This window comes from Heterocephalus glaber, unplaced genomic scaffold (genome assembly GCF_053883595.1).
Source record: "Heterocephalus glaber isolate CG9 unplaced genomic scaffold, H.glaber_assembly_v1.0 deba00001509, whole genome shotgun sequence".
NCBI classification, from domain to species: domain Eukaryota; kingdom Metazoa; phylum Chordata; class Mammalia; order Rodentia; family Bathyergidae; genus Heterocephalus; species Heterocephalus glaber.
This window is the reverse complement of record NW_028258325.1, coordinates 17466633-17538721: the sequence shown is the minus strand read 5'-3', so window position 1 is coordinate 17538721 and position 72089 is coordinate 17466633. Positions and strand designations below refer to the sequence as shown.

The following is a 72089-nucleotide window of genomic DNA, read 5'->3' as shown; positions in this document are numbered from 1 at the left end:
ACATTTAAATTTCAGAAAAAGTAAGGCAAAGATAAAAATCTTGAAAGAAACTAGAGGAAAAATGCTTTACCTACAGAGAAACAGGGTAAGGACCACAGTAAACTTCTCATCAGGAACTCTGCAAACCAGAAGATAATAGAGTAAAATATTCAAAATATAAAAATAAAAACAAAGCCACAAACATAGAATTTTATAACCGATTAAACTATCTTTAAAAGTGAAAGAAAACTAAAGACTTTCTCAGACAAACAAGATAGGAAGAAACTCATCGTCACAAGAACTGCCTAAAGATGCTAAAATAAATTCTTCAGAGTGAAGAGAAATGATAGAGGTAGGCAATGGTCATCTATATGATGAAAAAGAGTCATGGCAAAACAAAAAGCATAAGAATGTAAATATTTTATTGTTCTTATTTTTCTTGATCTAACAGATAATTATTTGATCAAAGAGATAAAAGTAATAGTGTAATGAAGTTGTTAATATAGGAATAGGTGATATGATAAGGACAGTAACATTATAAAGGACAGGAGAGAGAAACGAGACATGCTCTGAAACAAAGTAATGGCATTGCACATGAAGCAATGTAGTGTTCTACTTGAAAGTAGATTTAGATTGGTTGTAAATGTACATTGCAAACTCTAGAGCAGTCACTAAAAATTTTTAAAAGCATATCGGGATTCCATGAGAAGAGAAAAAATTGAGTCTCACTCAAAACAAGAAAAGCAGAAAAAGAGTAGAAAAACAAATTAAATATGCAGTGAATATATATTATTCATCCCAAATGATACTAATCAAATGTGTTAATCACCTTAAATGTAAATGGTATCAATACAATGATTGAAAGACAAACTTAAAAATAAGTAAGGCCTAGCTACTAGTAGTCTATAAACACACACATATGTATAAATACCTATATATGTGGAAAGGATAGGCCAGGAAAAGAAAGTGATAGTAGTTAGTTATATCAACTTCAGACAAAGCAAACTTGAGAACAAGGAAGACTGTCAGGGATAAGTAGGGGCAATACGTAATACTAAGGGAATCCTTTTCTAAGAGGACATGATAGTCTTCAACATGTGTGCACCTATAAAAAGTCATCAAAGCTTCAGAGAAAAATGAGAGATTGACATGTCTACTCTTTCAATTATAGATTTAACATTCTCTTTCAGGAATTGATAGATAACAACCAGAAAAACTCAGTGAATTGAACATTAGCATTAATCAATTGGATCTATTTGACATTTATAGAACACCTAATTCACCAGCAATTTGAAATACACATCCTTCTCAGGTTCAAATGCTACACTTGTGTTGTAAAAATACCATAACAAGTTCAAAAGAATACAAATATCATTCCAATTTTAGTATATGTACTGCCTAAGCAAGCACTAAAAGAATAGAAATAATGCAAATAATGTTATAAAGCTGTAGAGGAACTAATCCAAAGTTTAATAACAGAAAACTGAAATATCCTAAAACATTTGGAGTATAAATGACACCATATTAAGTGACACCTGGGTCAAATAACAACAACATTAAATCTCAAGAGAAATTCTAAAATATTTTCAACAATGGTAAATGAAAATAAAACTTATTGCAATTTGTGGAATATAGTAAAAACAGTGGTCAGAGAGAAAATTATGCTATTCACTTTAAAATAAAAGAGATATCTTAAAGTCAACAATCTAAGATCACATCTAAAGAAGTTAAAGGAAAAAATAATTCAATTTTAGTGCAAATAGAAGAAAATAGTAATTACAGCAGAAATAAATGAAATTAAAATCAGAAAATTATAAAGTTCACAAATTCAAATGTTTCTTTTTAGAAAGATCAACAAAATTGATAAACGTTTGGCTAAGCTAACCAAGAAAAAAAGAAAGAAGTTATAAATTACCAATACCATAGATGAAATAAAAAGGACATGCAATTTTAGAGCCCATGTTCATTAAGTGTATATTAGGATTCTCTAGAGGAACAGAAAATAAAACTTACTTTTAATTATAGGAGGAGATTTATTACACAGGCCTACAAGATCAGAGGTGGCAGAGACCAAACTGGTCATTTATACATTGGAAAGACGGAGGATCTAGTCACTGCTCAGTCAAAGAAAATAGAAGCTCTGGAAAACAAAGGATCAACGTTCAGCCATAATCACAGGTTGAAAGCTTGAAAGCACACTAGAGTATCCCTGGTATGAGTCACTGTCAGGAGACTGAAGAAACTGAAGAGTGATGTCCAAAGGCAACTTCAAAGACAGGAGCTCTTCCAAAGTGGCAACACTGCCTTCTTTCCCTGTTCAAGTCTTTCCTGGTTACAAGCCTATCAGTTGGTGCCACCACATCTGGGGAGGTGGGTCTTCTTCCCTCAATTTGCTGGTCTACATGTCAATCATTCACAGACACACCCAGGACTGTGCTTCACTAATCTGCTAGGCCTCTCTTAATCTATTCAAATTGACATATCATGATTACCATTCACAAAGGATACACTCACAGAATATTATGAGCAACTAATTTGATAACTTTGATGAGACTAATGAATTCTTTGAAAGATACAAACTAGGAAAGCTCACAAAAGAATAAATGGATATATATAAATGTATATACATGGAGATATATGATGGATATATGTATTTCATATATATATTGATATATATCTCCATGTATATGGATATATATGAATAGATATATATATCCATATATATAAGTATATAATTATTAAGTGAATTGAAGAAGTAATAATGCAAAACAGTGCTTCATTAGTAAATTCTACAAAATATTTAAGAGAGAAACAATAACAATCTTTTATATCTCTTTTAAGAAATTGAAATAGAAAGACATTCCCTAACTTTTTGTAATGCCAGCATTATACTAATAGCTAAAACAGATAAAGACATTATAAAAAAGGAAAACTATAAGCTCATATCCCTTATGAAAACAAATCAAAAATCCTCATCAAAATATTAGCAAATTGAGCCCAAAAATGTACAAAAGACTTACACAAAATGACCAAGTGGGACTTATCCCAGTTATGCAAGGCTAGTTCCACATTTGAAAATCAATTTAGGTAATCCAACATATCAACAGGGTAAAGAACAATAATCATATCAGCTAATGCAGAGAAAGCATTGGATAAAATCCAAGGCACATTCAGAATACTCTCTGAAAACTAGGAATAGACAATAGTTTTCTCACCTTGATAAGAAACATTTAAAAGTACCTGCAGATATTAGTTATTGGTGAATACCTTTCCATTAATATTATAAAAGAGGCAAGAAAGACTTCTTTTTCCCCAATTTTATTCAGCATTACACTGGAGATTCTATGTAATGCGATAAGGTAAGAAATGGTAATTAAGCTATACAGAATGAAAAGAAAAAAAAATCTATTTTTATGGATGACAGGATTGTCTATGTAGAAAATCACAATGAATCATTAAAAATAAAAAGTCCCTGAAAATTTTTTATAGCAAGGCCATAAAATATAAGGTAAATATAAAAAAGTCAATTGCTTTCGCATATACCAGTAATGAATGTTTGAAATTTGAAATTAAAACCAATACCATTCATGTTGACATCATAAAATAAGCTACTAAGGTAGACATCTAACAAACTACACATAGGATCTGTGCGTAAAACACTCAAAATTTTGATGAGAGAAATTTGTAAAAAATATCTAACATAATAAAGAAATACTTCACATTTGTGGATTGAAAGATTCAATAGAGTTTTAATGCCTATTTCTCCCAACTTAAAATATAGATTCAACATAATACATTCAAAATTTGTACAAACTGTTTTATAAATATTGTCAAACATTCTAAAGTTCATATAAAAAGGCAATATGCCTAAAGATCTTAACACAGTAGGGAAGAAAACAAACAAAATAGAATTCTGATGTTATTCAACTATAAACTTACTATAAAGTTACAGTGATGAAGGTGATATGACAATGACAATAATAGAAAAGGGAAAAGAATTGATAGTTGATAATTAGAAGTACATAATTATAATCAACAGATCTTTGATAAAGGAACAGAGATAATACAATGATGAAAGACAGTCTTTTCAATAAATAATGTTGAATGCCCATAGGAAGGAAGAAAGGAAGGAAGGAAGGAAGGAAGGAAGGAAGGAAGGAAGGAAGGAAGGATCTACCCACATAATTTATACCTTTTACAAAAATTAATTCAATGCTGATTATAGAGCTAAATGTAAAATGCAATATTATAAAACATTTAGAAAATATAGAATGAAATCTAAGTAAATTTGGGTTTTCCAATAGATTCTAGATACAATTAAAAGTATGGTCCATGATACAAGAAGTGAATAACTTGAACTTTATTAAAATTCAAAAATTATACTCTACAAAAGGCAATGTAAAAACATGAAAAGATAAACTACATAGTAGGAGAAAGTAATGCCAAAATACATAGTTGATAAAGGCCTATGTCCAAATATACAAAATAAAAACTCTAAAAAATTAACAATAATAAAATAACCCAATTTAAAAATGAGCAAAATATCTGAAGAGACATCTAACCAAAAGAAATATACAAATAATCAATACACACACAAAACATGGTCAAAATTACTTATTATGGAATTGCAAATTAATATATTAGTGAGATAGAGCTATAAACCTATTAGTATGACTAAATCCAAAAATCTGACAATGTCAAATTCTGATGAAGATAAAACAAAAGAAAAACTCATTTATTTCCAGCGAGAATGCAAAATAACACAGCTATTTTATAATTGCTTCTACAAATTTTTTTACAAAGCTATGCATAGACTTATATATGACCTCTCAATAATGTTGCTAGGTATTTGAACAAATGAGTTAAAATTTTATGCCCACAAAAACTTTCTTTACATGAATACTGGTTTTATTCATAATCAATTAAAATCTAAATGCCGCCAATATCCCTTTAATCAGTAAATGAACAAACAAACTATGATATATCCATACAAACAGATATTAGTTGAGAATAACTACAACAAGCAAAGGAATACTGTCAAGTGAAATAAGACCATGCCAAAGTCTATATTCTGCACAGTTCCAAATAAATGGCATTCTGGAACATGAAAAATTATAGAATTGGTAAAAAGATCAGCAATTGCTAGGAGTTTGGGAACAAAAGAAGTGAATAAGTGAAACTCAGAGCATTTTTAGGGTGAAAAATTTATTCTGCATAATATTGTAATCAGAAACATGGTCATTACACATTGTCACAATCTACAGTGCATTAAAGCACAAGGAACAAATTATGATGTATGAAAATTTTAATAAATTATTTAGGAGGTAAGGGAATTCCTGGAAAGAATGCAGACTGTGACAAGACAATGTAATCATATTTCAAATGTATGGAAGGACCTAAAGGAAGAGAATGGGAGAAAGGAAATGACCTAAGTAACATTAGAAAAGAGTGGAATCTGTAAGACTAAAGGCACAAAGAACTCTGCATCAGTCCTGTTTTTAGTTCACAGAGCTGTGTCCCATGGCAGTACAAGCTAACAGTCATGACACGACTATGAATGTGCACTGGAATTTAAAATAAAGTAAACAAGTAACAAGTTGTACAACTGGATGCCCAGATTTTGCACTGTTAGAGTGGGAATTTACAGGTTAGCAAAATGAAGCTTGAATGCTCCCAATTTTAAGGGGCTGTAATTGGAGCCAACACCATGAACTCATGTTTAATTTAATAAATACAGAAATGGCTACTGATAGGAATATTTACACATATATGTAGAACATAGGTTAGTATATACATGTATACATTCTTGTCCTTAGAGCTGAGAGACAACATGGGAATATAACTTAGTAACAACTAGCACCATTAGTATCTAGAAATTAGTTTCTATTCTATTCTCCAATAAAATGAACCAGAGCTTCCTGAAGAAAGTACAGATTAATTTTTTTAATTCTTTTACTGGTACATTTTAGGTATACAATATGTTTACATTTATCATTGGGTGCTTGTACCTGTACATGATGTATCTTGGTTCTTATTTTTTCCCCCATTACCTGTGCATCCTTCATCCCCTGAAAGTACAGATTATTGATCTGGGAATGGAAATGTACAAGAAGAGCTTGGAGCAAACTGAAATGACAGAAAGGAACAAAGTTTATAAAGAAAAAAATTGATAGGTTTATGTCAAAGGGTTACAGGAGCCATTAGAAAAAAAATACAACATTTACCAATAAAATGTTTAAAATAAACATGAAAAAATATAGAAATATGCAAGCCAAATGAATTATTCACGAGAAACTTGTACTATTACAAATATTAAAGGAAGTTCTCTGGCAGAAGGGTAATGATACCAGCTGGAAATATGGATCAATACAAAGAAGCAAAACATCTAGAAGTGGTGAAAATGTGAGTAAATATTATTTTAGTCTCTGCAAATAATAAGTAATTGTCTAAAAATAGTACCCAGTATCAAGGGGCTCATACTTTATGTAGAAATAATACTATAGAACAAAAATAGTGCAAAATGCTATAAGAGAGAATAATTCAAGTGCTCTTTATTAAGTTCCTTAAGCTTTAAAAACATCATATAATATCATTAATCAGTGGACTAAAAAGAATATTAAAATAATACAAATAAGTCAGAAGTAAAAAACAGATGGGACAAACAAAAGTATAAGATAGTAAAATTAAATATAAAAAATAATCATTATATTAAATGCAAATTGTACAAATATTAAATTAAAAGACATAGATGTTCAGAGAATAGTATAAAAAAGCAAAATCTAATATATATGAGCTACAAAGAGATCCATATTAATTAGAAGGATATAGATTTGTTAAAAACAAAACAAATGGACAAATATAACATCAAACGCTAATCAAAATAAAAATGGAGTGGTCAGATTAATACCAAAAAGTAAGTTTTTCATTGCATGAAAATAATGAAGTAAACTTACCAAGTAAATATATCTTATAAAAAGTATATACTTCTAATGAGAATTTAAAATACATAAATAAAATAAGAGAAATACAAGGAAATATGTTCAAATCCATAAGTAGTTTTGAAGAGTTTAACACTGATAAGGGGCTTCTATTAAAATCTAGAACAAACATTAAATTAATGATAAACAATTGGTTTCCCTCTATGATCAGGGACAAGAAAAATATAGCTGCTGTCACCATATCTATTTAACATTGTACTAGAAGTTCTAGCAAAGACTTTAAGGCAAGAAAAGTAAATGAAACATTAATTGAAGAAAAAATACCTTTTTTTACTTTTAGTTTCACTTTTTAATTATTCTTTTTTTAATTCATTAAATTTATTGGTACATTTTAGGTATACAATATGATGACATTCATCATTGGGAATTTGTACATTAACATGATCTATCTGGGTTCTTATTTTTTTCCCCATTCCCCTGCCCTCCCTTCAACCCCTCCACTCCTTACTATTTACAAAGAAGTTGTTTCTGGTTTTCCCTTTACTCATGCTTATTCCTTTCCCTTCTTTCCTTTCCTCTATATCTCCCACTTCCACTGCCCTTTGGTCCTTTCTATTTCACACTATCTATTATACATTTTGATACTTATTTACACTTTCAGTTTCTTACAACAGAGAAACCATTCGGTATTTACACATGTGTGTCCTATTTATTTCACTTAAGAATGGATGCACATTAAGTAAAAATGTCTTTACTAACAGTTAAGAGAGTTGTCTATGGAGAAAAATCACAGCAAATGGATGCAAACAAAATACGTAGGCTGAAGAATAAATGCATGACAAATAGTATCACATGATATAAGGGCAAAAGGAACAAAATCAATTTTAATGTGCAATGGGAAATGAAAAATTTTAAAACTATTTTGTAAAATTATCTCAAAATTAATAAAATATGTACAAAACCTGCACACTACAAACTACAAACTTTTATTGAATCAAAGTAAAGATTTAAATATGTAAGATTAAAATCCTATATTCATAAGCCAGAACCCAAATATTAAGGTGTCAATTCTTTTTTAATAAGTTTTTTTTTTTTGGTACATATTTGCAGTACCTAATGACTACATTCTACATGGGGAGTTGAATGGGTACATAAAACATCTTAATTCATTTTTTATACAGGCAATTACAACCTAAATTTCATCATGTTTGTTTTTGTTTTCTTCTAGTTTTAGAATTTGAGAAATTTCTAATATATGTAGACTGAAAGTAAAAGAGAAGAAAAAGAAAGTTTTCATTAGCTGATTTCAAATTTTAAGATAAAGATAGAGTAAAAATAAAACATACTTACCCACAGAAAATGTGACTATATATAAAGAAAATCACAGAGGGTAAATAAATTTTTGAAAATAGGCTCAACATCATTAACCATAGTGGAAATAGAAATTTAAAACATAATAAGCTGTTACTATGCATACAAAAATGACTAAAATTGAAAAGACTAACAATATAAAATATTGATGAAGACACGGAAAACTAGAGCTCTTTAAATTGCTTTTGAGATGTAAAATTATACACCATCTTAAAAGAATTTGTTAAGTTTTAGAAATTTATGTGAACATAGTTTATATAATTAAGTAAACCTACTCTTGGATATTTGACTAAAAGAACTTCACAGAAAGACATGTATGCAAATGTTTATATCAGTTTTATTCATAATAGCCAATGATTAGGAAAGTCTTATGAATGATTAAATAATATGAAATATATCCAAAAATGGAAATTTTACCCAGCAATAAAAAGGAATAAACTAGAAATACAGACAATAATATTGATGAATTTTAAAGGAAATATATTACAAAGAAGCTACATAAAATTTTGGAAATGATATATAGATTGGGACATATATTAGAAGTATAATCATAAGATCCTAGGAGCCCAGAAAGAGGAGATTAGCAGCTTCCAGGCTACCCTACCACAACACCAAGCACTGAGGAGGAGCCTTCCAGGCCATCGTATCACTTACCCCAGCACTGAGGAATACAGCCTACCACCTGCACTGAGGAGGTGCCTTCCAGGCCACCATACCACTGCCCCAGCGCCAAGGAACAGAGTCGCCTGAGCACCAGTAGCACACATCTCTCCCCACATCCCCCTCCATTAAAATGTTAAGATATGTAAACAAGTCTCAAGTCTAAAAACCAGACTTCCAGATCACCTAAAACAACCCCAAAGGGAAACGAGATGGAACAATCTGATATACAACCACGTGAACTCCATGAACTAACAATAAAAGACAATCTGGAAAAAATGAAATAAGAAATAATTTCTCAGCTGACAGAAGAGATTGTGCCCATAGTGCAAGATATGATTAATAAATCTTGAGATGAAAGAAATAAAAAAAATTGAGGAGCTGAAGAGCATGATGGAATTCCAACATGGGAAACAAAGGGAATCCATAAAACAGATTCAAATAGATTTCAGGAGATTAAAAATTCCACTGAAAGTTTACACAGTAGAATGAACCAATGTGAGGACAAAATTTCAGAAATAGAAGATAAGATTGGAGTTAGTGACCAGGAAAAGAAATATTTCTTTAAAATAGGAAGGGACCATGAGAAATCAATCCAGCAGCTGCTAGACGATGCAAAGAAGAATAACATAAGACTGATCAGAGTCAATGAAGAAACAGGAGGGACTGCAGATGAGATAAAAACTCTGTTCACAGAAGTGATGGCAGAAAACTTCCCAAGCAGAGGAAAAGAATTTGATGTACAGATAAGTGAAGCATATAGGACTCCAACTAGCCTTGATCAAAAAAAATCTACACATAGGCATATAATAGTTGAGATTCCAGAAAGCCAACAGAAGAACAAAATTCTACAAACAGTTAGAGAAAAGAAACAAATCAAACACAAAGGAAAGCCCATCAGAATCACAGCAAACTTCTCAACACAAATTCTCAAGGAAAGAAGAGTGTGGAGTGACACATTTCAAGCCCTAAAGAAAAACAGGCTCCAATCCAGATTGATGTACCCTGCAAAACTATCTTTCATAATGGATGGAAAAATAAGATACTTTCATGACAAAGAACACCTTATGAACTTCATGAATACCAAACCAGCACCCCAAAATTTTAGACAATATCCTATGAAAAGACAACTAGGATCACAACCCCAGGGACTCCAGAAGAATGAACCCATCAGGCATGACAAAAATTAAACACAAAGGGGGAGAATCCAACAAAAAGAAAAAGTTATGACAAGCATAAGTCAATACGTATCAGTTATAACCATCAATGTTAATGGTCTCAATTCACCAGTCAAAAGAAATAGACTGGCAGAATGGGTCAAAAAGCAAGATCCAACAATATACTGCATACAAGAAACACACTTAATTCAAAAAGAAATTCATAGACTGAAAGGTAAAGGGTGGAAAACAATACTCCATGTGACAAGAACCTGAAAAAAAGCAGGAGTAACTAAACTCTTTGCAGATCAAGTGGATTTCAAACCAATACTGATTAAGAGAGACAAAGAAGGACACTACATCCTTGTAAAGGGAACAATCCAAGACAAAGAGATAACAATCATTAATATATATGCACTAAATACTAGTGCACCCAACTTTATAAAACAGATACTAATGGACATGAAAAATCATATCAGCACTAATGCAATAGTAGTGGGGGCCCTTAATATAACACTCTCACTAGTAGATATATCATCTAGACAACAAGTAAACAAGGAAATACTAGAACTCAATCAAATTCTTGAACAAATAAACTTAACAGATTTTTACTGTGTTCCACCCCACAAAATCAGAATACATATTCTTTTCAGCTACACATGGGTCATTCTCCAAAACAGACCACATACTCACTCATAGAACATGTTTAAGTAAGTAAGGAAGGAATTGAAGTTATCCCCTGTATATTATCAGACAATGAAATTGAAGATCAATAGCAAAATAAATTGCAATAATTTCATAAATATATGAAAACTGAACAACACACTTCTGAATAACCAATGGGTCACAGAGGAAACTAAAGAAGAAATCAGACAGTTTCTATAATTAAATGACAATACCACATTTCAGAAACTATGGGACACAATGAAAGCAGTCTTATATGGGAAATTCATAGCTAGTGAATACACACATGAGGAAAACAGTGAGCTCAATTACACAACCTGATACTGAACCTGAAGCTTCTAGAAAAAGAAGAGCAGGACAAACCCAAAGCTCATAGAAGGGACGAAATTATAAAGATCAGGGCAGAAATCAATGCAATGGAGACTAAGTGAACAATACAAAAAAAATCAGTGAAGAGTTGGTTCTTCTAAAGAATAAATAAAATTGATAAACCCTTAGCCAACCTTATCAGAAAAAGGAAAGGAAAGGTTCAAATATATGCAGTTAGGAATGAAAAAGGTGAAGTTATAACAGATGCAGCAGAAATCCAGTAGACCATCAATACCTACTTTGAGAACCTATACACCAATAAGATGGAAAACAGAAGAAATGGACAGATTTCAAGATATGTATGAATTACTAAAGTTAAACAAACAAGACCTAAATATTCTGAATGACCCAACATCAATCAATGAAATTGAAAATTTAATTTAAAAACTTACCAACTACAAAACCCTGGGTCCTGATGGCTTCACTGCTGAATTCTATGGGACATTTAGAGAGGAACTACTGCCAGTATTACTTAAACTCTTCAGTGAAACTGAAAGGGAAACAATACTTCCAAATTCATTCCTGGAAGCAAGTATCATCTTGAACCCAAAAGCAGAGAAAGACCCAACTGAAAGATAACTATAGGCCAATCTCCCTAATGAACATAGATGCAAAAATCCTTCATAAGATAGTGGTAAATAGAATGCAGAAGATTATCAAGAAGATGATACACCCTGACCTAGTGGGATTTATCCCAGGTATTTAAGGATGGTTTAACACAGGCAAATCAATAAATGTACTACACTATATCAATAGAGCCAAGGACAAAAACCATATGACCATCTCAATAGATGCAGAAAAAGCATTTGACAAAACCCAACATGCATTTATGATAAAAAACCTACAAAAATACCTCAATCTGATAAAAGCCATCTATGAAAAACTAAGAGCCAATAGCATACTAAATGGTCAAAAACTGAATTCCTTCTCACTAAAATCAGGAAAAAGACAAGAATGTCCACTATCAACATTCCTCTTCAATATAATTTTAGGATCTTTAGCCATAGCAATTAGACAAGAGAAAGAAATAAATGGAATAAATGTAGGAAATGAAGAAGTCAAACTGTCATTATTTGCAGATGACATGATACTCTATATAGAAGTCCCCAAGAACTCCACCAAAAGTCTTCTGGACTTAATAACCAAATTCAGTAGAGTAGCTGGATACAAGGTCAACACACAAAAATCAACAGCTTTCCTCTACATGAACAACAGACTCACAGAAAGAGAAATAGGGCAAAAAATTCCTTTAACAGTAGCATCCAAGAAACTGAATTACCTAGGAATCAACTTAACAAAGAAAGCAAAGAACTCTTCTCTGCAAACTATAGAACTCTGAAAAGAGAGGTTGAAGACGATATCAGAAAATGGAAAGACATCCTTTGCTCCTGGGTAGGAAAACATCAACATAGTGAAAATGGTCATTCTTCTAAACTGCTATATAGATTCAATGCAATCCCAATTGAAATCCTAGCACCATACTTCACAGACCTTGATAAAATCCAAAAAATTCATTTGGAACAAGAAGAGACCTAGAACAGCAAAAGCAATACTAGGCCACAGAGACATGGCAGGGGTTATCACAACTCCCAACTTGAAACTATACTACAAAGCTACTGTGATAAAAGCAGCATGGTACAGGCAATGAAACAGACCTGAGGACCAGCGGAACAGATTAGAAGATGCAGAAACAACTCCAGACACACTCAGCCACCTCATCTTCAACAAAGGTGCCAAACACCCTCACTGGAAGAAAGATAGCCTCTTTAATAAATGGTGCTAGAAAAATTGGGTTTCACCATGCCAAAGATTAAAACTAGACCTATATCTCTCACCATGCACTAAACTAAAATCAAAATGGATGAATGATCTAAATATTAAAAAAGAAACATTGAACCGGGTGGAAGTGGTTAGGTAGAACTCTTGAAGTCATTGGTGTAGGAAAATATTTTATGAACAAAACCTCATTTGCCCATGAATTAGCAAAAAGAATCAAAGAGTGGGATCTCTTCTTATTAAAAAGCTTCTACATAGCAAGAGAAACCAGCAACAGTGTGAAGAGACAACCCACAATGTGGGAAAACATTTTCATCTGCTTTTCCTCAGACAAAGGTCTACTATCTAGAATCTATAAAGAACTTAACAAAATCAGACCTCCCAAAAAAGACCCATTCCAAAAATGGGAATATGAAATGAATGGACATTTCTCACACAAAGAAGTAGAAATAGCAAATAAACATCTGAAAAAATGTTCAACATCACTGGTCATTTGAGAGATGCCAATGAAAACAATGCTGAGATTCCACCTCACCCCAGAAAGAATGGCTGCTATCATGAAATCAAGGAATAACAAATGCTGGCGGAGCTGTGAGGAAAGAGGAACCCTGTCCACTGCTAGTGGGAGTATAGACTGGTGGAACCACTGTAGAAATCAGTGTGGAGATACCTCAAAGAACTAGGACTGGTAGTTCCATTTGACTCAGCTATTCCCCTGCCGGGTATCTTCCCCAAAGAATTAAAAGAATCATACCACAGTGATATATATGCACCCATGTTCATAGCAGCACAACTTTTGATAGCTAAAACTTGGAAGCACCCCAATTGCCCATCAACTGCAGACTGGATAATGAAAAAAAAATTTTAATATATGTAAAATGCAATACTATTTAGCCATAAAAAATGAGAAATTAGAGACATTTATAGCTAAATGGATGCACATTGATGCGATACTCTTAAGTGGAATAAATAGGAGACACGTCTAAATACTGAATAGTTTCTGTAGTATGAGAAACTGAAAGTATAAATAAGGACTAAAACTATAATAGATAATGTGAAATAGGAAGAGAAAGTGTCAAGGGAAAGGGGAAGTGGGAGGGGTAGGGGAAAGGAAAGAAGGGAATGGAATTAATATGAGAAAATGAAAAAATAGAACCAAAGTCTCTAAATAAGGAGGAATGGAGGGGTAGAAAGGAGTGCAGGGGAATAGGGAAAAATAAGAACCAAGATTGATTATGCAAAGGTGCCAATGTCTAATGATGAATGTCATTATATTGTATACACCAATAAAATTAATTTTTAAAAAAGAGATTAGCAGCAAGAAAAACAACATAGGCCAAAGAAGAAAATATTCTGTGTTCATTCTGATGAGTATACAACCACAGTGATCTAAAACTTTTAAGCTGCACACTCAAGAGTGAATTTCGTTGGTTATAAAATATGCATCAATATGTAGAACTTTCAAAAGTAAGCTGAAAAAATAATAACAATGATCCTTGTCTTATTCCTGTCTTCAGGGAAAATGACTCTGTTTCATAATTAGACATGATGGTGGATGTCAGGGGAAATAGCCTTCGTCCTACTAGGGATTTATTCTTTATCTCCTATTCCTAATTGACTAACTCTTTTTTTAATCAATAATTGATGTTAACTTTTAGTACTTTTTTAGTCTCTATCAAGACCAAATTTTCTGTCATCTCTTTTGATTTATTTTTGTGATGAATTATTGTTTGGTTTCCTAATACTGAACTGTTAGTGCATTCCTGAAATAAAATCCTATTTGATTAGAATGTTGTCACTTTAAAAACAGCTATATTTTATTTGCTGACCTTTGCAGCTATAATTCTGAATGTTTAGCCTTATTTTGATAATATTACATTTGTCTCATGATTTCATATAGCAGTTTACTTGATTGATAATTGAAATTGGGAAGCTTTCCATCAATTAGTATAATAAGAGAATAGTTAAAGGGTGGAGGGGGTGAAGGGCGCTCAGGTAATAGGGCAAGAAATAAGAACCATGATCATCATGTACAGGTACAAGTACCCAATGATAAATCTAAATATATTGTTTACCTAAAATGTACCAATAAAAGAATTTAAGGAAAAAAAAGAGAATAGTTAACCTAAAAATCAATTTCAGAGAACTCAACATAAATTATTTGGTGAGATTGACCTTTTGTAATTATTTGCTTAATACTGTTTTCTTTTTTTGATATACATGAGATTAATTTTAAGCTTAATGATAAAGCATTAGTATTTATAATTAATATAATTAATATAATTCTTTTATGCATAATTTTCTATTATACTCATATTCTAAAAAATATTGAATTACAAATAATCTTTTCAATGTCTTCCATATTTGATATTACAGTTTTTCTTTTACTTCTTAAAGTAGCAGAGGTGCATTAACTCTTTTTGTCTTAATTTGCCAAATTTTTCTCTGGGGATCGGACCTCACAACATCCAGTACAATTTGGAGTACCCTGGAAAATGTTCCACCATATTCTTGTCTTCGTGCAACTTCAATACTAGTGAATCAGAATTTGTAATATAGGATGATGAAATAAATGCTACTTTTGATCTTTAGTCTCAAATGTATTAATATTCTTTTTCTATTCACAACATATATTCTTATTCTTTTTTCCCATTAAGTTTATTGGTACATTTTAGGTATAAAATACAGTTACATTCATCATTGGGATCTTGTACCTTTACATGAGTATCTTGGTTCTTTTTTTTCCCCTTCCCTTGCTCTCCCTTCACCCCCTCTACCCTTCCCTATTTGCAAAGATTTTGTTTCCATTTTTTTCCTTTCTCATGTTTTTTCTTTTCTCTTTTTTCCTTTCCCCTACCCTTCCCACTTTCCCTGCACCTTTAGACCTTTTCTTCCTGTTGCACAATATCGATTATACATTTTTTAAAATTACAATATCAAGATCTAGGAGACATTACCACAGATTTTACAGAATTTAAAAGGATATAGAAAGCATATTTCAAAAATCTGTTTAGAAATAAATTTGACAACTTCTAAGAAGTACCTTGGAAGACAAATTAATGAAACTAACTCTGGAGGAAATAAAAAATTTAAATAACACTTATTAAAGAAAGTACATTCCTAGCTTGAAAACCTACCTATATGACAACAGCAGGCTCATAAACATTTTAACTGATAAATTATATCAAATAATTAAAGCAGAAAAAAGAAGGAACACTTCTCCCCTCATTTTAGGAAATCAACATTGTGCTAATCCTAAAACTGGATAAAGATAATAGAAGAAAAAAGTATGAACATAGATAGAAATTGGTTTAACAAAACAAACTAAGAGAAGTCAGATTTGGCAGTATGTAGAAAGTGGTTTTGTTATAGGGATGGCAGTGTTGGTTCAGCATTGGAAGACCCACCCCCAAAAGTCACCGTTTTAACAGAGGAAAGGAAAAAGCCATATGATCCTGTCACTAGTTGGAGAAAAAGTATTGGACTAAATTCTACAGCTGTTCATGGTAAAAGCTATCAGGACATTAGAAGTAGAACAGAACCTTCTCAACAGATAAAAGACATGTACTCCATACTTCCAGCAAGAATGCCTTATATGAATGGAGAAGATACAATGTTTTCTCCTTGAGGTGGGGAACAAGGGCAGGTATGCTTACTCTTTATCTGTCCATTAAACTTTGAAACCTAGTCCCCACCAAAATAGTCTGGCAATAAAATCACACATTTAGGTTAGGATTGGCAAGGTAGATGCAAAATCTTTTAATGTAGATGAAATGATCATCTACAGAGAAAATACTGAGAAATCTCTAGGAGCCCCTAGAACTTGTATTTGAATTTAGCAGGATTAGAAAACATAAGGTATATATAAAAATAAAGGTTCGTGCATACTTGCCATAAATGAAGAATTGGATATTGAAATTTAAAAGTTATGTAGGAGTACAAAGGACCTAGAAAAGTTTAAAAAACAAAACAAAACAAAACAGTGTTTGAAGACATTTAGTACATAATTTTAAGACTTCTTCTAAACCTACAGTAATCAAGGTAGTGTTGGTGTAAGGAAAGACATATCGATCATTGGAATGAAACAGAGAATCTAGAAATAGAACCATACATATATGGTCCACTGAGTTTTGAAAGATTATTTAACATTAGCATTTTATAGAATATAAACTCAATTCAAGAGCCAAAGAAGAGACAGTGTTTTCAGCAAAGGGCTCTAAAACACCTGGTATCCATATATAAAAAATTAACCTCAATCCTTTATTTCCATACATGAAAATAACTTGAAGGGATCTATGAATCTAAATATGAAAGCCTAAAAGTATAAAACTTTAAGAAGAAATTATAAGGGAAAATGTTTATGAATTCAGGGTAGGAAAGAACTACCTAGTATACAAAAGACATGATGTATAAAAGAAAAAAATTGATAAATGAGATTCCATCAAAATTTAGAACTTTAAATGACATCATTAAAATGAAAAGTAGTCCTTAAACAGACCATATTTACAATGCATATAACCTATGACCAGAATATATAAAGAATTCTTAGAGCTCATTAATAGCCAACCCAATTAAAAAGTAGACATAAGAAGATGATAAATAGCCAGTACAGCACAAGGAAAGGTATGCAACTCTAGAATCAGAAAAATACTAATCAGCTCAATAACAATATTGAATTATACACACATTAGGGAGATGAAATTAAAAGTTTTAAAAGCCTTGTCAAGACTTTTTCTTTTTGTTGGATTCTCCCCCTTTGTGTTTAATTTGTCATGCCCAATGGATTCATTCTGCTGGGTTTCCTGGGGTTGTGATCCTCATTGTCTTTTCCTAGGGTATTGTTTAAAATTTTTTGGAGTGCCTCTTTGATATTCATGAAGTTCCTGAGGTGCTCTTTGTCATGAAAGTATCTTATTTCTCCATCCATTTTGAAAGATAGTTTTGCAGGGTACATCAATCTGGGTTGGAAGCTGTTTTCCTTTAGGGCTTGAAATACATCACTCCAACCTCTTCTTGCCTTGAGGGTTTGCATTGAGAAGTCTGCTGTGATTCTGATGGGCTTTCCTTTGTATGTGATTTGTTTCTTTTCTCTCACTGCTTGTAGAATTTTGTTCTTCTGTTGGATTTCTGGAATCCTAACTATTATATGCCTATGTGTAGATTTTTTTTGATCAAGGCTGTTTGGAGTCCTATATGCCTCACTTGTCTGTATGCCAAGTTCTTTTCCCCTCCTTGGGAAGTTTCCTGTCATCACTTCTGTGAACAGATTTTTTATGTCATCTTCACTCTCTCCTCTTTCTTCATTGACTCCAATCAGTCTTATGTTATTCTTTGCATCATCTAGCAGTTGCTGGATTGATTTCTCATGTTCCTTTACAATTTTAAAGCATTTTTTTTCTTTTTCTGGTCACTAATTGCAATCTTTCTTCTATATCTGAAATTCTGTCCTCACATTGGTTCATTCTGCTGTGCAGACTTTTGATGGAGTTTTTAATCTCCTGGAAATCTGTTTGCATCTGTTTTATGGATTCCATTTGTTTCCTATGTTGGGATTCCATCATGTTCCTCAGATCCTCTATTTTTTTATCTGTGTCCTCTCTAGATTTATTAATCATGTCTTGCACCATGAGCAAAATCTTTGCTGTTGTCTGAGTAATTATTTCTGATTTCATTTTTCCCAGATCCTCTTTTGTTGCCAGTGCAGAGAGTTGAGGTAGTTGAGTATCAGATTGTTCCATCTCGTTTCCCTTTGGGGTTGCTGTAGGTGATCTAGAAGTCTGTTTTTGTGGCTTGTTTACATGTCTTCTCATTTCCATGGTGGGGGGGGTTGCTTCTGGCACCCGCAAGGCTCGCCTTCTCTGCCCTAGGAGCTTGGGATGGCAGCAGGGGAGCTTCCTTCTCGGGGCTGGGACCAGCTCAGCTTCCCTGCCCTAGGAGCTTGGGAAGGCAGTGGGAGAGCTTCCCTTCGGGTGCTGGGACTGGCTCACCTTCTCAGATTCTTATTATTTTTAATGCTGAATTTTAAGTTGAAAATTATGTTTTCCACCTACTTTTTCCTCTGGCATATCTCACATATTTGAAACAAAAATGATTGGTCATGTCATTTATAAAAGTGCATGGGACAAAGTGACATACAACTTAGCATTCTTCTTCATAGGCTACTTATTTTTTCTCCATTTGCTTATTTTTTTCAATAATTTATACTCAAGTAGACTCATTGATATTGAACTTAAAATTCATTTTTACTCATTTTGTCTGCTCAGGTGTTCTAGTTTGGTCATTTAGATCCCTTTCATTATCTCTTATATACCATCTTAGTAAAGTATTTTGGGGTTTTTTTTCTTAGCATGTCCATATCTTTGGCACTACAAGATGCTGTATCTGTCAGTTTTCCTGTTCCTGGGATACTGCCTAGTGCCAACACTCCACAGCTTAAATGAGGAGAGGATCAGTGTGGCTTACAATTTTAGACCATGATCAGCTGGCCCCAAGGGAGAAACACCATTGTATAAAGGCACAGCAAAATAGAGATGCTCACTTTCTGGTGTCAGGGAAAGCAGATCAGGGAAACAGTGGAAGGAAGACAAGCCCACCAGGAGCCACCCAGACACACCCAGGCTTGCTTAACTAATCCCCTTGGAAGCTCACAAGCCAATCAGGTTGACACAAATAAGCTTAATCACCACAAGGTCCAATCCAGGAATCAGCCATTCTTTCAGATGTCCAGGTTCCTTTTAGTGAAGAATGGTACCGAGAACAAGATTTAGTCTCTAGTGCTGCTCACTGACATGAGAGTGCTGTTGGTTCTAGAGTATCCCAGCTATGAGAACAAGGACAGATGTGTCTACACTAACCTGTGTATACATGTATACCTCTGAATATTGTTCTTTGTGCACATCTTTATGTGTGTAAAGCTAAATAGGAATTCATACTGATGTCTCCAACTTGAATTACAACACAGATTATTCTGTTCTACTCTCCTTACTTATCTGTACAACCTCACTCTTCACTTGAATCTCACTATCTACCTCCCACTCATTTAATTGTTTGATTCCTAGATACAAATATAACAGTAAACTATGATAGTTTGTAACTAATCATCTGCTGAGAAATAACATTATCAACTAAATTACTATAGTTATAGATGCTGTTTTTATCTTTAGTTTTAGCAATTCTATTCATTTATACAATTTCTTAAGAATCATAAGAATAAGTGCATTGTTTTTCACCACCTTTGTTAAGGTTGTAACCTACATTTATAATACAAATACTAATGTCTTATTTGTCATATTCTACATTTCACCCTGGGGTTTTCCAGCCTCCTAATTTTTTTTTCCTGATTTTCATACATTCCTGAATAGTTCATTCTCAAGAATTTTAGAATTTAATTTTCCAAATCTTGAGTATGAGCTTCATTTAGAGTATAGAATTGAGTATCTGGGGGGGGGATAACTTTACACTGAGCAAACCGAACAATTACCATGTTAGCCTGGTGATCCAAGTTAGTATCAGCAGTGACAATCCTTTTTGCTGCATATGCCTTTGACACAAGTCATAAAAATGCATTTTGCCTCTCTGGTCTTCCTTATCAAAAGCAACAACTCCAATCTAATTATGAGAAAAACCTCAGACAATTCCCACTTGAAGGACATTCTATAAAATACATGACCAGTATTCCTCAAGGTAACCAGAATCAAGGAAATCACAAAACTGTCATAGCCAGGAGCAGTCTAAAGAGATATGATGAGTGAATGTAGAATCATACCTAGGATGAGATGGAACAAAAGCATAAAAGGGGATTAGGTAAAACCTAAGGAAATCTGTATAAAACAGAAAGTTATTGATAATAGATTATTGGCTAATTAATTGCAAGAAATGTACCATTAAATGTACCATTTGACATATTAATAATAAAGGCAAATATTAAAGTTATATGGAAACTTTGTCTTTGCTATTTCTCTACAGCATTAATATACAACTGTTCTAAAATAAAAACTTTGTATCTATTAATTATCTCCTGATAATTAAAACAAATTTACCTTTTTGCCTCATTTTACTTTCTTCTTGTAATCTAATGATCATGGTAATTATTTAACATTTTAAAGTATCTCTCAATTGCCTCTTTAAGGACTATATTTTCATATCTACAATTTAAAACTCAAATCAAAAGTGGTTGTCTGGGAACCTTTTATTACCTTACTGTTCTTTGGTATTTAGTTAATATTGGACCATGAGGAAGTTAGTTCATTTTTTAAAGCAATGGGTCATTTATCTTAAATGCAATTAAAATATAAAATTGCCAGTCAACCATTTTTAATATTTACCTTGCAAAAGGAACAGAAATTTATCGCAACGTATTAAAATAGGACTTTCTGAATTATTATAAAAGCAGTAAAGACATACCAAGTCCAAAATGGGAACTTTCTCACTGATACAATCTGAAGCATTTGAAAAAGGAGAAAGAACACTATTTTCATTATACTATAGAATTTATTGCCATGATCATCTAACATCTAAAATCATCTCCTGTGTACCAGTTATCTCCTCTGTGGAAATTATCTCCTGAGTACCAGTGGTGGTGTCATTTATTGAGACAGGGATACAAGAAAGGGACAGCTTTATGGTGCAAGCAGAGAAGTGACTCAGTGTTTTTCAATTTGAATTTCAGTGGGGCTTTCACATAGAGATATTCAGGAAGCAGTTAGACTTCTAGTCTGGTGCTATACAAATTGCCCAGGTGGGAGATTAAAAAGGAAAATAAAAAGATTCTTCAGAAAATGGTATTGAATGGTAATGAAATTTTGACTAAATGTAGATTAAGAAGGAAAGAAAACTTACACAAAACTGACACACATCGACATTAAGTGTGGAGGAAAGAAGGCAAAGTAGGAGCAGCCTAAGGACTAAGAGGACACAGAAGAGACTCGTGTGGCATGAGCAGTGGGGAGAAATTCAAGGAGACAGCAACCAGCAGTGTCAAAGGAAGCAGTCAGAGCACAGCTGACAGCCGCACAGCAAACTTTCACTGACTACCTTCTAGAAGCTTCTCATAAGATGCTTAATTTATCACTAAAATTCTCACTCAGAGAAAATTATCCTTGCTCTTTAACAAGGAAAAAACTAGATTTCAAGTAGACTAAGAACATCGCCATGGTTATTGTTTTGGTTCTGTTTGTGCTGCTATAAGAAACTATAAGAGACTAGGTGATTTATAACAAATAGAAAAATTGGGAGCTTATTAGTACATCATGTAACTTGTCAGAAAGTATCATATGGGCAAGGAGGATGCACAAGAAAGCAGACCCCTTGTAACATACTCACCCCTTCAGAATCTCACTATCAAGCCTTACCTTCGGGAGTAAGTTTCCAATAGAAAAATCCTGGGATGGCACCTTCAAATCAGAATAGTCTAAAAGCTAAAAAGCTAAAAAACTGACACTGAAACCCTAATTTGTAGATCCAAACTTCATACTTTCTCTCCCTCTCTCTCTCTCTCTCTCTCTCTCTCTCTCTCTCTCTCTGCCAAATGAATGTCACAAATAAGAATGCAGGATATTTTGTTCAAATTGGAAAAGGAATTAGCAAGTATTCTTCTTTGCAGGTTGAAGGCCTGCAGAAAGCTGGACATCTTGAGCTCCTGGAATGGCCAGGGCAGAGAGTTTGTAGAATGGATTTGGAAATAAAATTAGATGGAAAGATTGTTCATTCAACAAGACAGTGAAGTACATAACTTATCAAAGAATTTTAAGGAGCGGATACTTAATAGAATAAAAGAAAAATGGGTATTAGAGACTATAGATAAAAGAACAGTTATAATCAATTAATTCCCAAACTAGTATCCTATTGATTACTAGGCTTGGTTATTCAGAATAAACACTAGTATACTAAATTCTGCCAGTAAAGAAACATTTCAAAATGTATTTATGCCATCCTGATAAATTCATTTTACCACATGCCACTTTAACTTTCTCTGGCTCCTATTATAGCTCCTACTATAACATATTAAAACACTAATGGTCTATGTTGTAACATAATTGTTAATGGAAGGTGCAAAGAAAGTGGAGAAGCAAAAAAGTGGCATGACCATATGAGATCTAAGGAATAATATTTGAACATAAATTTAAAACATTTAAGGTAATTTCAAATTAAAAATATTATGGTATATCTTCATTTACCTTATTCACTGGATTTGGCAACTCAAAATTTCTGGCTGTTCCCCAAATAAAAATGACCATGAAATATTAACTATTTTTTATAAATCCAGAACATCAAGGCACCCAGCCTAGTACATCTGAAGACATGAAAGACTTTCCAAAAGTGACAAAAATGATGAGTGTCCTCAAAGTATGGAGAACTATTTTGAGGGGAATTAATAGCAGTGTTTTTCACTATAAAAATTTTTTTAAATTCAAACATTCACATATATTTTAATCCTCCCTCATACTCATACACACAAATACACAAACACAGGGTAGGGTAGATTGGATACATCTATGATTGGTCAACAAAAATTGACTGTTATTGAAGGTCACTTGGGTTTAAAAGGTCAAGAGTAGAAAATGGAGTAGAATATTGGGTAGTTTACCCACGAGGATACAAAAGTAACCCAGGATCATGACAATATTCAATGTGTAAATAATGAGCAGCTGCCAAAGTAGTTGTCAGTCATATATTAGGATAAAATGTGAAGTTGGTAGATGTGAATACAGTGGACGCTTGACTGACTAACTCATTCATTCCCAAGTGCTGGTTGTAGCTCAAGTTGGTCACTTAAAGGTTCAGGCTCCTCTATACAGCCTTCAAAGTCTCAGGCAGATCTCAGTGTCCTCAGAAAAACAATGGCCCAGGATTTCTCAATTAGGAAAGGATGTTATAATGTTCCTTCTAGAACTCTTTAAGGGTTAAATCTGTATCTGGAAGTACAAGCAGCTGGCATTTGGGTCATAACTTAAGACTTTTGACTTCAGTCAAAACTAAAATTCCGGTCATAACCCAAGTTGTTCATATATCAGGGAAGTTGTACCTGGAAGGTCCACTGTATTGCATAGGAGTAAGAGAACAGAATTGGTTTGTAAGAAAGCAAAGAAAGTTGTAAGAAGCAAAAGTTAGCAAAAGCAATACTTTAGTACCGTCTTTAGCAATAATGAAAAATTATTCTTGTCTTTGGAAACTGTGTTCTAGGGATCAAGGAAGTGTGCATGATATCTTTTTGGGAAGTCAGCAAGGGAGACTTAATGCCAATGGGAAAGTTTTGTTTTATTGATGTAATTTTTAAAAAGCCGATTCTGTTAGGGGTTGAATTGTGTCTCCCAAAATGTGTATGTTGAGATCCTCACAGTGACTACCGCAGAATGAGGCTGTATTTAGAAATAGAGCCTTTACAGCAATAATCAAGGTAAAAGGAATCCTAATCCAATATTATGGTGTCTCTCTGAGGAGGGGAAATTTGAGTACAGAGACACAGGAAGATTATATAAAGAAACCCAAGGAGGCAACACCTTCTAAAAGCCGAAGACAGAGATTTGGAACAGACTTTTCTTTCTGGCCCTCAGAAGAACCAGCCCTGTGGAAATTTTGATTTTGGACCCCTTACCCCCAGAAGAACAAATTTTGTTCTTCCACTAGCTTTGTTGTGCTTATAGCAACAGTCCTAGCAAAGAAATATAGGTGCATTCCGTCGAAAGATTGATGAATGAATGGGAAGTGATTGGTTCTCACTTTTTATCTTCTGTTTCTACTACATAATGGTTTTCCTAAGAGCATAGTAATACATCTGTGAATGAGAAGACACTGGGATCTGGTTTTCTCTTCCCTAAAAAGTTAAAACCATGTCATATAGAATCAAGGCACTAGCTGGGTTCATCATTGTTGCTTCATTATTATTATTTCCATTTTTTCCTTTTCTTATAATTTTTCCTATCCCTTCTTTCCTTTCCCTTTCTCCTCCCACTTCCCTTACCCCTCTGACCTTTTCTTCCTATTTCAAATCATCAATTATTTGTTTTAATCATTTTAATTCTTATTTACACTTTCAGTTTCTCACACCAGATTCATCATTATTATTAAGAGAAAGGAGGTATCTCAGAGTGCTCTTTTCCTTTAGTCAATGTGCTCTCAAATGTCACAACACCATAGTTCGGCCCAGGTGACCTAAATGCTCTAATGCAGTTCACACTCACATTTTAATATGCCTTGATGAAAACTAATCTTTAGCAAGTTACCTGGCATTTTCCTTTTCAGAGGATGGACAGGGACTACCTCTCCTTTGTGAGATTCACTCAGTTCACATCTTTTTCTTACTGAATTTACCGTCTCACTATCTAAGGCACTTACTGCATAAAGATTCATGTTTGGTGGGAACAAGTTTTTCATTGCACATGACACCTTGAATGGTAATACAGGAACCTATGATACTCTGATGTGCACAGAACTTGAAATTTTAGTGAATCAGTCCACTGGGGGTTGGAATTTTCTATATACTATAAAATATTTCTGCTTCTGGGAGACAGCAGGAGGAACTGCTGTTCAAATCAGAGTCAGGTGTAGTATGGTTTTTTTAAATATATATAAAAATGAATGCTGTGCAGTCTGAGGTGGCTTCTTTTCCATCTGTCAGCACATTCTTTACAACCATGCATAAACCTTATTATCACACTCAGTGTGTTACTGCACAAATTATCCTGGCCCTCAGAACAGTCTCTCTACAGCTTTGAGTGGAATTCAGACTTCAGGACACTTAATGTAAAAACAAGCAACCTAGTAAAGAAGAAGGAAAGAAATAGGCATTTCCCTTTTGCAGAAAATTTACTCCAACTCCTTCATTGTATCCTATGTACAAGGGTAAATATTTTGCATTGAATAAAATAATTCCTGATGACACATATTTGGCCTTGATAAAATTTTTCCACTGTATTCACATATATTAACCTTTGATGAAAAGATCACAGAAAGAAAAGGCAGGAGATGAATATGGCATAATTTCAGAGATTTTTTTTTTTACATTAACCTTTGAGTTCTGAACTGTTGTAGATGTGTGTTTGGGGGTGTATTTGGATAGAGACATTACTGCCATTCTGCTCATATTTATGGGCCTGACCTTTGTATTATAGTAGCCTGCTTTGAAGCACAGTTATTTTTAATTGCTTTATGTGTCCACAGAGACTGTTCTGTGCCTCCGTCAGTTATATACAGTACCCTGGCACATATGTTTGCTCAATGAATCTTTCAATGACTGGGTATTTATAGCCACATCTGAATAGAAGAGGAGGAACTGTTGCATTTTTGAGGTGGTGTATGTGTTGTGTGTTTGTGTGGAAATGTGTTTTATTGTCAATGTTGCTATATACTTAATGAGGTGACAGGAAGAATTAAAAGTGACAGATTGTTTTGGCTGCTCTAGGACCATCTGAGATATAGTCTCCTATAATGCAGCTCAATAAACCCAGCCTGTGTGAAGCCCTCAGTGTATGATTCATGGTTGCAGCACTGCTACTCACAGAGGTTTAACGAGAGAGATGGTCACAGACTGGGCAGCAGGAGGCTGAAATTGCTATCGGAAGACAATGAAAAGTGCTGTGTGCCAAAATTGCATCTGAAATTTGCAAAGGGGGCCTGAATCCTTAATATCACCAACAGCATTGTCCTATAGTGCCTGATTCAGAATGAGTGTGGAAATTATGCATCACAGGACAATTCACAAGGAAAAAAGGGCTGCCCATCTTTTTGCCCAAGGAAAGCATGCTGTGAAATTTCTTCTGTGAGGTCATAATTATGACCAACATATTGTGAGATACTCACTGATGATGAAAACAGCTGAAGCATATTTGGTCACAAGAAGGCCCAAGAACAAACAGCTGTTTATCTCCTGGAGCTGGTTAAAAATCCCAACACTCAGTCTCATCCTATGTCCTAAATTGTAATATCTAGGGAGAGAAAAGGAAGGGAGAGAGGAACTTATATTTTAATAAGCTTTTCAGATAGCTATGCTGCACACCAAAGCTATAGCCTTTAGTGGATGATACAGATGACTACAAGAAATGAGAATAGAAAAGTTAATTATACTTTGCAGAGACACAATTGCATTTGAGGTAGAACTTCAGTTAATGAGAACCAACTCAGTGGATTCTTGAAGACAATCTGCGTTCTTGCTCTACTGTGTATTATCTTGGACATTCAGCAAGCCACTTAATGTACCAAGATTCAGCCTCTGCCTCACTGATAAAGTGAGAAAGATAATGGTATCTGCTTCGTGGAATTTATGAGACTCAGGTGAAATTATGTATTTGATTATACTTTGTAAACAGTAAAATGCAGAAAATGTTTGTTGTACTCAATATTAAGCGGTTCTCATTGGGCACTCCATTAGAAGACAGATCACAACGAAACCAGTTTACAAGACTGAGGCAATGCCAGCCATTCTATGCATATTAAATTCTCATTATGTGTCTGACACTGACTTAAACATAGTATGTGGCAAGTTAAACATAGTAAGCACATTATCCCCTTTAGCCCACTTAACTGTTATTATTTTTTGGTTTTTTTGGTGCTGGGGATCGAACTCGGGACCTTGCACTTGCGAGGCAGGCAGCAGAACCACTGAGCTAAATACCCAGGCCTAGCCTACTTAATTATTAAAGCAACAATACTAAGTAGTTTGTAAAATTGCACCACTATAATTTTCTGAAAAAGTAAGTGGATGTAACAGGTTAAAAAAAATAACTATTGAGGGAGGGAACAACGTCTTGTAGGTGACATTCCTGTGATTCACCCTCAGAGCTGTCTGACTTGATAAGCTTTCTTTATTCCAACACAACTCTTTCTTAGAAAAGATAACAGTTTTCACAGTGTTCTCCAGCATGACAATTTTTCCATCTCTTGGTCTCTAGTACCATGACTGCTGAGCAATAAAAGTTAGAATAATGCCCATGAGTTACAGCAAGATCCTTTGGAGTATGAATGTAGAATTCCTATGTTAGAAGCTCAGACTCAACGTGATAGTTTTAAGAGGTGAGGCTCTTGGAGAGGATGAAGTCATCAAGGTTCTTCCTTCATGTATGGGATTAGCAACCTTCTAGAAGGGCTGGAAGAAAACAGCTAGGTTCTATTTATTTAATAATTCCATCCCTTCTTCCATGTGAAGCCACACTGCTCACCCTCTCAGGAGGGCACAGTAGTCAAGGCACAATCTTGGTAACCGAGCCTGGACACTCATCAGACATTGGACATGCTCATTCATTGATGGTGGGTGTCCCAGTCTCAGAACTGTGAAAAATAAATTTCTAGTTTTCATACATTATCAAGTCTTGGGTATTTTGTTATAGCAGCACTAACTAAAACAATAATGAAATTTTAAAGTAAGGGCACTATTCTCTGAGTGGTACAATTGAAAAATTATATAAAATGTGTAATAATAGCAAGTGCTGTTATTATATGGCTTCATGGTTAAATGAGTTTCCTGTTCTAAAGTATTCTAGTTATGCAGGTTCTTACACTGTTGTATAAATTAATTTATCTATCACTTCTTATCCTGTGGGAACCCCTCAGGAACTACTGTGGGACTTGATATTCCTATTTTCACTCATCAAACATATAGGCATAAGATTAAAGATCAAGAAACACTTAAATCAGAGACGTTTCAGATGTCAAGAGCTTAACTGTTCTTACAGCAAGTTCCCAGACTTTGGCAATGTTCACAGGTTTACAAGTTTATTTTCTCATGGCCAAGGGACAGAAAGGTTTGGCATATTTAAAAGTTTGGTGTGCTACTGAGTCAACATAGCTGCTAAGTTTCAGGCTGACACCTCTCTTTCTTTCCTCTATATGTATTGCAGAGTTAAAGGTGGGGGTTCTTTCACATTCCTTAATAAGATTGGCCAGGCCTTGCTACTAAGTGGTCCATTGTGTAGACTAGACACTGGAGAAAACTAAAGAAGGCAGAGGGACAGGAGAGAAACAGAACAGCTGAAAGGCACAAAAACAAGTCCTGTCCTGGAAAGGCTGCAATTGTGACACAAAATGGTCTGACCATTCCAATGCACAAGGCCTAACAGAGCCACCAAACATTCCTCCTCTGCTCATGTCCTGAAAAGTGAACAGGCTTGACCTATTTCAGCCATCTTCTTTTATTCTCCCGCCCTCAAAAGGCAGTGAATGAAAGAAACACCAAGTCTATACAACAACTGCTTCCTTTGCAGGCTGTTGAGGAAGTGGCATTTCCATCCTTCTTCCTATTCCCAGATCCTTTGGAACCCGGGGATGTATTATTCCTGGCAAGACAACTCTTGGGGATGACAGGTTCATTTGAACATGCCTCAAAATTTCTTATAAGGATCAGATGAATACCACATAGTCAGGTGCTCAATACTGATGGAAAAATTAATCTAATGGAAGCCAAGAGCCACCTAGGCCACATACGTACATTTTAAAGAAAGTGATAGTGTAAAATGTCCATGTTTATCCCCTATTTATTAAGATTTTGATTAGTTAGTTACAATACAAACCACTACTGAGAAACCTAATTAATGAAGAGGAGGCAACTTTATGGAGAAAATCCTATACACTAGAAAAATATATTTAACCTTTCTGAGGTTCAATTTCTTCATATGTGAACAGAATAATAAACCCTAATTCACAAGGTTTATGAAGTTTACATCAGATAAAATATATTATTTCAGATTCAATATACTATTTCTTCCTTCATTAATTTGGTCTTCAAATATTTAAATGCTTACTACATTCCAATGCTTTGTACAAGGTATGGGTGGGTATATTAACAGGAAAACATTATACTCTTGTTTTTTCTATTACACCATCAGGAAATTTCTAGTCCAATAACTGGTAGGTATAATATATTTCATTTAACAAAAATTTTTTGAACCAAGACATTTATTGGTACATTTTAGATATACACAATGATAACATTCATCATAAGATCTTATACTCCCAATTTGAAACAAAGATTCTAGAATTCAGGTTCTCCGTGAACATGACATAAAGTAATAATTATATTTTTATTTCTACTTACTTCTCAATAGAATTTAGCATTTTTTAAAAACAACTATGCATATATATGAGAAGCCAAATTAGTATTTATCACAGTGAAAATCATAAATATAATATCAGAGTGGCTTCAGATATCTTAAAATATTGTTTTCACTCACAACTTTCAAATACCAATATTGCACTAACTGCTTAATGTTCTTACTTAATTCTTTAATAAATAACTAACTCATATATATATGATAGTTTTGATACATTTGGTAACTATTTCATTATAATACATTTTTACAATCATTTATATTTTATGTTATGTGTTTAAAAATGGATGGATTTAAAGGCTTCATCACATTGCCAAAGGGGTTGATGGTATAAAAGGTTAAGAGTCCTGACTTTTGGAATAAGAGCTACGTTAAAAACATCAACAATTTCAGATCATTATTCTTAAAGTTATCACAGCAGTATAGGTAACATTATGGTAGGAATATTACAGATCTCAGCCTATGTCACTGTGTTTGTGTGTGATTGTGTGTACACATGTGCATGTGTGTGCATGTGTATGTGTGTGTGTGTGTGTGTTGGAGATTAGGAAGAGCAACCCTGGTTGGTTAGTATTGAAAGATTTCCCAGGTAAATAATGTTTCAACTAAGTAGATGCTAAAGTGGAGATTATAATTAATCAGAGCATCAAACGAGTCCAAATGAAGGGTGAGATATGAGGAAGAGGGACAGACATTGTGCAATGCATGCAAAGGAACACACATGTGAGAAGGAGGCATGTACCTGTCAGTGTGTATGACCAAGCCCAGAGGGTATTTGGGAGACAGAGGCAGGTATGTATAGTACTAGACCGGGAGGTTTGGATGCCTTGCTAAAGATTTGATCATTATCCCAGATGTGATGTAGAACCACTAGAGTATTTTCAGTAGAAAGATACTCTCCTTGGAGCTGTATTTTAGAAATGTTACTCAGTTTGCATTGTGCCATTTGGATTATTAGGATGTAGTCATTGTGGGTATGGTAGGAGGCAGCCAGGGAAGGAAGGAATCAGCTTATCAGTCTAGGGCAATAATACAGGCAAAAACCGATGATAGTGTGAACCACAGCGGTGACAGTTTGAAATTACTTGGTACAGTGTAAAATGTTAGTGTGGAGTTGAGAGAAGGAAGGATAAGTAAAAAAGAGGGAGGGAGGAAAGGAGCAACAGAACAAGGAAGAGAAAGGAAGGAAGGAAGATAGAGGAAATGTAGTCTGCAGCTAAGTAGACATTTAAAGTCAAAGAGTTTCATTAAACACAATCACAACTGTTAGTCTACCCTAGAGGTGTGAGAGAATTACCAGTACCCCAGGTCTCAGCCAATCAGCCAGATGGCTGCTGATTGGTTCAAAAGAAAACTAATCAGAACCTTTCTTCAATGGTTCAATTGATGCACAAATAGCCACAGCCAAGGTGAACTCAGTAAAAAGAAGCTGTTGCCAAGTACACAACCTCCAAAGGCAACCGGAGAGGCAGCATAATTTCTCTTTTGAAAGTCAGCAGCAGCTAGGTTTGTTTACAAGTTCCCAGAGGCTGACTGCACACATAGGCACAATCTCTCTCTCTCTCTCTCTCTCTCTCTCTCTCTCTCTCTCTCTCTCTCTCTGTCTTCCTGGAATTTTGCATTTAAGAAACATAATATAAGCTGCTTTAACAAACATAATATAAGCTGTCTTTCATACTGGATTCAATATGAGAGAGTTACAGGAACACATCTAAGGATACTATTTGAAGAAGTAAATCAACAAACACCTACTCTAACATGTAAAATCGGGAAGAAAGAAATGCTAAAAGCAATCAGACAGAGTAATATCTGTGCATGGCTTCAAGAGAACTAATCTGTTTTTACAGAGCTCAATTCCTTTAGTTCTTTTTTCCCCTTTTTGGCATTAATTATTGGTGTGAAACAGGAATTACCTGTTAGACACCACTATTTCTAAGAATTTTGAGTTTATTGAAACCTGTACTTTCCTTAAGACTTTATTTCAGACAAACAATAATCTACTTTCATCTGGATGAATTCTTGAATAACTGAATAATTCTCCAGAAAACAGCAAGTCTGAGTTTAAAAAATACCCAAAGCCAAAAAATGCTGAGAGGGAATCCCTGTTCAAAAGATGTGGTTATACAAACGAACAACATTTCATGTAATTCTAGAAGAGATCATAATTTAGAAAACTTCCCTTTCACCTAAATGTCTCTATTCAAAGTTAACCATTCACCCAATGCAAACCCTCTTTTCAATGGATTAGCTTTTACAAAACAGAGGTGTGGGAGGAAATAGTTCACACTAAATAAAACAGGTGAAGTAAAAGAAATTGTCATTATGAGAGCTTATGTGGCAAAGTGACATCACAAAATCATTAAATTAAATAAAAATGATGTCACCATAAAGAGCTGTTTGGAGATAAAGCTTCTATGAAGGGTGCTATTTCCCTATTAAAGTGGATTAGCATTTAAAAACATGTCATAGACAAATTTGGGGGTACTTCTGAAGTTAAGGAGTGCTGAATTTGTGTTCCAAGATTTGGGTTATAAAAATGTATGCAAGTTCTGCACATGCAACCCTTTCCATTTTGAGGGCTGGGTTTGTGTGAACATCTGCCAGCTCAACAGAAAGAAGAGCTCTGATTTTACAGTGTTTATAAAGCCAGGAGCGTTTTTCAACACATTCCAAAGCCCCTTAATGCTACTTCACCGGATCAGCCTCCTGAAGGTTAGTACATAATTAATGAGGTGGTAGAAGTTCTCTAGAATTAGTTTTCATCTAAATAAAGGTGCCCGATGTTTATCTGTACCTTTTGTACTCATTGTTGCTTTGAATATACTGAGCTTCCTGTTGGTACAGGGAACTATCGATTTGCTGACTAATCTTTTTATCTGATCATTATAGATTGTAACTCGCAGTCTATAACCTTTACACACACTGCTATTGTGGTTAAATAAAACACAATATAAAATGATTAACATGTTTCCATATCAAGATTTCTCTTCTAGGCAACAGCAGAAGTAGGACTTCGATTTGACAACTGGACATTGGTATTTTTAGAGAAAAGTATAAATAGAAGATGAATATACAATCTTTAGTTCTTTAATATAAATTACTCAGGAAGAAATAGTATGTAGCCTTGGGGAAATCAACAGCTTCTTCAATTGGATTGCTTCTGTCACTGTATGGACACAGTCTTGTTTGATGTCCTCCTACCATTTGTCTTGTATGGAGTCTTTTATCTAAATCCAAAGCAATGCAGTCATCAGGGCTGCAATTCAATAATGGCTCCACAGGAGCTGTCATCCACAGTTTGCTATTCATCTTGTAAAAGGCTTTGAGTTTTCAAAGTACCAACTAAGGCTGGCATTTCAATGCTGTGGACAGATCACTTAAAGTTCTTTTGTGTTCACAAGAAAAGGAGTGAAATTGAGAAAGGTGGGGAGATTAAATGGTCAACCTACTACTCTATCTGACTTCCAAGTGGTAACCCCAAGCTACCCAAGGGAGCCAAACATTAGTAGATTCCACCGTTCTGCAGTGAGACATTGTGATGGATGGGGAATGCATTCAGTGATGCTTCCTTCACACTGACTTCCATTGCTATCATTAATAGGCAGCAGCTTTATGGAAATAGACCAGAAACAGAACTTGTATTAAAAACGATATGATGATGAAGAAAGTTCCTTGGAACATTTTCAGAATCAAAGCACACTAGCAATGACAGCATCTTTAAGGACTTTAGAGGTGAATGAATGGAAGCTGAATGTATGAATTTAAAGTTCGAGCATCACAAGTAGCTGTTCTTTTCATGTGAACAGACTGGACTGGGATTACTATCACCAGACCTGATCAGGGAGTTCTTTTACTGGCACTACAGATTTTTCTCTGTTCAATTCACACTCAATATCCTATTCCTTCTGAGATGTGATAATTATATGAAGAATTACTTGCCTAAGAAAGGATGGGATAAACATTTCTGGGTCCATAAAAGGACTAAATTAAATAAAATTTTCCAGACTCAGCAGGTTCAGTTACAGTATATTTGTTTGAAGGCCACTGAGTACATAGGAGGGTGGAGACACGTCTCTAGGATTGATGCCACCCAGCTGCTGTATTCAGTCACTGTGACTTCGTTCCTCAGATTGTACTTTTGGAATGAGACTGCCTGAGAGCTCCTCAACAAACTAGAGAGCGCACAGAGTAGCACTGAACACCCAGATTATAAACATCACCCTCATTCTGATTATCTGTATAAGCCTTAGCTTCGATTTCCAGAGGTAAGTGATGAGGGATTTAAGTAAAAGATTTCAAAGATAAGTTTCTTTCTAAACACACTATGATTCTGAGACCGCAGTAGGTAGCTATATTTTATGCATGTGTCCTAGGTTCATTTACTCATTTCTGCTCTATCAAGATATGCACTGTGTTCTTCGTATTTGGTAAGTTTTGTATTATATTTGAGAATAGAATAGTTTCTAAAGGATTATTTTGTCGCTGCCCTCATGGAACTTAGAGTCTAGTAAAGAAGACAGACATTTTATGAGCAATGACACCAGTCTAAATTTATAATTGTGAGAATGCTAAAACTATGACAAATATATGGTGCTGTGATAGCTTTTTAAATGGTGAAATTGACCTGGCTGAAGAAGTCAGGGAAAGCTTCTGAAGGATATAATTAACCTGAAATCTAACATCTGATAGAATGATTCTCTTTGCCATCAAAAGAATGAAGAATCATTGAGATTTTAAGCATAATATAGCATAATCAGATCTTTTTCTGACTTAGATTTTAAAATGATCATCTTGTCAAAAGTAAAAATGAAGTATTTAAGGAAAATAAAACTAAAAGTAACATTAACCTGCCTCATGAGACCAGACAACTGAAATTAATTTACAGTGGGAATGCTCAGGGATACAATGGTGTTTGACCTTGGGATATCAAGAACTGGGTCAGGGGCGGGGGATTTAGCTCAGTGGTCTGGCCACCTGCTGTGCAAGCACAAGGACCCGAGTTCAATCCCCGGTACCAAAAAAAAAAGAAAAGAACTGGGTCAGGACATGGACAGAGTGCTGTGGGACTTATCCCTCCAGTCAAGCACTTAGTATTGGGCACTGAATTTAAAAGCCTGATTTCCTTGCATTTTGACAGCAAGGTTTATTATTTATATATGTTTTCATACATAATAGTTATAGCCATCTTGAGAAATTGGTACAGATAGTATCACATCTTAATCACTTTTACTTCCCCTTTCCCTCCCCACCATTTTATTTCCCCTCTGCCTCCAGATTCCCTTCCCATCTCTACAAATGTTACCTTCCTCTGCCCTATCATCTCTCTTTCATTTTGCTCTTTAAGTTATTTATATTTTGGGTTTCTTATATAAGAGAAACTATGCAATATTTAACTTTCTGTGTCTTATTTTTTCACTTGGCATTATGGTCTCAAGATATATCACCCTTTCTACAAATGACCCAGGTTTATCCTTCTCTATGGCTGAGTAGAGAACAGGTTATATAGCAATCTACCATTCACAAATGTTAGATTAAAGAATCGTAAGTTAACTTTAAAGAAAAAAAAAATTTTTCTCATCCTTCTCCTCCTTGTGCATCATTTAATGATGTGTTGCCATGGGAGCAGATGTTCATATCTGTGGTACTAAGAAATAATTCCGGTGCATTCCAAAGCTGAATCCTTATAATGACTGGAACAAAATGAGCATCCCATGACATTGTGCCAGTTCTCCAGGACTGTACATAATCTGTCAAATATTATTTTGTGAGCATGCTTCTCAGAAAGGTAACAGGAAAGTTGAAAATCCTTATTGATCATTTAAAGGCTGTTCATAGTGACTGACATACTACTAAAAAGGATGTATTTCTGAGCAGATCCATAATATAACCTGAAAGTAACTTCTACGTGTGCTGTCCCGTTCACAGTTAAAACAAGATAGATAACTTATTTTGACTTGAAACTTCTTTTCCAGTTTTATTAGTCAAAATTCTTCAAACTAATGCACTTATTTTTCCAATGCCTTCTTATTCAAAAAATAAGCTTCATAGGATTCCTTTGCCTCCTTTCATATCAACCCTTGCCTTACACTTCATCCCTCTGAGAATATCTTTTCAACTCCTTTTATCCTTTATGGCCACGTTCACATTTTTCTTCCTCATGGAAGATACTCCATTGTCTCTTTTGTCTATTGAAGTCTGTCCTCTAAATTTCCACTCTTGTTTCTAAATTTCTAATATTAGCTATAGTATCACTGATCTTTATAGTCCTATACTGAATCATTTTATATATATTAATTTATATACAATATGATATATTAAATTATATATAATATGATATATTACATTATGCATATAATATTATATATAGATATAATATATATCCCAAATAGATCGAGAGATCATTTAAGGAACTAGGGCAAAATCATTTACTTTTCATGTGTTTATTTTAATAGCATCCAAGAAAGAATCATCTGAAAGAACAGATAATACATATTTGGCGCAATTACAATAGGGAATAGAAAATAAATTGTTAAAACAGTATTAAAGATTATTTAGAACCTTTTCAGGAAAATTTGAATAAATGTTTTCCATATAAAAATCCAAGTTATAATCACAGTATTGTGAAGGAAATTGATTGAATTTTCTAACAGTGCCAAAACCACAGGATTTTTTTTAGTGTAAGACTTCCTAAAATCAAGAATTAATAAAGTGGTTAGAGAAATATATGAAGAGTAGAAATTTAAAACTCTGGCCAAAAATATTCTATTGCTACTCAGGCATTCATGTCATGAATATAGACTTTGTTGAAATTAATATTTTGGACAATTATGAGAAAGCTTTATGGGATTACTAGATATTAATAAAACTAAAGAGGCAGTCAGACACTGCCTTCTTAGAATCTATCAAATTATAGTTTCCGTGACTTTTCTTGAAATCTCCAAGACAAAGTAAAATATGGAATGAGAATTCATAGAAAGTCTGGAAAACTAACACAGAGCTTGCACGGAGCATGGACCAACGTATCAGCAGAGCTGTGGCGCCAGCTGTGGGCTGGCTGCAGACCCTATGTGATCCGGTCCCTGCCTCCATTGCCAGTCTTACTGGGCAAAATTCAGCCTAGCTCCAGTTCTCTTGGATTTCCTTCTAGGACCTAAACGTGTATGTATTTGTATGCTTATATATGTGCTTATATATGTATACATATATATACATACATATAATACATATATGATTAAAAATACATAAATTATAAAACATGCCTATATTTGGCCTGGTGGAATCACGCACACATTCATTTTCCTGGAGTGCGACACTTCATGTCCATCTCAAACATCAGTTAATCCACAGAAAAGCTTCTAAATATCACAGATAGAAATGAATTATCACCAAGGACATCCCCGTTCAAATGCAGGGATGTCACAATTGGCCGATAGTAGTGCAGACATGGCCATAGAGGGGTGGGAAGTAACCCACCTCTAAATCTTGAAGGTTTTATAGAGCTTCCAACAGAGTTCCATAAATGTACCTCACTCTGTTCCTTCAGTGCCCTGATCCTCCGTACACTCCAAGTGACAGATGGACTGATGTGTTGGGTGATGATTCTCTGTATTTTCTCGAAATCTTGTTTCATCTCATGTCTTTATTACCTGATGAGCGCAACTTTAGATCTTAACCAAAATCTCCACCTTAACAAATAAATATTCTTTTTTTTTTTTGGTACCGGGGATCGAACTCGGGACCTTGTGCTTGTGAGGCAGGCGCCAGAACCACTGAGCTAAATCCCCGGCCCAACATTCTTAAAAATTCCTATTTAACATGTATTTTATTCTGCAACAAAAACTGTCTTCCTCTGATTCCTCTTTTGTTTCAATTTTGGAAGTTCCAAATAATTAGAGAAAAACTGGGAAAAGGAAGTCAGCAATGTATAAGGAGACTGGGAATGAGAAAGAAAGAGTAAAAAAGAAAAAAATTATACCAAAAACTAACTGTGCTTTCCACATCCAAAGAAAATATGGATCACTCTTAACTTTAGGAGAGAAAGTATTGTTTAATCTATTGTTAGTCCTTGAATATTTTTATCTTAGAACCCCATTAAACTCTAAAAATTATCAAAGATCCCAAAAAGGTAATGTTTAAATGCATTATGTCTATCAGTATTTGCTGTACTAGAAATTAAAACTGAAAAAGTTATGATATAAGATTATATAAGTGTGCATTTCATTAATGATCAAAGAAGCAATATATAGTCACATTTCATGTACCTCCTGGAAAACTTCACATTTTATTCATGAGAAAATAAGTGTGATAAAGTAAATAATATTTAGTAACATGAAGATAATTTTGACCTCAGATTCTTCTTGAGCTCTAGAGTCTCAGGGATGCACAGATATCGCCAGCCTATCTTTTGAGTAATACAAAACCACATTGTTGGTGACTACTTTTATTTATTCTACAAGGAGCTTTCAAAGGTAAGGATTTGAAGTACAACTACCCATTGGTAAACATTTACCTCAGAAAACTGCTTTGAAGTATAAATCTTCCCAGAATCCTTAGCTCATAAACTAGAACAAAAAATCAAACTGATGCAAACCAAAACAACCTTCCTGACTTTAAATAACTTCACTTCTATATCTGAATCCATTTGTAGTCTCTATTATATTTTATTCATCAGATCTGAAAAAATAATAAATATAGCAGTTTATCTATATATATTGGCATAAAATCTATGTTTATTCAGTGATCACAAAATACCCATTTAATTTTTCTTTGTTTTTGAATAACATTGAAATAGCCCTACAGTGTAAAATGAACTTAAAATTTAGACTATGTGAAGCAGCTCTTCGAAGATAATAATGTAATAACAGTCTCACCAACAGCTCTTAGCTTTCTTGGGTTCCCTTTACCAAAAAAGCCTGTCTTGCTGAAACACTGAAACACTGCAGGTAACACCTCAAGTATTAATACTTAGGCAAGGTATTTAACTAACCTTTAAAATTTATTTTCCAAAAATTAATTTTCCTATGTTATAGTTAAATTATCACTTACATAATTTTAACAATAAGAATAACTGCCCTGAGGTACGCTTATAGTGAGAAGGGAATGAATTTCTTATATTTAAATTTCAAAGTGGTTGTGTTGTGTTTTTGACTTTTTCAGAATAAAACTTGGAAACTAAGGAAATCACCAATTAAAAAATAAGCATACTTTTCCCCCCAAAGAAATTTTAAGTTTATATTTGTGGTCCTTTGAGTGATTTCAAAGTAATTACTCTAAAAGTCAACAAACATTCTGATTTTAGAAGTAATATGTGCTGTTTGTGGAAAAAAAAACTTTGAAACATAAAAATTCATAAGATATACATTTTTAAAAATTCATAATTCCAACTTTTGGAGATGAAGCATTGGTATTATATTTTATTTAAAATATTGAATTAAATTGCATTATTAATGTTTTATTTTCACTTTGGCTGAATTTAATTTTCTGTTTAACCTGGCTATTGTGTTTTTAATTTAAATCATCCCATGATATCTTCCTAAAAGTTTAATTTGCTGTTTCTGATTTTCTTCAAATATGTTGTATTATTTTTAACATTTTTTGTTTTACTATATTTTAATTACTTTTCTTAAAGCCTTCATATTAAGCAATTTTGAATTTATGTTGTATAATCAATAATTTAATTAGTGAAAATTCTTAAGTACTTAATCTTATTTTTTATAGTGCATGATGACTCTCATTTCTAGTACATTGTTTTCTGAGTTTTGGTTGTCAGTTCAAGTCCAGAGAGATTTATTCATGGTACTGCTGTCATGAACTTGAGACCTTTCTCCGAAGTTGTTTTGTGAATCCATAGACATTTCTATCCTGAAATAATCCTTCTATTAATTTAGTGCAGCATCCACTCCTACCCAAAATAATGAGTTGGATACCAAGGCACTATTTTAATCACTGAGGATATAGCAGTGAATACATCAGATAAAATTCCTGCCTTCATGACACTTCTATATTGGGGTAGCAAAGACAATATATAATAAAACATGTAATACATAATAAATATAAGCAAAATACATAATAAAAAGGCAGAGGTAAAGGCTGCTAACAAAGAAAACAAAGGAACAAAGACATGAAATTCTGGGATCAGAGAATGAAATCTTGGAATGAGTACTTTGGGTTTGGAGAATCCCACACCTCTTGAGTAGGATTAATTTAAAACCAGAATTGTTTAATGGTAGGTCCCAAGTGTTAACATTTTCACAGTGACAATTTTCCTTCCAGAGACCAGGCTAATACATCTTTTCGGGTCATTTCCCTTCACCAGTGGGTGATTTTTTCTAAGTGCAGATACACCCTGAAGAATCTCATCTTTAATTGCTGGGAAAAGTTCTCAATTTTAACTTCATGAATTGATACTGTCCTATGTGGGGAGCTTGGCCAAGGAGTAAATGGCGAAACAACAAGTTTAGGTTGGTGTAGCATGTTGTGTCTGGCCATTGTCGTTCCCCATTCCTCAAGAAAGACTGCTCAGCCTTGAGGCAGCTCCCTGCCCAGACTGCTTTTCTTCTGCTTTTTTCTCTTTCACTGATATTCTAAATAAAGGCCAGAGAGTTCTTGGCTTCCAGGCTGTTCCTGGGAGTCTCCCTAACTCTGGGTCCTCTCTCATTAATCAGACCCCTGATCCTCTCAGTGATTGAACCAAGTCTCATCTCCAAGTAATCCTTTTCATCCTTCACACCTCCACGGTGGCACACTGTGACAGTCCTAGGCCTTTACTCTTGCCATTGAAAACTCATTCAAGTAAAAGCATCCTCATTGTTGTATTAGTTTGTTTTCCATTACTGTGGTGAAATACCTGAGGCTGGGCAACTTTATAAGGAAAAGGGCTTATTTAGCTCTTATCTCTGGAAGGGCAAGGGCATAGTGCTGATATCATCTCAGCTCAGCTCTGGGAAAGAGCTCATCATCGATGGTATCATCATGGCAGGAACATGCACAGGACCAAGAAATCATATGGCAAGACTGGAAGCTAGAAACACACAGTGCTCCTGGAATCCTTGCCAAGGGGGTTCTCTTCACCGAACTAAGGACTTTCCACAGAGCCTCACCTATTAAAGTTTCCACTATCTCAACAAAATCACACTGAAGGCCAAGCTTCTAACATACAAAGTTTAAGGGGGCAAACTCAAACTATGTCCAAACCACAGAAATGTCTCTTACTAGCCCATCCCTCAAAGAGCCCAAACACTGACTTGTTCATTACAAGCACTGTATTCCAGTTATAGGTTTGCTCTGTGTTTTGACTCTGTAAACTCAACATTTTTCTGCTAGACTATTAGTAGTCTATTGATGAAAGAATGATGACTTAAGGGCATATTTCCTGGCTGAAAGAGAAAATAGTTGTACTCCCTTTTGATAGGAAAGAGGTCTGAGGAGAGGGGAAGGTGAGTAAAAGTTTGCACACTAATGTAGTAGCCTGTGCCCTAATTATTTTTGAAAGCCCAGATCCTTTTTGGGTAGAAGAGTTTCTAAAAGACTTTTGATAATGGATGTGAAGATGAATGGGAAGTACTGCACTTCTCTCCGGGACTAGGAAGGGCCAGTTTCTCACAGTGCCCACACCAACTACAGGTAGTTGCAAAGCAGTAGAAAAGACACAGGGGTTTGTATTAGTAGCAGAAACGTCTGAGGCACAGTCCTGTACTGAGTCTCCCTTGACTTTGTGTGGAATAGGGGAAATCTCAAAATGTTCTCCATGTCCAGACTAACAGAGATGGGGGTAAAACTGACATCCAGTGGATATCTCATGAGCTTGCTATGATGATATGTTGTTTGAATAACTCATATCTGGCGCCAGATTAACCAAGAAATTACTGTACTAAAGAGATTGAATCTCAAAGCACTATACTGCAAAAGACTATACTGGGACCAGACAGCAGGGGGCGATAATGAGCTCTTTATCCTTCTACTGCAAGGAAAATAAACTACCAAAGTCCACTAAGCCAGCCAAGCGCCAATTAAGAACAAAACCACTTTCCTTTTTTGTCAAGATAAGAGGTAACCACTGCTACAGAGCTTAAGGAAGAGGCAGGAGGAGAGAAGAATTCTGAATTAATTCTTGTCCTGGACTACCCTGCTTATGATAAAATAGTATTTAATGTGGACAGACTTCAATGCAAGGGTGTCACATCCAAGTTTTCACTTGTACCATGCCACTTATAAGTATAAAATATGCTACATTATTTCTGTGTTTATATATTTTTAATTTCCTCTCCCTTTTTTCCTCCACTCCCACTCTTACCCTGACCCCAAAGAAAAACTCTATGAAAGCATGGAGTTGTGTCTGTTTGGTTTATGATTGTGTATCAGTGTCGAGCACATATTACGTGCTCAGTAAATATTTGATAGATGAATGATTGGACAAATAATTTGATTAATGTGAATCTCTAGGAAGCCTCTTAGAAAATATCTGTTTCTACCCCCAAAGCCACTTTGGAGCAAACCTGATTCTAGAGATGTCTGATGTGGAGATATAGTTGGGAGGGAAAACCTAACCCATACGTGGGAACAGATCTCTTCATTAGATGACTCATAACATGCCTTTGATTTTAGTTTCTATCTTATTGAAATATTTGTGATTTTTACTTGTACATAGATAGGAGAAAAGTATGCATTAGATATGACAAATGTTAAAGTTGATTGCCTACATTTTGACAGTTTTCTCATGCTTCTAATAACTTCTTTCTTTTCCTTTTCTCTTAGATGTCATCTTATGTTCACTCAAAACCTCAAAGGTCTAACAAAATTAACACACATGCTACATAAAAGTTTTCATTCCATCCCATCTAAAAAGTAATTAATATTTCATAGAAAACTTGACACTCCATGAGTCACTACAATTTTCAATTATACTTAGATCTGTCTTTGTTATTATTTTATTTTGTTGTTGTAAGATCACTAATGATCAACAGGTTCCTAAAGCATGACTGAAATTTCAGGCCTGTTGATTATTAACTCCTCGTTTCTCTCTGCTCCAACTCTCAGGCATCTTCTCTTTGATTCTATGAATTTGATTATTTTGGGATATTCTGTATAAGTGCTATCATCCAATATTTGTCTTTCAGTGACTTATTTCACTTTAGTATAATGTCCTCAAATTTCATCTACATTGTCCATATGACATAACTTTTTTCTTAAAGGCTGATTAGTGTTCCTGTGTATGGTATATTATATTTTTTATCCATTCATCTGTCAGTTGTTTCCACATCTTGTCTTTCAATAGCTTTACAATAAACATAAGGTGAGTGCTAATATATCCTTGAGATTCTGATTTCAATTATTTTGGATAAAGACCTAGAAGAGATGTTGCTGGGTCATGTGGTAGTTCTAGTTTTAATTTTTTAAGAAAACTTCATACTGTTTTCTGTAATGGCTCCACTATTTTACATTCTCACCAAGAGTATTCAAGGGTTCTAATTTCTCCACATCTTCACCAGTGTGAGTTATATTTTAATCTGTGCTTATAATTTATAACTGTATTCCAGACCAGAGGATAATCTTTATGACAAAACTCATCAACTGTTGTGTTCCTATTACTCATGTAGTGATTTGTGTAGAAAGAACTCAGTAACTATGTGATGGATAAATGAATATACAGATGAAAAATTCCTGGAGATGGGCAGTGAATAGCAGCTTGTCCGTGTCCCGAGAGATACATGTACTCTAGGTCACAGAGGACCACTGAAACAAAAGCCCAGCATCAGTGGAAATAGAATGAAGATGACGGCTTCGAAGTGTAGTTTCCTGGAGTATAAGAAATATATGTATCAAAATCTCAGGAAATTACTTTGAACAGGGATCAGAAGGTGGACTCCCTCAAAAAGGAAATAGAGAAAATTAAACTTGAGTTCTTGAATCAAAGAATTTCCAGATGAAAGCAGGATTTTGGAAATATTTGTCTAGCACTTATGGGGCCAGTCCGACAAACTAAGCTGTTGTCCCCATTTTTCCTCTGTTCAAAGGAACCTAAGGCAGAATAAACTACTGTGCTGAATTCAGAAATTCAATCCTACTTTTCTAGTCACCCCTTGCCTAACTCTACATGGATGGATCTCATTTCTGGCCACCTAAAGCATACAAGGCTCATTGAAATGAGTTTTTCCAAATGAAGGTATTCAAAAGTGATGGAAAATGCACTAGAGAAAGTTGACTGAATTTCAAACTAGATATGGATTTGGAAATGTGAATCACAAATATTGCTTAGGTACCCCTTTCTACTCCTAAAGCCTGGTGGCAGATTAACTGATTCTGTGCATCTCTGAAATATGGTAAGGAATCTGAAAGGAATCTGTAAGAATAACAAAGGAAACAGGGATTGCTATGTGTTTAGGTCTGTTGTTTACTTTGCAAAATTCAAATTATGTTTAAGATGATAAAATACTGAAAATAATAAAAAGATCTGCCATTCTCCTGTAGTAACTTATCTCAGTTCCAAAAGGCTGTTTCTATTTCCATCCCCATTTTACAGATAATAAAACTGAGGCTTAGAGAGTTAAGCAACACACCCACATCACACATTCTGGACAATGTACTGTTTTTATGGCTGAATGAACATTGTTTTAAGTTTTTAGGAAGCATTCCAATTTTTAAAATGTCTTCATGCACATTGCATCCTTCTAACATCTTGTTCTTTGCCCATTTTACAGATGCAAAAACTGAGCTGTAGAGAGGATATGTTGCTTGCCTACAGCCACAAGACTTTCTTACAAGCAGCAGACCTGTCTCCTGCGTACTTGTTTATTGGTTCCTTTACATACTCTGCATACTGTTGTTTGCACCATTCCTCCCAATATTTCCAATACAAGTGTAAGTAGAAATAATATTTCTGGTTATAAATATATCAATACTAACTCAGTTTCTGATCAGGAGTCTCATATGATCTTTACTTTCAACTGAGGGCTTGCATCTGGAGGAGCCTAAGATATGTCAGATTTCTCATCGTAGCTGACTCCTGACGTCAACCAACACCCTGTTTCCTTTTTTACTCCATCAGTGTCCATTAGTTTTTTTAACAGAAAATTTCAATAAACTTGATTACTTTTTCCCATGGACCAAAGTGGAAGCAGAAAAGCAGAAGAATAGGACACAGCATGAGACAGTTGCTAATGGAGAGAGCTGATCCTGGAGGGTGAGAAGAAATAAAAAAAGGCAAACATAGAAAAGTATCAGAAGCACGAGACAGAGAATATGTGTTAGAAATACTGGCCTGAAATCGTGGAGAAAAATTTAAAGTATAACTGAATACTTTTAAGAATCTGGAAGGTGAATAGTTGATCTTATGATGATTTCTATTAAAAATAATTTATATAATCAGTTACATAAACTTTTACTATTTAGAAAGTGTATACTTTTATTTAATAATGAAAGACAATGAGATCACTATTGTGTCCTTTTCCTACCCTGGTTTGAGAGTCTTCGAGGGACATTTCTGACAGTTCTTAAATGAACATGGGCATCTTCTGACCCTTTCTGCTTTCAAATGCTCTTTATCAATTACTAATTCAATCACTATCACCATGACCTCATCTGTCCCTCCTTCAAGCCATCATAGAAACCAGCATGTTACTTCTGGAGTGTTCTCATTTTCCCCATCACAGCCTACAGCCCATCACAATATACCTGTATCATTCAGGTTTGCAACTTTGAGCTGCTTAGCATCCAGTCCTCCTGTCCTTGCTTGGGATAGTGCACAAACTTTTGTTTACTATTGACTCTTCTACCTCAGAATCCACATGTTCAGGAAAGCTAAATTCCTTGCTCTCTCTGCTGGGAGGGGGCAGTAAAATTGTTTCAGAAATGAGTATATAACTTAAAATTCAATAAAAATGAAATCCATGACACTGGTTCCATGGTGGAAGGAGGGATACACCCCACTTTTCTGCATGTGTAGTCTTTGAGGGGCAAGCAGCCTCCCGTCTTAAAAGCATAAGGAAATGTCAGTGCTGAACCTAGATTCAAGGCCAAGTGGAAAAAAAGAAACAGAAACATCAGGACTTGATCATTATTCAAGTAGCCAAAATAAGATGACAAAAAGCACCCATATATTCAATAAATTCTACTTCACTTAAATGAGATAACATTAGTGTCTTTGTTATATGTGATCAAAATTATCCTAATTGATATTGTCAGTTTACTCTTGTCCATTCTGATCTGTCTTTTGCACTACTGTTGTGTTAAGACTCCAATATTCCCCTTTTTCATGGATCAGAGTGACTCCTTCAACAGTTTCACCAAATATCCCAGTCCAACAAATTAAACTGTGTAAAGATAAGCAACTCTATCTCATCAATTTTGCAGACATCAGATTCCCCACAATATCCATTCCCCCCTCTCGCTCCCTCCCTCTAAAATTTGGTTTTACATAAAATTTTAAAGTTTTCAGCAATATTACCTATCCCTGCTATTCAATTAAAGTCCTAATATAACCTTCTCTGTGTTGGTATGCGAGTCACTAATTGTTTAAAGAATCTCCTTTTTATGATTCTTAATTTTTAGTACATGTTTATAATACATAATGATCACATGATAATCATGGTGAGTTGGTATATGTACATAATGCATCTTAATTTTTTCCCACTGGCCCCTCCCTCCCTCCTCCATTTATTGCTTCCCTATCCATTTGCAAAAGATCTGTCCTCCTGTTTTCTATTATCTATCTTTTTTCTCATATAAGATAAGCCATACAATATTTAAGCTTGTGCGTCTGATTTATTTTACTTAATATTATGGTCTCAAAGTGCATCCATTTTCCTATAAATGACTCAAGTTTATCTTTCTTTATAGTGGAGTAGTGCTCCATTGTATATACACACCACACTTTTTTTATCCATTCATCTGTTGATAGACATATAGGCTGCTTCCAAGAGTTAGCTATTGTGAATTGAGCTGCCATAAACATGGGTATGCATGTATCACTATATTATGATGGTTTTAACTGTTTTGAAAAGAGTTAAAGACATGAATATCTGATATTTCTCCCTTTCCAAATTGCAAATAAAAACCTGATGTTTATTGTATATCTCCATTATTTGTTCACATGGGCCAATTTCTGACTCTTCTCTCATTCTTAGCCATTATGCAACAGGGTGAAGTCCTGAGATTAGTTCTGGTCAGTACTGTGGTCAGATATGATGTGATGCTTCTGAGAAGTAGAAAGGACCTAGTCAATACTTCTTCAGCTGGCTGTTTTTTGGGAATGTCCATTGAGAGCATTATGTGTTTCAGATCCTATAGGTACAGGACGATGGACATTCATCAGCCTGGATGACTGCCATACTACATGGAGGTCAGTTGCCCATCAGCAGAGGCCCTCAGAGATAATGAATTACTAATTTGTAAAAGCAACTTTGCCTACATATCTAGAATGATAATATCCTCAGAGACTTGAAAAATATGGATGGATTGTGAAAGTCCACCCTAAAATATTGTTAGACTTGCAGTGCACTTTTATTGAATAAGAAATAAACTTTATTGAGCATAGATAATAAAATTTTGAACTTTTCCCCCTTGCAAATTAATCATGCCTAGCCTAATGAACTACTATTGCTTTAGGAAAATTCTACTTTGAATAGCCAATTCAAATTATCTTAACATGGATAATTCCAAAGTAAGATATTTAACATGCAGATAATCTAATTCTTTATATTATGCCAGATATGGATGAAACAGACAAATTTTCTCTATTCTCGTATCTATTGACTTTATCTTCCATCCTCTGTATTCTTATAGCAATGTTTGCAATATTCTGTTTCTTATATTACTTTTTTCTTTGGAAGTGTACTGTATCTTAGTAATATGTAGATAACTCTTAGAATTCCAACTAGAAAGGGAATGTTTGTGATGGCTCTAAGTACGCTCCATGGCACTGAGTTTCCATTCCACACAATTTTTAAAAATACGAGTGTCTTATATCTGTTTTTTCTTCAGGCAGAGTCCCCAGTACCTCATGCAATTTCCTTGGCAGATGTTCAAGTTCTGACAAAGCTGCTAGTGCCAACTGTATCCCTGCCTGCTATCCTGAATCTGCTCTTTTTGCCTTTGATTGGACCGTCACATTGCTACTGGGATGTGAAATTGATATAACCTCCCACATTGTCATCACTCCTCCTTTTAGTAAAACCCTCTTCACTGAGGAAAGGAGCCCTCTTCCCTCTAGTCTTAACTCAATGTTTTGAGTTAACATAACTCAAACGTAACTCAATGCTTTGAGCTACCCCAGAACGTATACCATGGTTCAATATCCCTCTCAGAGTTAGGATTTCAACATGTAAATTGGAAGAGAGGCAAAAGCCTTCAAACCACAGAACCTCCCTCTAATATATCTCTAAAAGTTGATTACTTTTTCTATCTCCACCACAAATACTCAAGTCAAAGTATTCATCATACTTTCCATGAAACGTTGAAACAGACTTCTACTGGTCTCCCTGACTCCATTCCTGCTCCATCTCTAATTCTTCCCCTGTCCAACAGAAAGTATGATCTTTAATAAATGAAAATCCCTCATTACCATACTCCTCCTGTACCAGTTCTGGAGTTGCACTTCTTCTATACAGGGTTCAGACTTTGTAACATTAATGTAGCAGCTTTCATCAATATGCACTGCCTACCAGCCAGTCCATTTTTTGCCACTCACCCTGTCTCCAGCTGTACCAGACTGGTTTTATTTCCTGTCACAGGTCATTCTTTCATTTCTAGGTATTCTAGTATTCTGTTCATTTCCCTGAAATAGTTTCCTTTGACTTAGAATTTTCTAATGCATCATACAGATCTTAGTTCAGATGTCTCTTCTCCTGAAATATTTCCCCCAAACACTAACATTATTTTTTATCTTTGAACTTCTATTTTTGGTAACTCACACTCTCCCAGAGTAGGTATGATTAACTTCTATTTTTGAAGCATTTGTCAAATTAATTATTGGTTTACTAGTGTCTTAGGACTGAGCCTTTATTCATGTCTTAGTGGTTGAGTTCTAAACTTCTTGATATTCTTGCTACTGCTTACTAGATGCTCACTAAATATTCTAGAATCAAGTTAAATTAGTGAGTGAATAAGTGATCCAAAATATACAAAGTGGTACTATGTTAAGGAATTTGTTTGCTTATTTTATGGGTAGCAGACTGCTATTTGATCTTGCTTTTCACCAAAGGATAATGAAGCATTGTCAAGTGAAGTATTAAAAAGTCCTCACCACTGACAAAGTACTGTACTGTATTTTTAATGGACCTTGGGTGTATGAATCATGTTAATCACAAACCTTGATTTATTGCTGATTACAGCAATATGTATATGGTCCTTATATATTTTTATGTGTTTATTTGTTTTTGTGTCTGGCCATTTGTTTATTCATTCATCTATTCACACAATCATTTGTTCTTCTAATTGTGATGGCTTTCAAATGAAAATCTATGAATATACCATACAACCCCACAATTAAAATACTTTCCTTCTCCTCCAGTTTCTTTGCCACATTCATTCAATTAAATACTATACTGAATCTGGAATTACTACTTTTGTTTTCTAAAATTTTATTATACTGTACATTGCTACACCTTAAATGTATGACATTAGCTTTTGGTTCTTTCCAGTGAAGGGATTTTTTTGGCTTCTTGTCTTACAGGGCTTTGTGTTCTTGTTCAGTTTCTATTGCTAGTACTCCTTCATATTTCTGTAGTTTTCCAAGTTTATTTATTTTGCTTGTGTTTAGTATTTCATTATATAAATACACCATAATATATTTATTTCTCCTTTCTCTGTTAATGGGAATTGGTTGTTTCTAACCTTTCGGGTTTTTGAACAAATCTTCTTATTGACTTTTATACACATATCTTCTATGGTAAATGTGTGGACCAGGAGATTTCCTTATGGTTTGATTTTTTTCATTTTCTTTGCTTTCCAATACTATAATATATTCACAATTGAAATTGCCTATTTAAAATCTGCTTTTGAAATGTTCAAAGAATAAATGGTTATTTGCTTAATAGGATTTCTCTTTTGGGCAAGAAACTGGACTGTCCATTTATTCAACAATCATAATTTAGCATCGTGTTGGGTATTGAAGATATGCTGAAACAAGATCAGCATCGTTACTGCTGTATTGGAGCAAGAAAGACCCTAATAATCACTTATTAACATGAATAGTATGAAAAATAGTAGGAAGTTATAAATAAAAGAAATATACTTTCATTCAGAAAATGGAAGTATTATAAGGGAATGCTTCCAGTATGAAATGATTTTTAAAAACTTAAATCTGAATTATGTATAAATTTGCCTAAAAGATATTAAGAATATGGAGAAAGGAATATGATGAAAAAAGTATTTCCAATAATGAATGTAGTATATGAAAAGCTTGCTTTAGACTTTTACCTATATTTTTTCTCTGTAAAGGCCTAAACAAAATCCTAGGGCACTAGACAGAAATTAGAGCCTACAACTTCTATTTTTATGTTTTTCCTTCTTTCTTTTTTCAATCTTCCGTTCCAAATCAGAGCTCTGCTTGCCCCGGAAATCCAAATACACATTAACTTCTAATGACCAAATCTGCACTTCAGTTTATCAGCCACAAACATCTGTAGCTTCCTGAAGGGACATCCTACGACAAAACATAGTAGCTATTTCAGAGGAAGGAATACAAACTTCAGAAAACAGTACATGGAGGTAGAACTTGCATGGGATTGACTCGTCCATCATAGGACACTAGCATATCTACTGTATGAACTAGAACAGACAATAATGAATGTGCAAGAATTTCTTCTACTTCACCTTGTATCTCAGTTTTTCTATCACATATGCAATCCCTCTTTTCTTCAATCCAATCCTATGATTTACATTTTTATATTATTTCCCACACAATATGGTAAAAAAATTTTTTTAATGATTTGAACTTTATTATAAAAATTTATTTTGGTCTTAATATCAAATACAATCAATTAATAATCAACAAGACTTTTTGTGACTCCATTAGACATTCAGAATTATTCTGTTATGAAATAAACTAAACAGTAGGAAATAAATCATATGTAAGACCCCAAAATATGCATTTTATTCAGATTGTCTGGATATATTTATACTACATAATTTATACACAATTATATATATATATATATTCTCAGTTATTTTTCTTCTGAGACTTTAACTTGGAAAATTTAATTTGTTCTGTTCTATTATAAAGCCCATACATGGTCTTCTAACATTCTTTGTGAAAACTATTTGATAATAACAAACTCATTCTCCTTTAATCCTTGGGACAAACAGTAATTTCTATTTATTTAAGTCTTAGTTTTCTGACTATTAATGTGCAAAGGGTCATATCGTGAAATAAAGGCTTAACAAATGTCCTGTTTGGAATATCAATGAGTTACTTTTAGTCATCAAAAAGAAAATACAAGGATTCTTCTAAAAAGTAAATACTAAACTATTGTGGAACTTATTTAGAAAAAGGAATGAAAGAACATTCATTTGAAACCTTCTGGCTTACAGATTGTCTAAAGGATGGCCCAGCAACTGTAATTCTAGAAAGGACCTTGGAGCTCCTCGAATAATAAGGTTCTGTTACTTCCACTCTATTTCACAGATAACGCATCGGAGGCCAGGAAAAATCAGTATTTGGATGAAGTCACACAACTCTGCTGCACAGCCAGGCACAGAATCCATGGCTTTTGATGCCCTATTGATTATTCTTTTCACCACACCTGCTTTATTCCTGATAAGAAATTTCATCCCAGAGAAATGTTCATGGCCATCATAAAACTGGTGAAAGAGAAAACTGGCTAGTGGGGTAGATATTTTCTTGAAAATTTTCTTGAAGTGGTATATCTGCCTACTCTAACCAACACACACACGCACGCACGCATGTGTGCACACACTAACATAAGTGATTATGAGATCTTGAAGATAAAGTAATCTCTTATTTGTGATCCCAGAGGAGAAACCTCATTTTATGCACATAATTAAGATAAACTTAAATGTTCTAGGCACATTTTAGGGTCTCTAAAGCATCTAGGGTACATGTTTTACATTCTTAGCTTGTATTTGTACTGCATATTTTTATCATGTCTATTTAGTATAGGGATGATGACTATGAGGACAGCAGATATGAATTTAGTTTCAGACCATACTGCATTAAAATGTCTGCTTAAGTTTTATTCCATATGCCACTTTGGGAAACTCAATATTGTAACATTGAGCACTCAATTATTTGTCCTTGGTTCTCAACGATTATACATAGGGTGGAATAGGTGCTGTCCGTCGATGTATTTATCCACATGCTCCTATGTCTCACATTTATGTGCATAACAGCATGAGTTTAAACATATAGCATTTTCCTTCTTTTCCTAAGAGGTATGTATCCAGCAGTTTAGAAGTGCCCAGGAATTCTACCCACCAACACTCTAATTCCACATTAAAAATTGCCCCACAACCAGTGATTAATAAATGGCCTTGTGCTATAAATGATCAATCCCCTCACCCTTCAGTTGGAACAGTTCTGGGGCACACAGTCACATTGATTTGTGGGATTCCTCAACAGATTTATGTTCTACTTGCCAATAGTGGCAACTTGTATGATGACATGTGCTCTATTGGTTTTGTTTCCCTTTCTGAGTCATTTTTCCAGTCTCCTACCAGAGTTTCCTACACTAAGCTCCATAATAAACTCTTTGTACTTGAATCCTTGTGTGTAAGTCAGTTTTCTACTACTGCAACAAATACCTGAGCTAATCATTTGCTGAAAAGGAAAAGTCTGTTTTGATTCACAATTTGGGAGTTTTCAGTTCAATTTTGGTAGGGGGGTCACATGGTAGAGAAAAGTTGGAGGGGGGGGAGAGAGAGGGAGAGAGAGAGAGAGAGAGACCAATGTTTGACAATCTCCTTCAAGCATAAACTCAAATTGAATTTAAATGAATTTAAACTGAATTTAACCCAAATGATCTAAAACCTCTTACAAGATCCACCCCCAAAACAGGGTCCACCCCCTCTCAATAGCACCGTGGGCTGTGGACCAAAACTTTAATACATGTGTCCGTGGAAGATATACCTGACCTACACTATAGCACTTTGCATCAGGATCTGTTTCTGAGTGAACTAAATAAAGATAGAAACAGACAAGTAAGTAGGTCATTACAGAACAATACGTTATGAACCGTAAGAAAATTAAGAATGAGAGATTATGGTAATATCTTTTAGAGCTTATAAGGGGTTTGTTCAAGAAGGTTTCCTGGGATAGGTGATATTTGAGTTGAATTTTTAAGAGTGCAAAGAAGCTAGTTATAGAAAAAGAAAGTGGAGTTTTCTAAGAAAGAGAAATCACAAGTACACTATCTTGGAAAGAAGAGACAGTATGTTATGTTTAAGCAGCTGAAAGCACTAAATGTGATTATAATAAAGAAATGAGCATAAGAGGCAAATGACGGAAGGAAGGTAGGCAAGGGACAGATCAGAAAGACCCTTGTGAATTAAACCAAAGGGGTTTTCCCTTTAGCAAAAAGCAGTCAGAGGCATTGTGGAAAGTTAAGTAGGCCGGTGATACGATCAGATTTCTGTTTCAGGAAGATTCACATTTGACAGTAGCTGGAGAATGACTTGCAGGAATCGAGATAAAAAGCTGGGCGACCCATTAGAAGCCTGTGCCAGTGATCCAGGTAAGAAATAATGTGATTCTGAACTAAGTTAATGGTAGAGAAAATAGAAAAGAGAGGGCAGATCTCAGAGATATTAAGTGGGTCAAATCAACAGGACTTTCTGAGTGATAGATAGGGAGGGTTAAGGCAAAAGGTGGACTTTGAGAATGACTCCAGATGTCCAGCACTGGTGATTGAGTCAGCTGATGGCTGTGCTGCTCTGTGAGGTGGTAAGCACCAAGGGAGAGGAAAGTCCAGCAGGGCAAATTGCAAATGTGGTTTGGGAAGTGTTGAGAGCCACAAGCCTATGGGACATTCACGTGGAACTGAAGATCTGGCCTAAGAGGAAAATAAGTGAAGTCCAAGGATAGGAAATTACAATTCACTTAAGAAAGGGATGCATAACAGGGAGGTGCCCAAGCTTAAAGAAAATGTAAAGTGGAAATGCAGATGGTTAGAGGGTAGCACAGGGAATGCCAGTGTTCAAGGGGCAACGGAGAAACAAAGATTCCAACAAGAGAGTCAAAGGACAGATGGCAGCTTCGCAGAAAAGTGAAGAACAAAATCCACTCTTGTGCACACAACCACATAACATTTATCACAGACATCTTCCTTGTCATATGCCTCATGTGTCTTCCTCAAGTAGCACAAGTGCAGTACCAAGCACTGAATACAATCTCCCACAAATTAGAAAAACAAAATCAAACATATACACCTCAGGATAGTGTGGCTGCCGATCATGTTGCTGTAGGAGAAAGAGAAGGAGGGGAGGCTGAGAGAATTATTTTCTGAAAGTGATTATTTTCATTGATGCAGGTATCTTAGTCCATCTGGGTTGCTCTTCCAAACTACCTTAGACTCAGTGGCTTATAAGTAACAGAAATTTATTGCTCACAACTCTAGAGGCAGGAAGTCTGATATCAGCGTGTCAGCATGGTTAGACTCTGGGGAGGATCCTCTTCCAGGTTGCAGACTGCTGAATACTCCTTATACAGTGCTTGTGCAGAGTGGAAAGAGGGCCAGAGAGTTCCCCAGGACCTCTTTCATAAGGATACAAATCCTATCCCATGAGGCTCCCACCTCATGACCTAAACTCTTCCTGTAGTTTACTCTCTAATGCCACTACACTCGGAGTTAGGTTTCAACATATGACCTGCGAGACACAATATTCTTCAGTCTATAATAGTAGGCACCCAGGCCTTGGGTAGAGAGGAGCAGAGGAAGTGGCCAAATGGAAGCATGAGAGAGCTGGAGCCTGCTCCAGGTAGGTACTGTGGGAAATGGTATCAAGAACTGATGAGGAACCTGCACAAAAATATTTTTTTTAAATTGCTGAGGAACTGGATGATACTTGAGACCATTAATGACTGTTCCTAAATGAAAAGTTATTGATTGCTTGAAGCATACTTTTATTTCCCTCAAAACAAAGAAAGATACTACATTTGGAAACAGAAATAAAATGAAATATTGCTCATTGATAAAATAATCATGCTTGGTATATTACATAAATTATATAAGCTTCATGGAAACTACATGAGTAAATGTTACTGTTTCCCCTCTTAGCTAGAGAAATTAAGGCAAAGGTGTTGTATAAATCATCTAAGAACACACTAGTAGTAATTGGTAGATGTGAAGTGGAATCTAGGGCAAGCTCCAAGCCTGTGCTATTGCAAGACACATCTTTACAATACAAAAGGTCTTCACTCATGTGTGTGTATTTTTTTAACTACAGCTTCTTTCTTTTCTACATTGACATTTTATGGTTCATATTTAAGGAGATTCCTTTAAAGTCATCTATAAAATAAAAACTTCACTGCTGGTAATGGTTTCAAACCAGAATTTGTTATAGTGTTGAGGTTGTTGTGGTTTTTTGGGTTTTTTTGTGGTTTTTTTTTTTTTTTTGGTGCCAGGGATCAAACTCAGGACCTTGCACTTGTGAGGCAGGTGGTGGCACCACTGAGCTAAATCCTCAGCCCTGTTATAGTGTTTTTTATTTCACTCTTGTAGTTAGGGAGTATTTGATCTACTTCAATTGAATTTGATTTTAATGTTAAAATTAAAATAAGTGTCTTTATCATTGTTGGTGGAGATGAATATCTCTTCAGAAAGACACTAAGACATTTTAATATTCATATTTATGATTCTTTTATCTGTTCTGCCTTTCCTTTAGCCCAATGTCTTTCTCTCTCTGTACACACACACACACACACACACACACGTCAACATCATTTTTCATAGTAATTATGTTCTGTAATATTGCTGCACACAATGAATGAAGGAGGACTGGCCAGAGTGGCTTTTGGGAGAAATGCATGGTTGGGTTCCTATGACCTCCCAGTCTCATTTTTGTCACCTAACCAGTACATAACCATATACAAAGCCACATTATTTAATATTATTGTTGATTCCTGGGTTAGTCATGGTTTCACAGAGAGATCAAAACAACATACTATATCTACAGATGATATATGAGAGGGGATGTCTTAGGAAAATTGTTTCAGGTGGTTATGGTGGGTGAGAAGTCCACCATAGATCATCTACAGGCTGTAGACTCTCAGATGTTAGTAGTGTAACTCACTTCAAGTCCAAAGGTCTTCCCAATTGAGACGCCCATAGTCTCAGTCTCAGGCAAACATCCTGAGAACTCACTGGCCACTGGTATAAGACCTGGTCTCCAAAGGCCCAAGTGCCTGGAGTTCTGGTGTTGAAGAACAGAAAAAGAAGAATGTCTCATCTTCAGGAAAAGGATGGTAGTGGGAATCACCATTTCCCTGCCTTTTTAATAATTTAAATTTATTTTATGTTATTTATTTTTTGCAGTGCTGAGGGGACGGAACCCAGGGCTTTGCACATGCTAGGCAAGGGCTGTACCACTGAGATTCACCACCGCTTCTCTTCCTTTCTGTTCTATCTGGGCACCCAGCAAACCAAATGCTGCCTCCTTCATTAGTCCTCCAACTTACATGCTAATTTCCTCTTTGGAACCACTCTCACAAATACACCCAGAAGTGATGCCTCACTAGTTCCCCAGGTGTTTCTTTACCTGGTCAAAATGATGCTTAGAATTAACACAATTCTTTGCCACTGAACCCAAAGCCGACAGCGCTGTAACCCATGTACAAAGGAAGCTTATTCAGTGCATGCAGTTCCTCAATAGGGCAGGCCCCACCCTTCTTGTGCTTAGGAACACGAGACAGCACTTCAGCACTTCACTTCAGGCTGTTTTAAATGGCGAAATGGGAAATCACCAATAAAAGCACAAAGATGAAAAAAAATGTGGCATTAAATAGACCACAAAAGGCACTTGGTTACCGTCTGAGCTAGGAAGCAGGAAGGCAGAGCGCAACCTTGTTCTGCCTGCCCTGGGAATGCTCTTGTCCTTGCTGGAAGACTCAAATTTTCACAACCCTCGACATGTCTCCAGATGACCAATATCCGCCTCATGTTCTGGGTTTCAAATGAATCTTAACACACAGACAAATTCACAATAATGGTATCTGTGAATAATAAGGATTGACTCTGTGTGTGTGTGTGTGTGTGTGTGTGTGTGTGTGTGTGAGACAGACATGAATGCTGTCCCATGCACCAGCTGGTATCTCACAGTGTATCACAAATGGTCCCCAGTCACAACAGACAATGTATGGGCAGAGTATTATGTGCAATCTCCTTAAGCAAAGATTCTTTAAAATCTTGAGAAGTCTGGAAACTACTAGAAACAACCCCTAATATTTAAACTGTTTTAAAAAATGTAATAACTCTGCTTTGAACTCCTGCCTCCTTTATGTTCATTTTTATTTCTTTGCATCTCTTACATTCCGTGCACACAAAGCCAATGTGCAACACTGCTCTGGAAATACTTTGACATTTTTTGTTTAAAGCATTGGTGCTTTTGCATAACATTAGTAGCTGGTTTTTGAGTTTTACTTTCTAAACATTGTTTTTCAAGATATACTAACATATATCATTGGCCATTCTTTCAGCTTACAGTACTTCTTCAATATTTTCCCTGCTTTCACTGGAAGACACCATAGCAAACAAAAGGACAGCAGCTAAAGGGAATATGTTAGTGGTGGATCCTCTACCCCTTTGAACAAAAGTGAGGAATCTTGAACAATTTATGTCTAGGTCTATTGTTTTCCCAATTGATCATATTTTGGGTAATTGTCATAGCTGGTTTGCCCCAAGACAATTGTAGAAATCACAGATATTTTGAGGTTCTCCAAGAGCCTTCTTGGCAGATCTCAGAATTATCCCAATCTTCTGGAAGTCCTATCTTCATCTATCATTATGCTGCTAACCCACCATCTTTTGTTACATCTTGGGTATACTGGTTAAATTTTTCCACCCACACTCTAAATGTATGGGTGGAAAAATTTAACCAGTATACCGTAATAATAGATTATAACTTCATTCATACTTGATATTCAAAACTTCTTTTCTAGGACTCTCTGCACTATAGATAACTTCAACAAGTATGGGTGTTATGATAAAAGCCACCCTGGGTATATTTTTGAAGTCCATGATATTCTAAGTCACCAGTCTCTCTATGCCCTTCCCCAAACCCTGACATCTTCATTAGGAACTATTCACCCTCTAGTGGAAGCATCCGGGTATTGCAGCTTGAGCCTCAACAATTAGCTAAACTTGAGAGCTGAAAGACTATGTTCAGATTTTTTTAAATTATCATTACAAGATTCCCTCTTTTATGTTGGTTTATTAAATATAACCTAATAGAGAAATGCTTTTAAAATGTTAATTTCCATTCTTATGTTTATACACACGGAAATGCTTAGAGCTATAAAAAGGCAGTACTAACAGGACTAATAGATTTTTGTTTACACTCATCTCCATTTTTCCCTTGTTTAAAGCCAAATAGAAATTCATTGGAAAAATGGGTTTTGGGTGTACTTTACATAGTTAAACAATAACGGAAGGTGGTTTTCCTCATATGCTTTCTATAAACAGTGAGCTTATTTTAAAATCAGCAATTTGGTACCAAAGAGGAAAAGCATTCAGCCAAACTGGATTATAATTGGAAAACAATGATATTACTACCAATGAACACTGGTAGCTATTGTGAGAATGCTGTGAAAATTTCCTTTCTGCTCTGCTGTTGTTATGTCCTTGTCATCAGTAAAAATGTAACAGAAAAATGTTTTCAAGATGTGTGAGTTCAAGCTGAGTGAGGTGATCCATGCCTGTGATCCCAGTGCTGAGGGAGGCTGAGGCAGGAAAACTGCAGGGTCGAGTCCAGCTTGGGAAACTTAGCAGGACCCTGTCTCAAAGTAAAACTAAATTAATTAATTAAAAGTGTGGAAGATGTAGTTCAGTGGTAGAACATCTCTGAGTTCAAACTCCAGTTCTGGAAAAGAAAACTTTTCTCCTAATTCTGAAATCTATAAACCTTCCTAGCACACAATTCTGATAATCATGGCACAGGTCTAAATTCAGACACGCTGGGTTGAAATCTGACTTGGCTGTAGACACCCTGGATGATCACGAGCTATGCTCGTAACTACTCTGCACTTGTCTGTTTTTAGCTGTTCAGTGAGGGTGACAAGATGCCCACTTCAGAGATGTTTTTGCAAGAAGGAAAATAAGATCTGGAGAAAAATGATTTAACACAGAACATGATGCATACATACTCAGTATACATTGACAATAACTTCTTTCACTATTAATATCACAATGGACTTTTTTCTCTGCTGTTTTGCTGCTTTCCAGAAACAGAATATTTTGAACGCCCAGGAGTAAATGAGTATGTAAATTAAGGGAAATTTAAGTCTTTGATTTTTTTATTCCATTACTCATGTATTTCAGTATATGAGAACATTACTAATCTTACCCTTCATTTATACTGTACTGTAAGAGTGAAAGCAGCTGTTTTAAGATGATATTTTGAGTTATTTAAAGCATCATATTGCATTGCCTCTAATAAGCCAGATTTGCAAAATAATTCCAATATAATTTAGATACTATGGCATATTAGAAACCAAAGATTATAAAGTGCAAAGGAGACTTTTTCTTCTGCTGACATCATAACAGTTTTTACAGGGCCATTATCATCTCAGTGGAGAGATGTCATGCAGTCATTACCCTCAGATCATAACAAGGTGGACCATTAGTGCCTCCTTTGGAGACCTTATGGTCTCAGATGTTAATGAGCCTTCAGGGAACCCTAAATCCTGGGATGGTTGGCAGGCTACTTGAGACCATAACAGAACCTTTTTGCAATGACAATGGATCCTGTCAATTTCTATTAAGGAGCTTCTTAATTCCCCAATCATTAAGATAGTGGAAAGACTTATTATACTAGCCCATAATTAAGGAAACTTTCAGCCATAAATCCCTTCTGGAGAGTCCTTCCTTTTATTCTATATGGCATGAGTAAAGGGTACCACTCCCACCGAAGGGACAATAGAGACAAGATCCATGTTAGAAAAATCTTGCAGGATGAGATTCCCCAGGCTTTCAGCCCAGAACCTCTCTTCACCCCTCACATCCTCCTAAAGACACAGAACAAGTGAGACCCCTTAAGTAAAAAACACAAGTCTCCAGTGACTGGCCTTTTATCACATGTCATTTAGATCAATTATGCCAGGGATAATGACAGAGAAACACAAGTTCAAAGCACTATCACTGCCCTTAAATAATTTACAATCTTATTAGAAAGATTTAATGATAAAGGTACAGTAATGGCATCAGAATGCAAGGCAGCAATAGAGAAAGAGAAGCAGTCCACAGGTGATTTCCCAACAATTGATATAAAGAATATATCCTCTTATAATCCCAGCACCCAGGAGACTAAGGCAGAATTGTAAGTTTGAGGTCAGCCTGGGCAACATACCAAGTTCCAGACCAGCCTGCACTTCATACCAAGAAAAAAAAAAGAAAAAAAAAATATATAGAATTATATGAGTTAAATGAGAAAAATGTGCGGAAGTAGATACTTTGTGAATATCACATGCCTTGTTACCTCAGAGGAAGATGAATTCTGTATAAAACTTCAGTAGCAACTCAGTTTCCCAATAGTAAAATGACTAGATTTATATACCCTTCTAGAAAATGTTACTACAAGACTATTATTACATTTGTTATTTTTCATGAAATGAAAAAATCTATATAGTATGCTAAAGTAATGGTACAATGGAAATATTCAGATAGGGAAACATACTAGCTTGATTACAAGGTTTATTATCTTAACCCAAAATGTATTGCTTAAGAAAAGCAGGGAGTCAACTGGGAACAGAAATTATGTGCTGCCATAAAAATCAAAAATGAAAGAATCCAACCCATTGACCTTGAATGTACAGAAACTTGAAGTTCTCTCATTCTTTTTGATAATCCTGGATTTTTCATCTAAATTTCATTCGACCTCAAGCAGACCTGCATTTGGCTTATTACTGAAATTTCATTGCTGAAATTTTCCAATCTAAGAAGTTTTCTAATCAGAAATTAAATTTATAGAAAATATCCACTATATGGAAGAAGAAATAAATGTCTGCTTCTGCATTTTGTGCTTTGGGAATTTGAGTTCGTTTTATGGTAGTGTTTCCAAGTCACGCCCTCAATCCTAACCAGAGAAAGAATCACACAGACCTCCATCTTTCAGCCAAAGCCCTGAATGAAATGAAAATTCATGAAGGGTTTTGAGTTTCACTTTAAGTTGTTAATAAGAAACTCCTCAGTTTCAGCCTCTCTCATCTTCAATAATTAGTGTTTTAAGGCCATTCAGAAACCATAGTTGGTGACATAATATTTAACAATTTCTTCATTGTTCTATCATTTTTCCTTTGTTTATAATCACTTCTTATTTGACTGTTAAGTCAGGAAAATCTGCATAGCTATACTCAGTGCAGTAGGTGAGCTGGTTAGAACATTGTCAGCCTCCAAGGGTTTTTCACTGGCATTCCCCCACCCATCCATCACAGCCACTCCTCCAAGTCTCTGAAAAGGACAGACCTTTTAAAATACTGACCGTTCTCCTCTGTACTAACAACCACTGGTGACAGCATACAGCCTTCTTGCCACAAAGTTGCTTCAAATGAAGTATGAAAAGCAAACAACAACTAAACAAGAGTGAGAGGCAAAGAACTGTTTGATCTCTGCCTGCTTCTGAGATGCTGGAAGCAGGATCTCACACACACACAAACACACACACACACGCGCGCACATGCATGTGCGCATGCACACAAGATTTTTCTCCCCTCACTTCTTATGATCCCAAAGAGACAGCTTTTCTATGGGATGGTTTTATCTAGAAAGCCAAGGGAAAATTTGAGAGTTCCATTGGACATCTAGAGAGTGCTTAATTTACACAAGCTAGAGCTCACAAACTGAGCATCTCCTCCTTAAAGGAAAACTTTGTACTTAACAACTACATAAAAAAATCTTTTTATCTGCATCATCCTAAAGGTATCACCTTTCTCTCAATCTTCAATATGAATGATATGGCTTTATGGGGAGTATGTACCACAAGATCTGACATTAGTCTCAGATCAAATTAGAGGAAAAAAAAGAAAAGGAAAGGAAAAAAAGAATGAGCAATTATAAGCTCTTGAAGGAAAGTGGTAAATTGGATAAGCTTCAATATTATAAGACTAACAAGAAAGAATTCTGAGAAAAGACCAAAAAGAATTCGTCTACTCTAAGTGTCTGCTAAAAGAGAAGGTAGAATATAACTGAGCTCCATCAGCTGCTTTTCTTGCTTATGCAGAAAAGCCGTGTCCAGGTGCCCTTCAGATTATTGTTAAGAGGTATATCTCCCTAAAGAAGTGTTCAGTTAAACTAAAGAGAAAAGATGCTGTATCAGCAGATTTCACCCATATGTTGGAAGAAGGTATAAAATTGAAGCTGATCTCTCAACTAAGTGTTCATTTCTGTTCCTAATACTCTAACTAGGGCCACCTAACAGAATTTTTTTAACAACAGAAATATACTATATGAGCTCAGTCCAATATGCTAGGCACTAACTTCACCTGGCTATTGATATTATGAAGCCTGGCTCATGAACTGGGGAAATGAATTTATATTGAATTGCAATTATCTTACACTGAGTAGTAAGTAATCTATATGTAAATTGCCACCAATGTCTAGTGGCTATCATATTGGTCAACACTACCTTGGCAGGTTAGCATCATTATCAAGACTCTTCCTTTACTACGTGATGTCTATAGTCTCAACACTATCATTAGAAGTTGTGAGACCTTGAACAGTTAAACTCTAAGAGCTTCAGATGCTTTGCCTATGAAATTGCTAGCATAATAGCTAGTTCTTCGGTTTGTGAAGGTTGTACAAGAAGTATATAAATTGATGACCAGTACCTTATACATAATATTCCAACAAACCTACCATAACGTACCATAGTTCTGTTGTTTGTTCTGTCTCATCAGATTTTGCTTTTGCCTTCTAGTATGCCTTGTAATGTTCTTCATGACAGCTAATTGATGTACTAGGTAATAGGCATTTAATGTGATGGTAAGTATTCAGGAGAGAACACACTCTATAGTCTAATGAATAGGTCTCAATTTTTTAGTGATTTTGTGCCTCTAGACTATAAATTTCAAAAGTGCTTTTTGATTCTCTCCATTTCTTATGAGGGACACAATAGTGAGAAGGCTATAAATTGACTATTTCCTTCCCTCTGGGTGAGTTAAGCTTTGATATAAAACCAATAGCTTAGGGTCTGGTAAAATAAATTATTTTGACAGCAGGCTTTATTGAAAATAGAGTGCTTTGGCTTATTTTAAAATGGCTACTTTCCCCCTGATAACATGAAGAGTTTTTTTCTATGAGAATTTGGTCAAGCTCTTCTAGGTAAAACTGAGAAACTAGGGGCCCATACTATAACTGGCTCCCTTGGAAGATGTTGACTCTCAGACTTGTCCATTCTGAGCCTCGGCAATTTGTTGATTACAGTTCAGGTTTTCCGGGCAATTGTTTCCAAAGAGGTTTCTGCTGCAGTAAGCTGTGACTCTCTGTATTCACCCATCTTTCCAATTTGGTGAGACAATGGATTGCCTATGACCTTGCTTCACTGACAGATATAAAAAGGAATAATGCTCTCTAAATTTATTTAGCTCTTTACTTTTAGGACAGAGTTATGACTTCTAAGAGGAGAGGAGGAAAAGAACACTGATAGAAAGTGGTTTAAGAAGGGTGAGGGGGAGAAGGAGGGAAAAAGTGAAGAAGTGAACAAGAGCAAATGGAAGAAGCAAAGGAATACAGGAGAGAGGAAAAAGAAAATAACTAACCAATCAATAAATGTTTAATAAGTATAAGCTTCTGTCCATTTTTCTTGGTTATTTATAAGAACAAAACGAAATTGTCCCTCTCCCTGCCCACCATGACATATTACCAAAAAAAAAGCTGGAAATAATTTGCATTCTGTGAAACTTGGAAGGCATAGGTAACAGTAAATCAGTCTCCCAGATGCAGGCCAAAGTTTTTTTTTTCTGGCTATCAATAACTACCCAAAGCAGAGGTAATACACCAACCCCCAGATCTTGTTTTCTAATGCCCTTCTTCAGAAAGTAGAATTTGTGGATTCTGTGGCTGGGAATAGACAGATGAGCCCAGAACATATTATTATGGTACTGAATAAGTGTTCAAAGAGCACGTGGGTGGGATCATGTCAAGGACACACAGGAGCAAATTGAAAGAGATTCCCAGTTGACCAAGTTAGCATATTCTTAGCAACAAAATCTTTACCTACCATAGCCTTAGACTAACCAAAAGCATAAGATGAATATACGTGTGTCCATGTAGATTAAAATAAATGATTGAAGAAATAAATGATGGAGAAGAGATAAACCTTCCATATAAATAATTTCTAAGTAATTTACAGTTACACACTAACCTCAAGAATTAATAGGGTCTATTTTACATTTAGTATATGTTTATTTTCTTATTTTCATTATTGCTTTTTGTTATTTGTGATGTTGTTAATCAAAAACTTGGTATGCTATTTCTGAGTCTCTTTTAAAATCAGAAGATAGTTGGCTGGGGATTTAGCTCAGTGTATCCACTGCCTGCCTTACAAGCACAAGGTCCTGAGTTTGATCCCCAGTACCAAAAAAATAAAAATAAAAATAAAAATAAATAAAATTAGAAGATAGTAAAAAATTAGAAGCTATGGATGAAAGTCAACCTAGAATATTATTCAAGATCAGTCTGATTCAATGGGCCAGTAAATGGAGAGAGAAAAAATACTGATCGCACAGTGATATTAAAATGCTACAACTTTCAAAAGACTCATGTTGTACCATAACACTACAGGCACTAAAGTGAGTTGTTATCTATGTAGCCTTTCGTAATGTGTTAGTCACCATTGCTGTGACAAAGTCAACTTAAAAATGGAAAAATTTAATTTGGCTAATGGTTTCAGAGGGGTCAGCCCGGGGCTGCTTGACTTCATTGCTTTTAAGCCTGTGGTGAGGCAGACATCATTGCAAAGGAGTGTGTGGTGGACAAGAGTATAAGAGAAGAGCAAAGAATAAAGGAGAAGTAAGGTGCCTGGATTCCATTATCCCTCTCCAAGGCAACCAACCCCCATGGTGAACTAACTTCCTCCCACTAGGATCCACCTCTTAGCTGCCCTCCCATGTCCCAGTAATGTCATAGCCTGGCAACCAAGCCCTCAGCACATGGCCTTTAGGGGACATTTGAGTTCTAAAACATAACACTCAGCAGTGAAATATAGCAACGATGGAAAATTAGCTATTTTACTTTGCTATAAATCCACTATTATTTCTACAATAGAAGAAACATCTATGTGAGAAATGTCCTCCAAGAGTGCAAAATCCTTTCAAGCTAAATTTCATTAATCTTCCTAGCACCAGCTAGGTTAGGGGGCAAATTCTGTTCTTCAGGGTTGCTACCTTGAGACTTAGTTGATGAACTTGTTAGGGCAGTTCTGAAGCACAGATGAGCCCTAGGCTCTCACAGAATCCAGTATCTGAACACCAGGCCACTTCCTTGGCTGTAGTGTGTGAAGAATCTGCACAAGCAATGAAAATGGTTTTCCTTTGAAGATTGCACTATGCTGTTGTGAATCCTGGATTTTCCTGATGAACCCAGCATGTATAGAGGAATGAAAGGAGTTAGGACTGAGTGAGTCAGCAGTTCTCCGAGGGAAGGAGCTTCCTCCAGGGGTCTTTCTAAAATGGAAATCCAAACTCAGGGAAGGTCACAACTGTGCTCTCCCACCACCTGCTTCAACATTATTAATGCCTCCCTTTATGCCAGCAGGACAAGAGGCGAAGCTTCGGGTAAATGGGGAAGGTCCGTCGTGATCTGGAACTGCCTCCCCACACTTCTAATCCTCCCTTCGCAGCCTTCTCACTGCACATCTGAACTGTTTGTGCCTCCAAGCCCCCAGTCAAGCTGTGCTTTTGATACGTTGTCTTCACTTCCTGAAGTGCACCCAGCCCCACTGTCACCTCCACTCCCATGCAACCCACTTGTCGTGCTCCTTTTACCATCCCAAATGCTCATCAGAAACATCAAACATCATGTAAGTTGACAGCTCATCCTGGTTTGCCGGGGATTGTGCCGTTTCCCTGAGTTTGGAATTACCGTGCTCAAACCAGGAAATTCCAAGCAAACCTGATGGAGTTCGTCACTCCAAACCATCTCTTATTGATGGAGCACTCTCCTCTCTCCTGCAAGTCCCCTACACTGTTTTACTTTTAATCTTACTATGAGGGGCATGCTGCATTGCATTTATTCTCATCTTCCCTGTTAGGCGGTAAACTCAAAAGACAGCAACCTTATTTCATTTATCTTTGTAGCCCTAGGCAGGGTGCCTGGGAAGCTTGTTCTTTTCTTCTTTTTATTTTTTAAATGCCAATGTACAGGTCCCCAACCCCCAGAGATTCTTATTTAATTGATCAGAGGTGAGTCCTGTGCATGGGTTATTTTTTGAAACCTAACCAAGTGATTCTAATGTGCAGTCAAGGTTGCTAACACCTGCTCTAGGGTAATGATTCTCAGCTGGGAGCAGTGTGTGCCTCGGTACCACACACATCACCCTAGGCCCAACTACCTACAGACTTCAATTTAATTCATCTGGAATGGGGTCCTGGCAGCTGTATCATTAAGCATCAGGTGATGCTAATTCATGGCTAAAGTTAACCACCATTTAAATGTATTTGTATACATAACCAAACTGAACTCCAAGCTATGCTGCTGCCATTAATACTTGCCAGGTCTGTAAGTATGAATAAGTGCTGATCACTAGCATATTTTATTATCTAATGAAATTATTGCTTTGAACACAGTTTGTGCCATTACTGAAGCTCCTTTTCCTCAAAAGTCTCTCCAAGGTATCTCTTTCACTTCCACAACAACAAAGTTCACCCTAAGCTACCTTTAGATCTTCCCTGCTTACTCAGCACTTCTTGGAGCCTTTGCCGCCATCTCTGTCACTCCATTCACATTCATGGTTTACTTTCTCCCTTGCCAATTGTATAAAAGAACAGTTGTTAAACGCAGTTATACCATCTTTCTAACTCTGCCCACTTCCACAGCTTCCTCCATGACCAGCACAGACACAAACACCCTGAACTTCCTCCTCCTTTGTAAACATACTAAGATAATTCCCCAACTCAGAAATTTTTCATCTTATTTGGAAAGATGTACTTGTAGATTTTTAAGTGTCATGACTCTTTCATGCCGTTGATGTATGAGCTCAAACATCGCTCCCTTAGAGAGAACTCACATGTCCATCCTGCCCAGAGCAACTCCCTCATGACTATCATTCTCTGTCATGCCAGCCTCTCCTGATTTCATCTGAGTACTTATCATTTTATGATATTTTTCTGTTTGGGGTGTGTGTGTGTGTGTGTGTGTGTGTGTTTCAGATGCCTTCTTATAGAATGTAAGCTCCATGAGGAGAAAACATTTGTGTATCTTGTTTCCTGCTGTATCACTGACACCTACAACAATGTCTGGCCAATAATATTTGCTGAAACAAAATAAATACCTATATATACATACGGACAACATGGCTGAAGGGAAACTATCAATTTACCTACCACATAGAGCTGTTTGGACTATAATGCAGATTTCACAGGTGAGCAAAAACTATACCTCACTAGCCAAAATTTATGTCAATATGTCCAAAACAGCAGGATTTCATAAAAATAGCACACTCATTGGTTGGAAATCCACCTGTCACTTCCCAACTATATCATCTTGGGAACTTTTCACAGGGATCAACATCAGTAGTGTCACCTGGATAGATAGGATTGCAAAAGTTTGGTTACCAAGACAGACCTATTTAACCAATGAGTGAAGTCCAGTAAATTGTTCTACCAAACTCTGCCTGTGATTCTTACCTACACAAACCCTTTGATCCCAGCAACCTCCTTTATGTTGCAAAAAGTGATAGGACTAAGTGAAAACAATGAATACAAAAATTATCAGCACTTCACATGTACTCCAGAGATAATACTTTTCTTTCATTTTTAAAGAAAACATTATGAATTTACGTGCATGTGGGCAGAATTCTAACAATCTGTCCTTTTATTCCCTTGATGTCAAGAGAAAGGTTGTATTAGTGAAAGAAAGCTAACTACCTCTCTATATAAGGAAAGAAACAGAAGAGCTATAAGGTGTTCATCTGGGGTCATTTAGGATGGGGCAAACAGTCCTTCATACTTCAGTGGACCTCTACACTATGGCACAGTTTGATAATTGATATCCATAATGATCATCTTGCATTATTAAATAAAAGCAAAATTCTTCTCCAGAGCCTATGGTCAAGTATGTCCAACTTCTATTAGAAATATTTCCATTTGAAATACTCAAATAAACATTTTGAGTTCCAAATGGGACATACTTTGGATATTTGGGAGGTTTTATTAGATAAAGTTATTTTAATCTCTGAGGATTCTAAAGAAATCTGATATATGTATTTGTCAGCATATTTCCCTTAGTAAGTAGGGTCTTCTTTAACAGGGGCACTGTGTCTTCTCTGTCCTTGGAAACCTATCACTGACCTTAGTTCATGCGGTTCCTCACTGAAGTTCCCCGGAAGGACTGCAGCCTGAGAAGCTGATTGACTTCAGTAACTTGCATTTCCCACTGGGAAGAGAATGGGTCATCACCGCCCTCTTGGATACCCTTTAAGCTTGTGCACTTGCCAGATAAGCTAACGGAAGAGCAATTCTCAAAGTCACTGGCATTTATTGAAAGCCAAAGAAATTAGTGAGCTCTGACATTTATAGGTCTTAAACATTAAAGAAGTTAAAAGTAGTTGGAGCAAGGTTCAAGTCTTAAATGTAATGCCATAAGAGTTGCTGTTAATTCTCCAATAATTACTCTGTTTATTATTTCAACAGCTAGATTTACACTTCCCCTTCACTCCTAACTTTAACAACACAGTCTCTCACCTTCCAAACTTTTCAATTTCCCAGTGACCTAAACTGCCTTGGGTGGGGCATTCCTTAATGGTTCACAATTTAGACTGCTTAGTATGTGTCAAGATTAGTTATAGTTATTTCACATAAGTTAATTTGTCTAATCTTCCCAATGACTCAATAAGGTAGAGACTATGATGGAATTCATTTTACAGGTGAAGTTTCAGAAGCACAAAAAGGTTAAGCCATTTATGCAAGGTTATGCAGCTAGTCGGTGGCATAGCTGCCACTTCCACCCAGGGTATATGTGAGTCACCAATGCTGCAACATGGGCTTTCAATAAAACAATTTTCAATTGAGGGAAAGACAGGAGACTCTTAATTATTTGTTATGCAGGACAAAGATCACAGAGCTGAAACTCACTACAAGTGAGAAAGTAGGAAAATGTTTCCATCCTCTTAGTATTCTCCTTTCTCTGCCCCAGATCCCACAATCTTCACCCTCAATAGTATTCTGAGAATGGACAGAATGGGTTCTCAAACTCATGTAAAGCAGCTTCTTAGAAATCGATGATACACTGTGACATTTGCAATTCTGAGCTCAGTTCACGTGGGCAGGGTAGCAGGGTTTTGGATGAAGATCTTATTGCAGGTGAGATCAAAACCATTAGAATGACCTTTGGGAAATCTTTGTTGATTTGATTTTACTCAACTACACTTGGCCTTGGTCTTCACTTACATATTAATACTTTAACCCTGACTGTATTTCTTTGCAACTTTAGGAACTTTGCTATAGTTTTATGTATGTGATGTGAGTGATCCACATACATGTAAGTGTATTTGTAAATCTTCCCAGTTATCACCTTACCCTATAAGAGAAAGCAGGAGAGATGATCTGGGTACAAATCTAGTTCAGAAAGAAGGTGGACATTAGCTTAGTTGAACGGATCAAAGTAAACAAAACCCGTCAAGCAAGCTTGAATTCTAAATGGAATAAAGCCTCTGATGAGGACAGCACATTCTTCCCTGGAAGAAGCCATTTTTTTTTTCTAGTCAGTTCTGAACCCGAAGTCTGATGTAAGAGCAGATAGGAGCAGTCTCTTTCACCTCTTCTGAGGGAGATGCAGGGCTCAGTCAGTTCAGGTGAATGAGAAAATCATTCAGCTTTTCAGTGAATACAGAATAAATGTCACTTTCCTTGGAAATGACCTTTCTGCTATTCTCATCTTTGTATATAAAGTTGCTATGTGAGAGAATCTAGGCCTATGAATTTCATTTCTAAAGGAACAACAGAATCATTCCATAGGCATTTTCAAGATGGATGAAGTAAAAAGTATCAAGCAGAGGTGGGAGTTGATTTCTTTAGTGATCTTGAAAGAATCAACATCATTAGGCCAGTATCCAGTACAACTCAGTAGGGGTTTCAGAGTCTTATCAGATGAGAAGTTGGCTTCAGATGTGTAGTTCACTGCTTAAGAAGGAATTTGTCTGAAGTATTTGGCTTTCATTAGCCAAAATAAACTGACAGCATACATCTTTCTTTGGGGACTTTTGGCCCTTCTGTCCATAAAACTCAGTGGTGCAAATGAATTCTTTGGAAATTTTAGACATGGGCATAGTTGTGATATTAATTTTAAAAATGAAATGCATATTTGGTTGCAAACTTTCCAGGAAAAAAAACCCACTGAGGTCTAACTCACAGGTATTAAACAACTAGCATTTATAAAGGATGGATACTTTAGTTTGTACAAGCTGAGAATTGCTGAAAATGTGTTCCATTCTTCCAAGACTAATAATGAAATGCCAAAAGCAATCAAGGTTTAAAAAATTTCTACTTTCCAACAAATGGATGATCATTATTGTAGCAAAGCACTATTCAGCTAAGAACAAATGAAGTTTATAGTTCAGTGTAATTCAACGAACAGACTTCATCGCCAGTTCTCCAAAGCAGCGTATCTGTCATAGGAGGACACCAGGTAATTTCCATTTGAAGACTTAACCAAAATCTAATTAAGAAACAGCTTCAATCTCTTCCTATTCACCACTTCTCTGTCCCCTTATCCCTAGACCATCTCATCTGAGAATGGTTACCTATTTTAAATATCATTTGGGGACGTATTCTTCCAAATTCTGTCCAGAATTCTCATCTTTTTTATTCCAGGCCTTACTTCAAAACATTTCCATCTCTCAGATGCAAAAAGAAAAGAGTAAAGTGTAGCATATGTACAATTACTGCATTGTAAACACATTGAAAGAAGTAATTGGATCTTGTTCTCTTAAATAGGAGTTTCGGTCTTCATGCCTAGGACATAGCATTACAGGTATTGAGCAAAGTAATAAATCAACATCATTAATATAAAACCCATTAATATACAATTTGTATTAAATCTCAAGTTTGGTCTTAAATGCACTAGTTTATAATGAAAAGCTATTTATTTATGACTGATATATTGATAGTTTGTAGGTATGAATTGTGAAGGATAAGCTATGTTATATAGCAGTAATTTAAATGCAGTATTATATACAAATCATTATGACGCTGATTTCACAGCATCTTGATCTCCTCATTAACATGGATACAAAGAATCAGCATGGTGTGGTGGAAAAGCATTAGAAGGGTAATTAGAAGCCCTGGGCTCTGAGCCCAGCCCCCCCACTCATTAGCAGTGTCACCTTGGCCAACTCACTTAACCCCTCTGAGTCTGTTTCCTCACCTGTAAAATGAAGAGATTGAACTGGGCACCATGAGTGCCCCCTTGGCCCTAACGTTTTCAGATTCTAGATCTGAGCAAAACCCTGATGGTGGCAGCCATGCTCTCCTTTTAACTTTTGCCTGCACAAATGTCCCTCTTGTCCTCTTAGGGTAGGACTGGCGTTTGCATATGCTGTTCCCTGAGACCCCATGCTCTTTCTTTCCATTCCCTGGGTTCCCCTTCCAGTGATTCACTCTTCTTATCTTCCAGGATCCTCAAAAAAGCCTTCCTTGCTTTCTCAAGTGCTTTCTATTATGATTTTGCATAGCTATTTCCTTCTTCCTAGTACATAACACAATGCTCATTTTACATTCTCTATAGTTTGCTTCTTAAGGGCAGGAA

General features: G+C 35.5%; 1 long non-coding RNA gene across 2 annotated transcripts; it reads left to right on the top strand.

The window, feature by feature from the left end:
• The first annotated feature begins 32272 nt into the window (after window positions 1–32272).
• Window positions 32273–52678, top strand: LOC147825076 (uncharacterized). 2 transcript variants are annotated; one of them, XR_015441296.1, is made up of 3 exons: window positions 32273–32682; window positions 44667–44826; window positions 51590–52678. It is a non-coding gene; the product is annotated as an uncharacterized LOC147825076 (long non-coding RNA). The 2 variants fall into 2 exon arrangements; XR_015441295.1 differs by lacking the exon at window positions 32273–32682 and adding an exon at window positions 33999–34235.
• The last annotated feature ends 19411 nt before the right edge of the window (window positions 52679–72089 follow it).